The following is a 72,089-nucleotide window of genomic DNA, read 5'->3' on the forward strand; positions in this document are numbered from 1 at the left end:
CTACCAATGGTTAATTTCGTAAAATTGTTTAACCAGGAGCTTGCAGAGAACTTCCGACACGCTTTTGGTGCACTATCAATACAACACTTCGAAGCAATTTCTTTGATGCTTTTGGATACACTTTTAGATGTATATTAGGGCAATACTTTTAGGTGCACTTTTGAAACGTTATTCTGGGGATACTTTTACCCATCTTCTTTATTCATGAAGAAAACCCCCTACCCAAACCATTCTCAAGACTACCGAACCCTCTCGAACTAGTACTAATCTTTCACTCACTCAGAATAGAAAATCTGTGACTATATCGTCCCAACTCCCAAAGACGGATGTGGTGGGACGAAGGGACAATTCGGTGTGGTATGATTCTCAGTAGGACAAGAATTACCTTGCTCCGATATGAGTTGAGAAGTATCCTGGATGTCCCCTATAATATAAAGCTAGTCTTGTTTCACTTTTCTCTCAGTGTCAGTTAGTCCGTCTTGGGGATCAGATACATCGAGGTCACTTTGCAGCTTGTAAGTCTGCGCATCATGAAAGCAAGGAGGAGAGAAGCTCTCCTACTTGGGCCGCTAGCATTTGTGATCTGTTGTGAACTTCCCAAGATGCCTCAGGTGCATTCTGACTTTTTCGCACTTTATGTAGAGCTTTTGGGGCACTGTCGCCTTTGGTGCACCAGCAAGACTTTTTGGTGTACTTATGGTGACGCTTTTGAGTCTGCTTTCTGGGCAACACTTCCGTAAAGCTAGCGTTTGGGGAGCAATTTCTAGTTAACCTCTAGGTGATTCTTCCCGGAAACTGCAGCGATATACTTAGGTAGTTTGGGTGATGTTTCTTGAAGGACTTCATATTACAATAAGATATCTGTCTACTTTTATGGTTATTGATTGGCTTGAGAGGGAAGAAGAGAGGAAGGTTTGAAAGGCTTCAAATCGATGTTAAAGTGTGCAGGTAATCTTTGGGCATGTTTTCTATCTCTCTGAGTTTTCTTCCTAGTTCCATAATATCATTAATATAATATTTGTTGCTCGTTTCTCTCAGTACTAGTTAAATCATATGCTTGGTGGTTCTTATCCATGATAATACATCACTTCTCACAAAATAGATTGGCAGTGGATTTTCTATTTTAAGAAATTTACGGGATCCGTCAGACATTTAATAACAAGGGGTTGCAAAACCTCCTTTCGTCACAAAATAGTATGTGCATTGATTTTCTATTTGGTGTAAATCATTTCTTCAACTAGTAAGTCCGATTCATAGAATGAAGAGTGAAGTAACTTTATATTGCATTGTTGTATCTGCTTCTTTACACTGGGGTCTTCGTAATTAAGTTCACTGTGAACAACAAATTTCAATCATCTGTAATTGATCCTTCCAAACAAGCACAAGCTCATCGGTTAAGGTCTCTTCTGTTATATTTTGGTATTGTGTCTGTCTTTCAATGTCGAAGAAATTTTATGGCTTGCTTGATTTTCTTTAGGATTTAATGTACAAACCTTCACTTTTGATTGGAAATCAACAACTTTTTTTAAAATTTTAAGAATAAATTTTTTTTTTTGATGAAATTCAAGGGGTTTGCTTTACAAATTAATTAGAGAATTTTAGTCCTCTTTTATCTAATATTGAGTAGACCTTCGGTTGATAACATTTGTTTCTTCTATAGAAAAAAAAAAAAAAAAAAAAAGCCGAATACAGTTACCAAACGATTCGAAGATACAGAGGAGAATCAGAGAACCACTGATCGATGGAATCTTACTATCTCGCTCCAAAAGCCGGTCTATACTTCATGTAAATGGATTCGGCCGATGGCAGGGAGATATATGATTAACACGGATGGAGCGCTGAATGAGGTGGAGGCGGGGTATGGAGCCATTATTCGAGACTCGGATGGGCATGTTGTAAGAGCAGCCACAGGTCAGGTTGATGGGCAGACTATCTTCATACACGAGCTACAGGGTGTCGAGTTGGGTTTAGAGTTAGCACTTAGTGCCGGATTGCAGGAAGTTGAGCTTGGTCTTGACTCGATGAATATCAAGTTACTTCTTGCAAAACCAGATCAGAAATTACCATGGAGGGCGAGGCGGTTGTGGCATAGAGTTCAGAGGCTGCGTAGCCAATTTCGGAGTTTTCGGGTTTTCCATGTCTATAGAGAAGCCAATCAGGCTGCTGATTTCTTGTCAAAGATGAAGCTTGGACCGGGTGTCACTCATTTGAATATTAGTCAACTCCCGGTGGAATTAGTCAACATTGTCAATGCGGATTCTAGAGGAACAGTGAGAATGAGGAAGGGTTGGGGCTAATGAAATGATGTAAATTTGAATTCTTTGCTGTTTTTTGACTCCTTTTTTCCTTGTTTTTTTTTTGTTTCGGGCTTCTCCCGCTTATCATTATAAAAAAAAAACATTTGTTTCTTCTTCTTTCTAAATATACTTTTAATATCAGTTTTTGACTAACTACATTTTCGTTATTTGCTTTCTTTTGTTAATAGGAACATGTTAAATCTGCTTTAATCCATTTTTTCGGGTCTATAGTGAGTTGTAGTCCCCATAAGCTCGGCTGCCTACTAAAGCTTACCTAAGTTGTAGTATTGATTAGAACTTGTTGAGCTCGGCTGCTTTAAGTCGTCTTTTCAGGAACATGTTCAGTACTATTAATTAGAACTTGTGACTAGAGACCTGATAGTCTAATAGAAATTATTCATTGGACTACCACTTAAACAGGACTATGCAATTCACTTTGCACTCAGAAAGAGTTAGGCGACTTGACTGGGAATTTGTGTACAATTTCTTTCTTTTACAAAAGCATCTTGGCTTGCCGAAGAACCTATAGTTGCTTGACTCTTAACCCAACAGATTGAGATGCATCTTAGCTAGATTATGTTACCTCATGTTGTTAGTGGCATATCCATTTGCAAAATGGCAGTAGAAATGACAAAAGAGTAACATCTTGGAGGATGAAGAATGGTCATCGCCATATATTTTTTATTTGGGGGTCCATATAAGAGGAAAACAATAGTTGTAGTTTGGAACAAATTTTCGGGCGATATTGATCTAGGACCTCTTGGCCTCTGGAGGCTTGATGTCCTCAATATATCTCTTCAGGTGAAGCTATGTTGACAAATTCATTAGAAAAGAAGTATATCGAAGGATGCTTAATTAGTAGGGAAGAATCTCGATAAGAGCAAAGAAGTCTTCATTCAGGTCCTTTGTTTTCTATTCATGAGATGTTTTATGTCCATTTATTTTATAGAAATAGAAATATATATGCTTGAGGATGTTGGTACTTGGTCATTCGTCATCCGAAATTAGTACCAATCCTTCTGTATAAGGCTTGCATCATAAGTTCGGAAACTAAAACTGGAGATTATTTTGCCTCAAAGCCAGTTCGAAAATTAGAATTGTAAAGAACGTCCGTATGAGAGTGCAGTAGCTGAATATTTTGGTTCTTGAATGTTTTCTGCATGATATCTCTTTTATTATATAGAATCCAGCTAGCTTCTCCAGTTCAATGAGTGGGGAAGACACACTCACTAAACTGTTCGTATATCTAATTCAAAAGGTGATCCGCCTCCTCGGGCTATAAGATAAGATACTGCTATTATATTGTTTGTAATTAGGAATTGTAATTATAAGTCTGATAGTCATTGGCAGTTATTAATAAGTTAATGGCTAAATGGTAACAAGTCATTCAGTTTGCACTTTGTACTGGTAAGGTTTAGGAGATTTGCCAAGGCTGCAGGTGTGCAACTACAAGAATCAATTTGTTTTATGATTTGTGTAGCTGGAAATTCATATGACATAATAGATAAGTTATAAAACTCAAAGAGTTCATCTAAGGAAAGCGCTAATGGTTGGGAAGTGGGCGATATAATGGAGTTGATAAACACTTCGGGAGCCGAAAATCTGAATATAGTTGGCTATGATAAAATCAGAAAACATGAAAAATGGTCCCAACATAAGTGGCTCCGACAAGAATGGGCTTCACAATTGGAGCAGCCTTTTCAGGGTAACTCCCAACCTCAAATATGCTTTCCAGGAGGGGAAGCCCAGAATGGAGATGTTTCATATGTAAATGCGAGGAGGAAAGGTGAATGACTTGATAAATTACTCCTAGCGACAAGTCTGGTGTTCCTTTGCTAGAATCTTCGTAACACATTAGTGTATAGTTGATACAGTAGAAATTGCTTCCAACAATGACAGGGCGTCAAACTTTCGAAGCGAAGTTGAGTGAAATGGAATGTTACCCCACTTACAATTGTGTGGGGAATATGGGAGATCAAAGGGAAAAATACTATTTCCTATTACAAAATCTTATCTGTCGATGGGATAATAGGATTCATTCAGTCGTTCACGCGATCCTATATTGCTGCAGTAGGAACTCTTTGGGCAGGTAATCTTTGGAGATCTTTTCCATCTCTTGAGATATCTTCCTTACTAAATATTATCAATAGCCAGTGCATGTTGCATGGAGGAAGGATGTGCTCGAGCTTTTTAGTTGCTTGAAGTTAAGAATATGCATGCCTAAGATGCTGGTCGTTCATCATTTTTCATAGTCGGGCGTCTGAGTTTTCTATTTTGTGGGATTTTCTGAGTCTGCTTGAATTTTAATAGAAAGAGATTGCAAGCCTCCTCTTCTTACCAAGGTTAAGCCGAGGATTTTTTAAAATGCTAGTGGATGTTGGTTTATTAGTCACACTCAAGTAATGTACTACCTCCAAGGCTCCAACCCACTGGCAAGTCAGTCTCATTCATAAAAAGAGTTATAAACTGGGTTAGTTATCTAATGGAATTAGGAATAGTTTTGTAGCTTTAACTGTTCAAGAATATCCATATGTTGCATTGCTATACAGCCTCCTTATACAAGGATGGCCGTAAATATGTAAACTGTGAACGATATCCTGTTGATCTAGGTAAACGCTTTCACATTAGTACAGAATGTCAGGCTACGTACAGAAGGCTTCATGGGTAAGTACTTTATGATTGATTTTATTGTTGGCATGAGTTCTCTAGATCAAATTTGAATCTTCAAATAAAAATTCGTCTAGATGGCAAGAGATAATCGTACCTCTTAGGTTTGGCCTTGTAATTGCCTTTTTGTTGATGTCAAAGAAAGAGGTCAGTTTTTTCTAAATTTTCTTGATTTTCTTAACAATCTGATTTCGTACAAACCTGCACTTCGGAATCAATGATAGTACGATTGCTTTCCTTAGGAGCACATGAACTAGAGTTGTGAAATTCATATTACTGAAATTGAAGGTTTACGGTACAAATCAATGGAGAGGGTCTTACAGAGGAATTAAGTACTCTTCTATCTATGAATGAGTACGTTGGTTGAGAAAGTTGGCTTCCTTCTTCCTTAAGTACTGTTATCTTAATTTTGGCAAAATCCATTTTTCTTATTTATTTTTAAGAACATGTTTAAGTCTGCCTTAATGGTTTCCAACCAACTTGTAGTTAGATGTGTAGCCCCTAATATATCCAATTGAGCGGATCCATTGCTAAGCAGTCACTCGAGGCTAATATTAACATATCACAATTGAAACCCAGATGCTTGTGATATTTGCATGGTAGAATTGGTTATTGAGATTTAAGAGGGAAGAAGAGATGAAGGCTAGAAAGGGGAAGGCTTAATATTGATGGTCAAACAAGCAGGTGAGTTTTCGGCATATTTGGTATTGCTCGAAAGACTTGTTAAATAATATTAGTAGTGTTTGTTGTCTCTACGAGAGCAGGTCCTTGAAGTTAAGGTCCTTAAGGGTATGTACGCCTGGGATGTTGGTTATCCATCACTCATAAACTGTCGGAGTACTTTGTGAACCATGAGTGGTTCTTTAGTTTTCCTTTAATCCTTATAAAGGCGATATATATGCTAGGGGTAGCTGCTCAACCTCATGTAGTAAAAACGTAGGGGTAGTTGCTCAACCTCATGTAGTAAAGAGGTTTGTGTCAAAAGTTCAGAAACTAGAACAGAAAATTATTTAGCTCAAGTAAACGATTCATAAAAGAAGAATAAACAAACCACATGATTTATAAGATTGAATTGTAGATATATAAATCACATGATTTTTACAATTTTACTTTGCATGACCATTGAAAGTCAAAGTTTTAGTCAACAATTATTCATTAGAAATGTAGGCATGAGACTTGATCGGCAAATAGCAGTTCATGAGCTAACCGCTTAATAAGAGACAGGCAATTGGGTTTGCACTTGAAAGATTTAGCAGACTGAACTAGCAATTTTGTGGTTCTCTTCTTGATTTTTTGCCGTGGAGATGTAGTTACTGAAATCGAATTGTTTTTCAATTTGGTATATAGAATCTTCCTGAAATAATAGAGCTATGTAGTAAGTTTAAAGAGTAAATCGCACATTTTCAATCAAAACATAGATGCTTGTCTTGGCATGGCAGGGTATTGAAGATGATTGTTGAGGACCTTAAGTTGAAACCCCCACATGGTAGTCAGAGACGAAAAAACCATGGCAGGGCTAGGTGGGTCACCTGCCTTATATTACATCTCACATTATATAGTATGCTACTTCACATATATATGTAATTGGATGTTTGAATGAAGGACCATATACGAAAAATGCTAAGTAGGGTTTTAATAACGCGAATCAAATAGGTGCTAAATCAAAGAAATGACAAAAATAGATCCTCTTAAGAGGCGGAAACCATAGACGCCTAGTTGTTTAGTTTATTGATGAACTCTCGTTATCAACCTGTTCTGTTATTTAGGCTATGGTTAGCAAACTTAGTATATTTTAAAACCAACAAAACAGAGAAGAAGAGAGTAAGACTAGAAAAGAGGCTTCATCTTGAATTCTTGATGATGTTCAAGTGTGCAGGTAACGTTTTGGCATGTTTGCTACAACAATAGTATAATATTTGCAGTTTTTTCTCATCACCTCCAGTTTTTTCTTTTTTCGTGTCTTTATGAGTTCACACATATCTCTATGAAATGAACATCGTCACATTAACACACAGGTTGCATGTCTACAGTGTAATGTCACAGGTATCACGAAAATCTTGGTCGAAACCCATTATGTTCATTTCGACCGAGAAATTTCAGCTGAAATCACTGTCTATGTAGAACTGAACAGTCACTGACACTGTATGTTGAATTTCTTTTCTGTTGCTAAGCGAAAAATTTGGGATCATAAGTTGGAGTCTTGTGACATGATAGATTAGCGAATAGTTAGTAAATAGTTCTCAATGACTATAAAAGGGTGAAACCCATGCAGTTATTAAAAACCTATTGATTAGCTTATGAATCTACCTGCTGTTTTATTAGTATTTTATCTAGTAAATTCCTTTCCTCTTGCCTGTTTGGAAGAACATCAATTGTTGTCAATTGGTCATATTGGTTAAGCAGTTGTTTGTGGAGAACTCACAATATGCTTTTCGTGCACTACTGACATGGTGCTTTTGTAGGAAGGCTTTAGATACACTATAGCGATGTTGTTAAATGTGCTTGTGTTGGTAACCTTTTATGCATTTTACAAATCACTTTAGGTGCAGTCTTGCATTTGTGGCACTTTTATACAGTGCTTTTAGGTGTACTCTTGTGACCTCTTGACTTGGGTTTTGTACCACGGTTGAGTTGGGCCTTTGCCAAGTGCCAACAGTTCTATAATGTCTTTCCAGTGACTTTTAGGTAGTTTTAAGTGATTTTTTGTTGAAGGACTTTATATTTGGAAATGTTTTTTTGAAAAATTAAATTATATCCCCAAAATGACGTCAGTTTGGACATTAAGGGTCTGTTTGATATGTGGAAAGACATGGATGAGAAAGTCGTTTTCATCGAAAAATCAATTTTCCGCTGTTTGGTTAGTCTAAAATGATGCGAAAACCGATTTCTCGTGGGAAAAACCCGTAGGAAAAAGAGTTGAGATATTTTTCCATGCCGTATCAACACAAAAATTGAATTTCTGTAAGAAAACGTGGGGTTTCTTTCCCATCGGAAAAATATGGTTTTCACATCAAATATTTCCACACGTAGCAAACGGACCCTAAGTTCATTAGAGTTCGCTCCTGGTACTGCATCTTAAACTGTAATCCGAGAAGACCTCAAACATAAAACCAACAAACAAACAAACAAACCAAGATATGATCACCCATCTTCTTCATATGTTCACTGCCTCTTAATCAAGTAAATAGAATAATCAGATCCACCACCTTTAGCTAATTCGTTACTAATTACTGTTTCTTTCTTCTTTCATATCAACTTTGTTATAATTAATCCTAGTCCAACAATAAGACTTATCTCCTTCTTCACAAAATCCACTAACAATGCCCATATGATCCTTATTAATGGACAACAACCCTCTTAGTCGTTTATGACAATATTCATTTTCTCAAACAAAAATTTCTCTCTTTCTTGGGTTGCTATTTGAGATTTGTAATTTGTTTGACGTATCATGATTGTGATTCCATACAAACCTCTCTAGTGGAGCTAATGGTGGACTAATAGAAAGTAGCACTCTGGACATGAGTAGAAACAGAAAGAAAGAGTGTTCTGTGGAGTTTGGAAAAAAGAAATAAATGAAAAGTAAATGACCACATCTAGCATTAAATGCTCCCCTAAGCACCCCCAATTTCAAAAAAATGGGTAAAACCATGATGCATTATTGACATTTCACGGAGGAATGAACGGAAAAATAAAAAGGGGCCAAATTAGAAGCTGGTTATCTTTAGGGGGTCAAATTGGAATTAACCCTAAAGATTTTATGTGTGTCATTAAATATATGGATAAATACGGGCAGGGGCAAATCGGACAGGAAATTGATAGCTCACTAACGTCTAACGGAGTAAAAGATGGAAAAACAGAAAAAGGGGGCCAAATTAGAAGCTGGTCACTTTTAGGGGGCATTTTGGTCAGTTGGTCATCTTTAGGGGGCCAAAATGGAATTAACTCATATTCTAATTATAATTTTTGGGCTTATGGCCTAAAAATCTACCCTTAACCCACATTTAATCCACTCCAAACTTAAAATGGTTTTATAAACCAAAATGTTATAAACAATAGATATCTAGTCTATTTGTATCCATCTCGAGAGAAAACACAAATCTCTAGGATGCTTATAATTTTATAATACCTAATCTGACCTTATATATAATCAAACACTCCTTTTCTATCAATTTCCGGTTTCCATTTTTATCTCCCACTTTCTCTCTCCAATCACGATCTTAATAACCGAAACCATTATCTTCAATCTTCTTCAAAAACGAAAACCAGTTTTTTTTCTCTTCCTAAAACCGCGACCTATATCCAAATCTCGTATCGATCAAGCTTTAGATCTCATTCCAATCAGATACACCAACTGCAATCTCCATTTCCATTTCTATTTCTTCAGTTCGTACTCTTATTTACGATCAAAAGTTGCATTTTAGTTGAAGGTAACAACCTAAATCTTTCTATTTTCTGTTTTTCATCAACATCTTTAAAGATTTTTAGTTCTAACAGAAAGCTTTTCCGAAATTATTTTGTCACAAAGTGCTTCTTCAGTTCTAACGGCATAACACAATACTTCAATACAATAAAAAGTCACGTGAATTATGTTGGAAAAACCCACAGTGGTATAATACTTCCGTTCTAAAGGAAGAGTAGTGTAATACTTCAATACATATGGATAATTAGTTCTTAAAGAAACATGAATATTTACATTTCTAATGTTCCCAAGATATACAAATTATATTAGAGTTCTAAGAATAAGGCATCCATACCATGATCATTCTGAAGCTCTAAGTTACAAATGAAAGGCATCCATACCACCTCTAAACTGGGAGGAATGAGTTCTTGCTAGTCATATTTTAGCAAACCCCATAACCACAATCGAAGTTTTTTTTTTTCATTTAACCTACTAAAGTCTAAACTTATATCAGCTAATGACATGCATATCAACACAAGGTTGATAGAAACAGATGAACCAAAATGATGGAAATATAAGTACCAATGTCATTAAAAGGATCCTTATCATACGTCAGTCATATTTTCAATCAACCTGTTCTTTTTGTTTCCCCAAACCTTGAAATGTAAAAATTTTAGTTGCTAGTTGATTTGGAAACAAGTATAACGACAATGCAATGGTCTATAAAGATATTATACCCTTTACTATTTCTCAAACTGGATGGTATGCCCTTTACTTGGCAAAGCCACACCAAGAAGTCGTTGCAATCGATCAACTTCCACTTGTGATATCCATATAAATGATCAAATTTAAAGTTATCAAGATGCTCAAACACAACTTACAATTGAAAGTATAAAATGACATTGAAATAAATTATACATATCGAGTTTATAAAACTCTTTTAACATGAAATCCCTTCGAAATATTTGTTAAGTTCATCAATGAGGGTATGTGAGTTCACAATCTCCAAAAGGGATAAGAACCACTAATGGTTCAAAAAGACGGGTTGATTGGTGTTTTACAATCTTTTAGGAGGCATACATTTGAACAACCAATTTAATCCACACTGAGCAACAAGACCCACACATTTAAATTACTAACTTCTATATGCCAACGACATAAATCATACCTATCCTTTTGCTACCCTTTGTTCAAGTCTATGACAAAGCACTCGATTTCTAGCACATCAGTTTTAGTAACCTACAAAATTGCATTATCATGTATGTGTTTTTTATCATGAACAAAAGTTTTCTAGTAAAGTTTGTAGTTCTAATGAATGAAAACAGCGTACTGAAAAATAAATAAATCGGGACCATACAAACTCACTTCGTACAAGTCCTAAATGCAACAGAATCAAGCATCAGAGCAATAAGAGCTTCAACTTCGAACTCACTCGATAAGGGCAGCTGACTTTTATGCATTTCTCTTCCAAAAAAATCTTTGCTGGAGGTAAAGTGGACGAAGTCATTAATGATAACACTAAAGTATATCGATCGAGAAGACAAAAATAGAACTTGTCAATCTCTCATTCAAAAGAGTAGTATAATACTTCAGCACGTAGCCTACAACGACTAAGTGTGCCTAGTACCAAATATTGCAAAAGTTCATACAGTGTTTTCCACTGTACGACTTGACAAAGTGACACGTTGCGATTTTCATGATTTCAGACCTCAACAGTACAACTATAGAAGAAAAATATATGTTCATCAATACATGAAATGCATTTAACAACTAACACTGAAAAGTTGTACAAAGTACCAAAATTGGACGGTTTCCAAATGCCGAAACAATATTTACAAGTGGAAACATAGAAAAACAATATATATTAGTTTAAATATACCAGGAATAGTTTAGTTCAACATCCAAATGTTGTCGAGTATATGTCGGGATCCAACCGCAACCAAGAGAACGAACCTTGATTACTAATCTGACATATATCATAGCAGAATCTGCAATCTTATCACGTAAAGAAATGAAATAAATAACTCATGCTAGCCAAACGGATTGCTAAAACATATAAGAAAAATCAAGCACAAGAACATGGTTTGAATGAATGTGTCTTTGGAGCTTGCACGTTCAAAGTCCCATTTACTTGTATTGAAGAATCTTTCTAGATGCTTTACAAAGAAACGTATTATTTCTGTAAAAGACATCAAATAGTATGGGCAGTGCAACCAAACCAACAAATTTTCATGAAACGGAAGCATGCTTTCTCAGCAAGAGCTGCAAGGTCAGTCAGATGTGTAAAAATGCGGATGTCAAAGCAATGTTGTCAATCGTTAGAGGTAATTCTCAAAGATATAGGGTCAACCATAAGAAGTGGATCTCAAAGCTATTTAGTCCAATCTATATCCTTTCACGATTTTCCCATCAAGAACTGAAACAGACTTTACAATGCGTTTGCATGAACGAGTATGTGAATGAATGTCGTCATAAGAACAGCAAGTGCAGGAGACATCCAAATACTTCAAGAGGTCGTGTTTGCGAGAAAATACACAAACAAGGAGTACAAGAACAAATACAAGAAAACACGTTGCAAAAATCGAACTCAAACACAAACACTTATAAAAACCAAAATGCCAAACATAAAACGAACACTTAAACGGGTAAATGGTTCCAAAATACAGGAGCCGGACGGTGGCTTTTACTCTAACAGGTTGCATACACTTGGAAAGTCAATTTAAATCTAATTGAGCAACAAGACCCACACATTTAAATGGTAGTCTTCTTCCTGAAACTAAGTGAAACCTTATAAGCTAATGGTATAAGTGATGCACCCGAAAAGGTTGCACACCCAAGCGGAGGTATCAAGTAGTAACCGGTAAAACCGGAGTCGATCCAAGGATAGGAAGGTGATTCAGATAACGAAGAAGTCTCGTTCGTCGACCTAGGTATCACTAGCTAACTTAGACTAAAAAGGAAAGAAACAAGATAAAAGTGGGAGGTTTTTGATGCATAAGCAATAAAGAAGAAAACAAGCAATACTACACTAAACAATCAAAGTAAAATGGGCGAGAGAGATTCGAGAGAAGTGTCGGAGGAACAAGAGTCGGGAGGCAACAAGAGTCGGGAGACAAATAAGTGAGCGAGGTGTCGAAGTCCGAGAATCCATAATGATAAACCTACGACTATATGTAGTCCGATCTAATGTTTCAAAGTATAATCGATGTTCGACTCCTAAAGTAGATGTCTCTAAGTACTACGTATATCCGGAGATCATACTTAGTCAAACAAACGTCTAAATCGATTTATCCCGAGTCAACGAAAGTGTTGTTTAGTCGCCTAACTATGTGAAGTGCATGACAACACACATGAAATTATGACTTAGACTACGATCGATATCGAATACTTCGTTTCGTTTATTAACTATGCGAAGTGTTTGAACATATGAAAATACGATCAAAACGATAATCGCAATAAATGAACATCAATTTATAGTCAAAACATCAAATCATATTAAACATAATCACGAATTCATCACATTTCATCTCATATAATCGACAAACTAAAGTTAGCTGAACATGGTGATTGAATAAGAAATGGAAAAAAAATGATGAGAGAATCCCCCTTATTCGATGTGGTTCGAGGTTAAGATCGTCGGAAAATATGAGTTTTAGTTGTAGCCGATCTCCCCTTAGCAATTTTTAGGGTTCCCCATAGCGACCACCATCATCTTCTCCATTTAGAACACAACCTCCATTAAAGCTAACCCTAGCTTTCTCTCTCTAGAAATTTCTTGTCCAAAATCAAATCAAACTACATGGGAAGCTAGCCAAGGATGAGGGGAGTAAAAGCCCTAAGGTTTTGGAACAAGAAGGTTGCCGGAACACCTAGCAAAATCCGGCCAAAGAAGTGAGGATTCCGGCCAACTCAAAATCCGACCAAATGTAGAGCTCTCGGGCCAAGATAATGCACGCCCGAGTACTCCTGAGCTGCTGCGCGCCTTTCCTATGTTGTCCCGTGCAACTGAGCCGCGTCCCGTGCAAAGAAGCTGCTGGTCGCGTTTGCAGCAGCTGCTGGTCGCGTTTGCAACATGTTGCTGCTACTTCCCGTGCTCGCTGCTGTTGTGGCCGTGCTATATGCTTCGCTGGAGCAACTGCTGGCTGCGTCTAGAGTGTGCCGGGCTGCTGTCCATGGCTGCTATGAAGCTTCCCGCGACCTCTTGTATGGTGCTGGCCAACTTGGCCGGCACCCTCCTCTCTTTTTCTCTCTCTCTCTTAAGCTTTCAAACTCAAGAACAAGAACCCTAAATTCTTAGTCTCCTCTTTCTCTCACTTCCTTTTTGCCTCCTTTTCAAGGTTGAAGATGATGAATGAAGAAGAAGATGAATAGTAACCTCACTTGATTCAAACCCTAGACTTAGTCAACTTGACTAAGTCTTTAGACTACTTTGACTTGGGCCCAAAAGTGGGTGCTCATAAAATCTCTACACCTTCCTTCTTCTTGGGTATTCTTGAACTTGAGCTTAGAATTAAGGACCAAAGGGGGGTGCCTTCAAGAAAATACCTTAGCTTCTATCTTTCACATCTTCCCCTTCCGAACTCCGGATTCAATTCCGTTTTCACCGTCGGACTCGTCAGTAACTCCTCTTGTCATTTGATTGCTTGAAGTCTTTTTCTCTCGTTTTCGGCACATGAAATAATAGTGACAATTCGTTCTCTTTATTCCGATTTACATGTTTAACTCCAAAATATGTACCTAACATGAAAAACACATAAAATATTATTTATAATACTCGAAAAGAACTAATTAGTCTAAGTTAGACCCTCCAAATGTGACATTTTCGTGTCACATGAAGTTCCCCAAACTTAAACTTTGATCGTCCTCGAGCATACAAAATAAAATAAAAGCCTAACTCACTTTCGGAGGCATCCCGGTTGCATTTAGCATGTCAACATATAATGAATCAAGTAAATAAGTTAACACATAATGAATCAAGTAAATAAGTTCTTGTAAAAGTTAAAGGCCCCTTCACTAATGATCTTACCCTAAAATGCAAGTATCATACCATAATGAGCAACATCTGTGTTCCGAAGCCACAACGCCTTGATTCCTAGTTTAGTACGTTTCGCGTCGACTTCGGCCTCACGGGCATACACTCCAAATATGAAATCACTCAATAATGGTTCGCTCATATGTGTGAGTGTGATCAACCAAAACAAAATACAACACACACAACTCTATTCTTGCAATCAATTTTTTCCATTTGATACTTGCTTTGACATTTTTCATTCTTTTCTTCTCATGTCTTCTTTCTCAGGATATAAGATGGTGGATGATGATGGAGTATCCGCCTTCCTCTAGTTGACACTCTTATTGGGTTTCATGGACTACAAGGGCAAGGTTAATTCGCTATCCTAATGTCACTCCTAGTGGCTAAGAAAGTTGAGCACACGAGATCAAATGAGCTCTTTTAATAGATTACGAGGTTGAGTAGCTTTTCGTTCTACTCGGAGTTAGCGCGGAAGAGTACACTCGAAAGGCAATTTAGGCTTTGAGCTCTCACATGGGTTAAGTCTCCACTAATGACTATTTTAGGTCTCTAATAGATGTTTCTTCTTCACTAAGATGTTACTCCCATAGTATAACACAAACACTCAAAGACTCGACTTTCATGCAAAGACCATTAGAAATCACAAAACTCATCAACTCGACACATATGCATCAACATTCTTAAAACTATCACTACAATCACATGCAAATCTACTCAAAATGTTCAAAAATTTTCAAATTTTAGCTAATTTGAACCATTTTGTCTTTGAAACCCATGGTCATGCATTGGTTATGGTCATATCCCGCATCCCCAAACTTAAAACTAACATTGTCCTCAATGTTCTAAGCATACACTCACCAAAAGATAAAGAGGCACATCAATTTAAAGAGAAGAGTGGAGAGATATTACCATAACCGAAGGAGATAAAGATGATACTACCAAGGCTCATGTATAAAGAGGTTCCAAGTTGATGTTAAGCTCGCGCCATCCCCAAACTTGGAACAAACCACGCCTTAGAAGTAAAACATATAAAAGATGCTCCTAAAATATCACCAAATATCATGAGAGTGAAGCACATAAAAACATGACCATATAAAGTCTACCACTAACGCGGGTATACACGATTGCATTGAGCTATGCAATTAGCCTTTGATTCTCTTATTGTCACACAAGAGCACGAGTTATGTCTCGCGGAGAGTTTCCAAAGATGTTACCCACAAACATCAAGGACCATCTTAGTCGGCTAACGATCATATAGCAAAAGACGGAAGATTTGGGGGTCAACCCAAAGAAAGCTATATACAAATGGTAAAAGTCTCACAAGGATATTTAACCAACGAAGTGCAAGTGAGACAGAAACCGAAAAGAGGCCATCCCCAAACTTAGTGGATGCACGGTCCACTAAGTTAGCATGAATGCTAGGGGTGACGACTAAGAAGTCGTCAAAAGGATCAACATATAAGTGAAGGTCTAAGAGGTCAGTCGAAGGCAAAAAGTCAAACTCAAGCTTAGTGGATAAAACATCTACTAAGTCCCTAGACATGCTAGGGAGGACGTCCGAAGTGCCCCAAAAGGGGTCAACAACCGAGTCTGAGATCACGTGGAAGGTCGAACTAGACTCTAAGGGTAAGGCAATAGGCTCGGGGACCAAGTTAAGGTCCATAAGTTCCTTAGGTAAATAATCCAACAAGCTATCCACTATCTCTTCAACTTCTATGTTATCGACATCCTTAAAGGCATCGGGAGCCTCAAAGTTAGGCATAACACCTTCCATTCTACATAACTCATCCAAGTAATCACAAGTGCTAAAAATTGGAAAGTTCAATAACGTGTGATCCCCAAAACTTGCTCATAGAGCTATCATCTTGAACATTAAAATCTAATGTAGTCTGATCATGGTGAGATGACAATGGTCGAGGGAGTGAGCAACAAGGGTCATCAGTCAATTCCTTCTCAAAAGGTCTATCAGGAGCTTCTTCGAAATTTAACTTAAGACTAGAGTCAGGTGTATTATTACCCTCACCATCATTTATAGTCTCCTCTTGAGTTTGGGGTGCGCAAACCCCTTCCTTGTCGATGATAGGCTCCGACTCAATTATATCAACAATATTGAGAATCCATTCCGTGATCTCTTTTATATCTCGATTGAATCTAGTTTGGTACTCTAAAATTGCTTGGAGAGTGTCTTCAGACATCTCCTCGTAATAAGGCACATGAGTATAACTAGACGAAGACTCTCGCGGAACACGGATCATGGGACAATAGTCGGTCAAATGGTCTAAGCTCACACAAATAGCACAAACCGGGCTAATGGTCTCCATGGTTCTTTCTTCACTACCTTCATGTAGATACATAGACTCGACTCTTTGAGTGGAATCATCGAGTCGGGAATTGTCATCACTAAGTAAACCGTTCAAATATGCTTGTCGATAGTCACGAAGACTTCGACGTGGTCGATCAATACTAATAGAACTACGGTCCTCATCAAATGACAAATTCATACATGAAGGTGTGGTCATCCCAAATTCTTGTCGATAGTCTCGAAGACTCTTACGGGGTTGATTACCCTCATGCTCATAATTCCTAAAACCATGTTCATGATGAGTCTGACCGACTCCATACATTCGTCGATATTCACCCATGGTCATCCTAGGTCGGTCAGACTGAACTCGCCTATTCCTATCAGTAGTCGTAACATTCCAATATAAATTTGAATAGTCCTGATGACTTGTAGATGGTCGACTAGTGTTGGAAAGGGTTCGCGTAAGGCCATTCTCATCAAATGACCAACTTGCCATGATCTCACAATGTTCAAGGATACTAACACACAATCACACAATGGGAGCTAACACTTAAAGAACTAAACAATCACACACAAGTAAAAAGGATGAGATAGAATGCGATACTATCGAGCGCTTTTGTTTCGTTCGCCTTTCTTCTTAACTTCTCGAATCCTTCCTTTTCCTTCGCTTTTATGTCTCTTTTGGCTCTTTTCTTAAAATTGGTACCTAAAAAGATAAGAAACTACAAAAAAAAATAAAGAAAAAAAGCGTCTAAGTAAGCAAACAACACTAAACTAATGAACGAAACAACAAACGATATCCTAACTACTAAACCTATCCCCGGCAGCGGCGCCAAAAACTTGATTCACCCGAAAAGGTTGCACACCCAAGCGGAGGTATCAAGTAGTAACCGGTAAAACCGGAGTCGATCCAAGGATAGGAAGGTGATTCGGATAACGAAGAAGTCTCGTTCGCCGGCCTAGGTATCACTAGCTAACTTAGACTAAATAGCAAAGAAACAAGATAAAAGTGGGAGGTTTTTGATGAATAAGCAATAAAGAAGAAAACAAGGAAAACTACACTAAACAATCAAAGTAAAATGGGCGAGAGAGATTCGAGAGAAGTGTCGGAGGAACAAGAGTCGGGAGGCAACAAGAGTCGGGAGACAAATAAGTGAGCGAGGTGTCGAAGTCCGAGAATCCATAATGATAAACCTACGACTATATGTAGTCCGATCTAATGTTTCAAAGTATAATCGATGTTCGACTCCTAAAGTAGATGTCTCTAAGTACTACGTATATCCGGAGATCATACTTAGTCAAACAAACGTCTAAATCGATTTATCCCGAGTCGACGAAAGTGTTGTCTAGTCGCCTAACTATGTGAAGTGCATGACAAGACACATGAAATTATGACTTAGACTACGATCGATATCGAATACTTCGTTTCGTCTATTAACTATGCGAAGTGTTTGACAAGACACATGAAAATACGATCAAAACGATAATCGAAATAAATGAACATCAATTTATAATCAAAACATCAAATCATATTAAACATAATCACGAATTCATCACATTTCATCTCATATAATCGACACACTAAAGTTAGCTAACACATGGTGATTTAATAAGAAATGGAAAGAAAATGATGAGAGAATCCCCCTTTTTCGATGTGGTTCGAGTCTATGATCGTTGGAATATATGAGTTTTTAGTTGCAGCCGATCTCCCCTTAGCAATTTTCTGGGTTCCCCATAGCGACCACCATCATCTTCTCCATTTAGAACACAACCTCCATTAAAGCTAACCCTAGCTTTCTCTCTCTAGAAATTTCTTGTCCAAAATCAAATCAAACTACATGGGAAGCTAGCCAAGAATGAGGGGAGTAAAAGCCCTAAGGTTTTGGACCAAGAAGGTTGCCGGAACACCTAGCAAAATCCGGCCAAAGAAGTGAGGATTCCGGCCAACTCAAAATCCGGCCAAATGTAGAGCTCTCGGGCCAAGATGATGCACGCCCGAGTAGTCCTGAGCTGCTACGCGCCTTTCCTATGTTGTCTCGTGCAACCGAGCCACGTCCCGTGCAAAGAAGCTGTTGGTCGCGTTTGCAGCAGCTGCTGGTCGCGTTTGCAACACGTTGCTGCTGCTTCCCGTGCTCGATGTTGTTGTGGCCGTGCTATATGCTTCGCTGGAGCAACTGCTGGCTGCGTATAGAGTGTGTCGAGCTGCTATCCATGGCTGCTATGAAGCTTCCCGCGATCTCTTGTATGGTGCCGGCCAACTTGGCCGGCACCCCTCCTCTCTTTTTCTCTCTCTCTCTCTCTCAAGCTTTTAAACTCAAGAACAAGAACCCTAAACTCTTAGTCTCCTCTTTCTCTCTCTTCCTCTTTGCCTCCTTTCCAAGGTTGAAGATGATGAATGAAGAAGAAGATGAATAGTAACCTCACTTGATTCAAACCCTAGACTTAGTCAACTTGACTAAGTCTTTAGACTACTTTGACTTGGGCCCAAAAGTGGGTGCTCATAAAATCTCTACACCTTCCTTCAAGAAAAGACCTTAGCTTATATCTTTCACATCTTCCCCGTCCGAACTCCGGATTCAATTCCGTTTTCACCGTCGGACTCGTCAGTAACTCCTCTTGTCATTTGATTGCTTGAAGTCTTTTTCTCTCGTTTTCGGCACATGAAATAATAGTGACAATTCGTTCTCTTTATTCCGATTTACATGTTTAACTCCAAAATATGTACCTAACATGAAAAACACATAAAATATTATTTATAATACTCGAAAAGAACTAATTAGTCTAAGTTAGACCCTCCAAATGTGACATTTTCGTGTCAGATCAATAAGTCATACCTATTCTCTTGCTCTCCTTTGTCTAGATCTTTAGCAAAAGCACTCGATTTCCAGCACATCACCAGATCGAATCCTAAAAACCGACATTATCCTGTCATATACAGAAAAATGGATGTGTTTTTTACTGCATGGTTAGTGCTTAAAGTAACTAATGAATGAAATACAACTCTAACAAAAAGCATATCCATAAAACAATCAATTCTAGCATAAAGTGTTTGGCCATTTTTAAAACGTGAGAACCAGTGATGCAATTGCATTGTCTCAAACTTAATGAACTTCAAGCAACCGCATGGGGGGCTTTTCAAGTGTTAGTGATTAAGCATGGCGGAGAAGCCGATCGGCATGCTTAAATCAAATCTCAGTAAGCTGCAACGAACTAATGTCATCTATTGTTAAAAACGGGAATATCCGAAAACTCTGGCAGAGCTCTCATAACTCGTAAGCGGATCCTGGAATTAATCTGTCAATAGATAGAATGAAACATCTGAAAACCAAATTAGTGCTTAGTTCATCATCAACTCATAATAAATAAAAAATATAAAAATCAATACTATACTGCTATCGTTGTAATGATAACATCAAGAACTAAGTAAATACTATGAAAGAAGGTCCAATCACACATCATAGAGAAAAATGAAGTTTTTTTTGTCATGAACAAAACCTTAACTGCATGGTTAAAACTCGAAAGTTCTAAAGAATGAAACATGACGTATCTAACAATAAATTTACAAACTCCTTTGATACAAATCCTAAAGGTTATGCCAAAGTATGAGGCCATTGAGAGCTGCAACTTCGAAATCAACTGATAAGCAAAAAAATGTTGATTCGGAGGTAAGTGGATGAAGTCATTAATAATAATACTACAACATATGAATCGATAAACTACACAAGTTGTTATTCTTCCTTTCCCATTCAGGAAACTAGTATAACACGTAATCTATCAATGAGTTTCCATGCCTATTACCTAGAACTGAATTTTATATCTAACCTTATCAAGTTAGTTTTCTCAATTTTCAAAATAAATGCAGATATCATGTTTATAAGATTGAGAAAACTTTCATTTGTGAGATTGCAAAGATATGCAAACTATATTAATTACAAAAATAAGTCAGATCCATACAAAAATCCTCCTACAACTCGAAACATACCCCTTTTGCACTGGTAGCACTGGACACTTTCTAGTCATAATTATGCAAACCCCAAAACCATAGCTGAGGTTTCCTTCTTTTTCCATTTTACCTTCTAAAGTCTAAACTTGTATCAGCTCATGACATGCATAAGGTTGATAGAAAGAGATTAACTATGACGAGAAAACCTAACCAAAATATATATCTGTTAACCATAAAAGAGACCTTATGGTATGAATGAAAAATGTGAACATTATAAGCAGCTAGTGAATTCAGAATGAAGTATAACAACACCACTGTGAGAAAAAAAAGTGGCATGCCCTTTACGGTTATTGGAAGTTTGTGGTATGCCCTTTCTGCCTGCAAGACCTTACTATCAATGCACTTGTACAAAATATATAAATGATTACTAACAGAGAAAAGAAAAGATGTCATCTTCTTAGTTTCGTCAACAAGAAAGACACTGAGAAAAGTTAACACAACTCAGAGCATTCAATTACAACAAATATACACTTCCATTAATATGATTACTTGTGTTATTGAGTTTCTAAAATACAAATCAATTATCATTGTTTTACTATAATATTAAAATAAACGAAATGAAAGTTGGGGAATCATCCTTGTTAGCAAGCAAGAAGGGTGGCCACTGCATTAAGTTTGGTATTCATCCTAATTGCACAACAAGAACCACACATTTAAAAGGCCCTTATAGTTGAGATATATAATTGCAATATATGTCATACCTTTTCGCTTGCTCCTCTTTGTCCACTGTCCAGGACTCAGGGATTCCCATTTTCCACTCTCTTTAAGCCTACAGACCTGCATTATCCTGCCATACATAAAATATGGATGTCATTGATCATGGATTTTTACTGCATGACTAAAATTACAGTTTGAACACAAAGCATGTCTTATGTTTTTGAAAAAAGAAACGATTCACTCATCAACAGTACTTACAAACTGAGAGTCGTACTTTCAAGAAGTTCATTGATGAAGGCGGAAGGGCCAACAACCCTTGGTTGGAGTGGTAAAAGGTATAATCTTCCACCTTAGAGGTCAAGGGTTCGAGTCACACGCTAAACAATTCAAAAAAAAAGGCTGAAGGGCATAAATTAGCAATACTTCAACAGGAAGGCAACATGGTTCTTGCTAGCTCTTGTTTCATCAATTGGGCAGTCTCGATCAAAAGCTACCAGTTCAATAGTGTGTTTGTCCTCTTAAGGAGATCCAATGTCGAAGAACCAAAAAATCCTCTTTTAGTTCCCCAAACCTCACCTTCTGCTTTACGATTTAGTTTGTCTTTGATGTTTTTCCAGCAGTCAACATAGGTCTAGAGAATTTACAGACAAAGCGATCTTCCTACGTGCTTCTAAAGAATTTGTGAACAAAGTGATCGCCATACAAGAATCTAGTTTTGGTGAAAAATGAACTAAGCTCAACCGTTGTTCATGAATCCTATATAGAAAGACCAATATACTATTACACTTAATGTCCAGGTACACTTGCCATATATGTCGGGTTTTAATCGTGAACAGAAACATACACTACTTTATTGGAGAGACTGAAACTTAATAGGGATAAGAAAACCAAACAGACTCGAAACTCACCATAAATCATGAGTCTAGACTCTAGAAGATAGGAATTTGATCATAAAGCGCAGAAAACAAGCAATGATACTCGATCCTCCAAATTTTCTGCCATCATTTTCTTTGAAGCTCCACCTTTTTATGTCTAAAAATCATTCATGTTGTTTTTCATCCGACAAAAAATGTAAATGTACAAAAATTGTATTATGGACTGCTCCTAAAATTTCACGAGGAACATGGTAAGTAAATGCATATCTTCGACTATGTTGATTATTATATTACAATGCAATTTTTTTTTTTTTTATCTATAATCATCTTTCTTCCAACTTTTGTCCACTAGAAATTCTCTGATGAACTTTAATTAATCTAGAAAACAAAGATTTAACCTCCCGTTCTTTTGTTGTCTAAGGTGAAATAATGCATATCAATCAGAATGGAAAATAGAGAGAAAGAATTAGTGACACCTTGCTAGTGTGGCGGCTAGGGCTTCAGTCCTCTGTAATCTTCTCCTCCCTCCGGTCGCCTCAATCGAATGGCGCTGCCACAGAAGATGGATGCATTTCTTCATGGTTTCAGAACTGCCTTCAAGATGGGGATAAGGTATTCCTGGATGCCTATACCGGAGGCGTCCCTCTGGAGGGGAAATCCTTGATCTTGTCAATTAAAAGTCGGGATGCACCTTCCTCTGTCCAAAATCTCTGCAAGTTTCTTGAAGTTGCAAGCCAGGTTATCTGAACGGAAACTCTAGGAAAATCCTCCACTATTGTGACATCACTTTGTTTCAGTGACATATCTAATCAGACTGAATATGACTTGAAGAGCTGTCACGATCATTCGATTCACATCTATTTCAGCAGGCAGGAAGGGCGCGGAAGCTACCATTTCTAGAATGCAAGCAAGGTGCTTGCTTACTCTCCGAGTAGCTTGCATTGGCGGCAAGGAAGGAGGCATTGGAAAGGTGTACTGCTATAATGCACTAGGTGTCCTGGTATCTTACGTAAAATGGCCTCTATTCTACCCAACTTGCCCAAACATCAACGTTCAAACCAAAATGATGTCTGTGAAAGTTACCTAAAATGTCTATCATCAAATTACAAGTAATCCTCAAAAGCCAACCCATTAATTAAATGATGTGGCAATAGTTTCTCCTCTATCCTTCGTCGGATCATCCCAAATTACTGCAAAGGGCAGAGCTTCTTGCTCCAATCCTGAAGCTACGTATTTGATTACTTCTTAGTCAGTGCAAGAATCCCTGCAATAAGATATCACTTAATTTTTTTAATGGACTCAAAAAACACGGAATCAGTTGGCCTAATATGATAATTGGAGCATTTACACCTTAAATTAGTTTATTAACTGATTAAAATTAGAAAGACCGATAGAGGATGAAGTTAAGTTTCATATTATATTTTACATAGAGAAGTTCCTTTATTGCCGCATTGTACCCTTCGCTCTGTACAAGTAACTAGAGGTCTGCAGTTGGAAGAAAAAACGTCTATAAACATTTTAAATACAATAATATTGGAAATTGTGACTGAAATTGGGGTGGGCTTAACTTTATTCTCTACTTTTCTTTTCTGTTTTTCTTACTTTTTCTTCCATCAATTTAGCTTGAAGTATCATTTGGACAAGTTGTAAAGAGATACTAGTAAAATATGCAAATGAACAATGAACAAATTATAGCTTGACCTCAACCATTAGCCATGAACCCTTTTCCCAAGAAACCAGGTATATCTTTCCACTTAATGTCAGATACACCTATAATATATGTTGACCTTCATCTTACAAAACTACGTGCACTAAGCCATGAGAGTGAAACTTATTAAGGAAAAGGAACCAAAACTAACTCAAAACTCACCATAGTTAACGAACCAAGAAGATAAGGTTTTGGTAATAAGCGTAAAACAAACAAACAGTTGCATCTCTGAGTTATCCTATAATCTCGTTTGCAGTTGATTTACGTTGTGAGCAAATTGCAATTCCTCTAATGTGTTCACTGACGAAAACAACCACATTTTAACAGTAAAACTGCAGGGTTTAAAAACCTCACCGTGTTTCAACTGCATATGCAAGGACAAAAGAAAGGAAACATTGATTACTTGAGATGTTAATTTTTGGAATATTCGTCCTACTTACTATGAGCATAACAATGATAAATCCTCCAAATGCGTTGTACTTATACTTTCTGACTTCAGTGAAAATCCACCTTTTTTGTCTCCAAATTTTCCTTGTTGGGTTTCATCTAACAAGACATTAATTTGATCATGCTATAGCTCAGATCGAAATTTTAAGGTGAATATGCTAAATAAAGGTAACTGCATACCTTTAAAATCTGTTGATTATTATATTCCAATGCAAAAAAAAAATGATTTTGAATCTATAATCATCTCTCGTCCAAGTTTTTTCTACTAGAAAATTCTCTAGTGAACTTTAATGAACCTACAAAACACTTCTCTATATGTGTCGCCAAGGGCAACGAGCGTACTGCTATAATTCATGAAGGGATCTAATATGAATATATGATACGTACAACAACCCCTGTTCAACTTGCTTCCATAAGTAAGAATATGTGCTTCTGACATGATTTGTCACCTACTTGTTACAACCTGGCTTCCAATTGTTCAACAATCCATGAAAAGAGATGTTTTTGAAAGTTAACTAAGATTACAGGGTGTGGTGCCGAAATGTCTATCATCAAACTGTTATTAGTTTTCAGAAGCAGACTCATCAAATGAATGACTTGGCAATAGTTTCTCCTACATCTTGGTCAAATCATCACAAATTACTACAACGAGCAGAGCTTCTCAGTCTGGTCCTGAAACTAGTATTTGATTACTTCGGGATCGGTGAGAGACCCCTGCAGTAAGGTCTCACTTTTATTATGGACTGAGAGACAAATTGTTAGTTTGCGAAATAGTATGATAGGATTATTTCACCTTCAAATAGTAGTTCAATAGAGGAAGAAGTGCGTGTGCCCTTAACTTTGTACAAGCATCTGGAAGTCTGCAGGAGGAACATCTGGAAGTGAATTCAGTAATGTGAATATTGAAAATTAAACCTTGAAAAATGTAAAATATAAGGATTAAAATTCAAAGTATTCCATCACAAGTGAGTCTGAAACAGTGAGTCAATAATAGTGAAAGTGCAAAGAAGCTGAAAACCCAAACTTGTATGGATTTATCATGGTTTGATGCTTGGCCTTAACTTAAGACTTTAAAAGCCAAAACAGGAGCTTGTTTTTTACCTCTGTTTGAAGGTCCCTAGAGGATACAGGAATGGTCCCTATGTCTATGTGTCTATGTCCTAAAAAAAGTCTTCTTTTATTGATGCCATCGCAGTGGTTGTAACTTCCGAAAGTGCTTTAAGGTCAGTAAGGTAAGAGAAAGTCTTCGTGCTCCACTCCTTTAGTTTCTTTTTCAATAACAAATATCCCTAGGAAACAGATTACCTATCTACAATACAAGACATCGCCTGGAAGGAAAAAAACTGGAAGAGGTAAATTGATTTGCACAAAAGGGAAACACCAGTTTTTAAATAAATCAGCATTAGAACCCAATATGTTCTATGAAACTGCAGTTCCAGTCAAACCACAATCCCTAATGAAAATTTGAGAATCTTACTATTGTGTATTCCATTGTTAGCAAAGACGAATAAAAACTTAGAAGGATATGAGAAAGCTCCATTAACTAAATAATTGCCTTGAGATGAAATCCTGCCTAAACAGAGTACTCTACAAATTTTAGAAGACAAAAGGAAAATCTACAATGCGATGAATATAAACTCTATTCACTTATAGATTTACTTTTTTGGTCAAAAGTAACAAGGATACCTTAGCTTATGAGGAAGACCCCAAGGATGGAATAGATTCCATTAACAACCCCACCACTATCATAAATAAACTCAAATACGTGATGTGGTTGGACCCAATGAAATAAGAGTACACGAGCAACAAGCCAACAACTTAAAGCGTTAGAGCTTATGTTACACACAAAAAACACTAGATTACTCAGGCAAGGTGCAACATACAGACACAGCTAAAATGAGATTAGATAGAATTGCCAAAGGTAATACTCTCAAGTCTGTAATACAAATCAAAGTTAAAAAGAAAAATCTACCGAGCAGTTTTCAAAAATCAAAAGGTAGAGAACTTAGGCACCATGGATTTATAACTAATGAATCTGCAATAAGACTCCAAATACTTGCGTAAACATAATGAAGGAAATCAGTTCAGTTCGAAACTTTCTGGCTCATTAAGCCAGCACCAAAAAGCTGTTCTTTATTCGTTGGACTTGGAATTCCACATATCCTACATCAAGATAAGACCATCAACAATTTACCGATTTAGATCACCTGGACACGACACTTTAAAACTAAAAACATATAAAATTATATCCTGATGTCACTAGGCAATATACTAACAGCATCTGGCAATTTCCAGTAACTTGAACAAGAAAGATTTTCCATTTTGTAAAACCGATCCAACAACTTTTAGAACCAAAGTAACAGTAACCAACTTTATCATAAACATTTGGCTTCAAATGGAGTTGTCTGTCTGAAAATAAATGTTATCAACTTCAGAACCTTATCTGCACATAAGTTATAATCACGTAAAAAGGAAGATAGCTAACAGAAAACATTTTTTTGGTTAAATAAACTAACAGCGCATTCCCAAAATCCATTGCTAGTAATGCCTAAAAACGGAGAAGAGCAAAATCGTCATGTACATTAAAACAAATTGCCTTTTCAGAGAAAATAAGCGAACAGGAACCTTGATAAAAGCGCAAACCTATGATTAGCGTAAAACTCAAAAAAGACAAAATCGTCGTGTATACTGTAACAAGTTGGGTAATATCGGCATTGTCGAATCAAGTCCTTTAGGGTTCAAACTCAAGAATTTTCTGTTAAAGCTTACCATAGGAGATCGACAATAATCGAGCCAGTGCAATAGTAAAGAAACAATTCCGATATAAACGGATCAAATTTTTTACTTAATATGTTGACTCAAACAAGATGAGAAACCGGTACGGCGGTACCTGTTCACACGTACCAAAGTTCTTCCATTTCACTCCTGCTTCTTATCCGAGGAGGATGTAAGACTAACCAATGACCATCGATGAAAAGAAATTGAGAAACATAGGAAAGATGAGATCTCTGCCTAATCAAATATACGATCTGTGGCAGATGTAACTCAAAGTCCAACAAGAGAAGAAAAATTGCACGAGCTGTAGAAGTGATTGTAGTTTAGTAACTGGACTACGTGTTCTTTGGCCTCGTTTAAGGAATTGTATCTAAAATTAGGCTACTGATTTATCAATAATTGTGTATTGGTGTGCCTTATTTACTAGCTGTTTTTTTTTTTTTGAAAAGTTTGAAGTAATATTTACTAGCTGTTTTCGATCTACTCACTTTCCACAAACAATTTCTTTCCAATTAATCATATAAATTTATTTTTGTAGTATTTACCGTAGATAAGGAAACAACAGTGATCCCTTGCAGTGTCCGTATTAAAGGTAGTGAATTATTTCTAGGTTATATTCGGGTTAAAATGTTTCAAATGCAGTCCATTCAATATGCTTTTGATCTAATATGCATGAATAATATGGCAAAGATTTCGGTCTACAAGCCTGTTTATGACGAAGAGGATATCAAGAATTGGTTGGTAGATGACAAGGACAGTCTCTTGGTCAGTCAATGTTATAAGAGACTGAATTCAAAAGAGCCAGAGAGACAATTCAGATCTATAGCCGAACTCACATTGGGCAAAGAGCCGAACTTATTTGGATTTCATTTTGCAATGGGAGAACCTTATAAAGTAACTATTTGTTAAGATTCTCCTTTGCCATGTATTCTTTTCCCCCTCCATTGTTCATTCAAATTTTCAAAAAAAAAAATGCCATGAGGGAGAGAAGAAAAAGACTAATTGCAGATGCAGGAGTTCATACACCAAAGACTAATACTAATACGGTGTCGGTGTGTAGTTAACTAAACATTATCATTGTCCTGATGGAACTTTAATGTATTAAAACAATTTTCTAAATTCTTTTATTTTATTAAAATTAAAAATTGAAGAATAAATTAAAGTACAAAAATAGAAGAGAAATACTAGAAAAGTTTGGAAGGTGGGAAGAGGTAGAAAGAGAAAAGGAGCCAGCCACGTATACATAATATAATCCTAAAATAAACCACCCATTGCCTATTCAAAAACTCATCAATTTTCAGCCAAGAAAATCAATACAGGATCCCCTCAAACTGCAAAATCAACAAATATCAGGGATAAGTGGGATGGGAAGAAAGGACTAGGTTTAGTTATACCACCATAAACAAATTAGTGATACCACATAATTAACTACAGCAACCACAGAGCAAGAACTGAACAAACAAAATAAAGTCCAACAAGATGGATCCCATAGCTGGCTAACAATGAGACTACAAGAGCAACAAGCCAGCAAACAACTCTAAGCATTAAAACTTAACGATACATCCAAATACCATCAGTACCAGAATAGTAGTATATATCTCAAGAAAGGAACAACCCACAGACACAGCAAAATTAAGATACTAGAATTTCCAAGCCAAAAGAAAAGCAACCTATTAATAATCGAATGGAAAATCTTTAGTGGCAAGCTCGAAGAGAGAACTCGAGACAGATCTCTTCTATAAGATACGGCACGCTAGAAACCAAATAAGAAATTTAATGGTAATGCCTTATGGGGATACGAAAAACACGGGTAGTTGATCTCCAGGTGTATCAATAACAGTAAAATGTATTCCAAAAGCACAAAGCTTCCCTGGGAGCAAGGCTAGGGTACTCTCTCTTGTTTATAGTGAACAGAAATTAACTAAAAGGGAAAAAATTGATGACCTCCAGTCAGCAGTTTCCTTCACCAAATCGAATGTAATCCTAGAAACTGCATTGAGTCTGACTCACTTAACTAAATCTATAAAAACACATTAACTTTGTCGCTAAATGTGTCACCTAAGAGGCTAGGAGCAATTTCATCTCGCCTTATCCATCTTTCACAAATCTTTGTTGCTCCGCAAATGGATAACAAGTAAATTAGAGAAATGGCAAAAAGAACCAACACATTAGGCTTCTTATGAAAATGTTAAAAATATCCAATTTATATAAAAATTAGAGAAATGGCAAAAAGAACATGTAAATTTAATTAACCAGATCCTAAGTTCCTAATAAAATTAATTGAAAAAGCAGGCATTAAATGTTTGAGGCAGTTATTTGAGATGTAAAGACATGACAGTGAAGATCAAATCTCACCTGATGCAATCGAAGTAACTCCATGAACCTTTAATTGAAGAACTGCATCTGATGGTGAAGCTTGTTAAACAGATATGACTTGCGTGCGTTCCGGAGAACTTCAAACACCACTGTAATTTAAGGTAATAAAACACAGAAATTCGAGAAGTAGAATAAACATACCCCGCTTATGCTCTCATTTTCTCCGTAAACTCTTCCAACTGCTTACTTCATCTGTTGGTGTTAATCTTATCCAGCTTCTGGAAGTAATTATGTACGACGTGACAGTTATACTTTTCAGGGATTCATGAATCATCAACATATCAGTTCCCTGTAGAGAAAGTGCATATTGTAGAATTACAGGTTTCTAATATTTTATCAGTTGTGCAAGAATATGATTACATCAACAATGTTTAAAGAGATGAAGAAAGGACACCTTTGACCTAAAAGATGTGTGAACATTTGATTGTTAAAGCAACATCGGATAATAAGTTTGGTCTTATCCATGATAACAGAAGTTCTTCACAAGCCCGAAATATTGTTTTAGAATGTCATGGTTGCACAAGGATTTTCATGGATTCTTGAATCATCATTCATCAACATACCACTTCACAATGTCAAGAGGAATCTCCTAGGCAGTTGGCAAGCATTAAAACTAAACCCTCTATTTGATTCCTAATAGTGTCTTTTTGTGATAACTAATGTGGATCAGAACCATTAGTGATTAATAAAGAACGGGGTCCAAAGGTGGTCTTTAATCTTACAGGACGTGTACCATTCAAAACGCCAATTTCATCTTGATTGAACAACATGACCCACACATTTAAAATGCCATTTATTATTTTCATGCCCTAAAGGCTGAAGCTACTTATGACTTTGTTTCGTATGGTCATACCTATCCCATTGCTCCCTCTGTCAAGGAATCTGACATAGTTCTCATAAATTGCTGATAAAAGCAATCTACTTCAAGCGAATTACTCTTTTAAACCCTAGAAACCTGCATTATCCTGTCATATACAATTTTCAATCATGAACAAAATAAATACTGCAACATTTGAACATAAAGTAAGTAAAACAGAGAAAAGATCAAATTTATGGTTTTTAAGATGTTCAAACAAGGACAAAATATATATAGGTTTAAACATACCTGTGTTCCTTTGGTTGAACATCCAAATATACTGAAAACTAAGTTCAAAACACCCAAAACAAGTTTATCTTTTACGTTTTACCATTAGAAAATTATGTTTTTTCTCTTTAAACAAAACAAAAAAAGTAAGACGGTCAAAATCATTAAAAGGGCCGAAAAAACAAGAATTTTTGAGTGTATAGACCAAAAAAAAACCCCTAATAACAGTTTTAGTCCTCCCTAATCTCATTAAGAGTTTAAAAACCAAAATATTAATATTAATGGAAATCTAGTCCATTTGTATACATCTAGAGAGAAAACACAAATCCCTAGAATACATAATAAATCTTAATACCTAAACTAACCTTCCTTAAATATAAAAACTCATTTATCTTCAAATTCACCAAATATCTTTTCCATTTTTATCTCCACCTTTCTCTCTCCAATCACGTTCCCAAACTAAGTAACCGTGATCTTCATTATCTTTAGTAACCGAAACCTTTTAATTTTCTCTCTCTCTAAATCAGAATCTTTTGGTAATCATCCATTAATCTCAGAAATCTAGTTTCTTCTTGATTAGAGCAACTGAAATCATCTTTTTCATCGTTTATCAGGTAAAACACATTACAGAAGTAATTTTTCGTTCCATTGATAAGATTTTATATTGTGTTTCTGGTTATTGTAACAGATTATCTCTCTCTAAAGTTAATCATATCTGTTTTAAGTAAAAGTATCAAAGATTTCTTTACTTTTCATTAATTTATAATGTTTGATGTTTATTTTCTCCCTCTCTTAAATTTTCATTATTGTTTTTGATCTTGATGTTTACAAGATCTGATTAGTTCAAACTACCCAAAACCTTCAAATATTGTCAAAATTTGGCAAACATTATACATAATTTACGAAACTGTACCTGTAGTTTATAATACAATATATGATTTTTTTCTGTTTAATGTATGTGTATTTATGTGTGTAGATTTGATATAACAGATGGAATTTCAAAGAGAATCATCAAATCAAATTAAGTCAATGAAACTAAAACTTGATGGCTGGGATAATATTTACTGAAGTTGGTTAGTTGTTCCTGCTCAAGACTACAAATGGAGATTACATGGATGGGCACCATTTTGAACCAGAAGATTTTGTATGTTTTTTGTAACAGAATGTAAACGTGTGTAATGTAAAAGAAATTGTGTGTAATTTATTGAACTAGACCCACATACATTTGATAAATTACGTTGTATACTTGACAAATTATGGTTTCTTCGTCATAAATAACACATAATTTACGTATTTGTTTTATAATTTGTATTCGATGTGTATTTATATATGAGTAAAAACGAAAACAAATGCTGCTTTAATGTTCCCAGAAAAATATACTATTTCCAAATCTGAAAGTTAAGTGAGAGGAAGTGATATATATGTTTTGTATATTAACCCCCAAATCACGCTAAATTGGTCCCAGAAAATATACTCTTTCCAAATCTGAAAGTTAAGTGAGAGAAAATTGATTTGAATCGAAAAAAAAATTACATAATAAGATAAGAAAATTGATTTGGTTTCTAAATCTGTAAAGAAGAGAGAAAAAATTGATTTCGAAATATCCGTGGTGATGGCGTTTCGCTAGGATTTTGGTTTCTGATTGATTCGGATAATAGGAAAAAGAAAATTTGATTTCAAAATCTGTTTAGAGGAGAGAGAAATTATGATTTGTTTCTATCCATTTTTTGCTAATAAATCTCCATATTCTTTGCTAATAAATCTTCCATATTTTTTACTAATAAATCTTCATGCAAAATTTGAGCGTGGGACATTCGCGGTAATGTGTTTAGAAAGTGAGGGTTTTTATGTCCATATTGTAAAAGGACTAAATATCCATATTTTGGGAAGATTTGATCATAAACCTTTTTTGAACATTATTTTGGTCTATATACCCACTGACCCAAAAAACAATTTGCTCTAATGGTTTCCCGTGTATGACTTGAAAATGTCATCCCATTTTTTTACGTTTTTAAACTTCAAAAGACCACAAGAATGCATGAAAAGTGGGATCTTCGTGTATACGAAAAAGAATTTTAACAACTAGCACTGAGAAAGAGTAAAAAAAATCAAATTTGAGATTTTTAAGATGCTAAAACAACACTTGCAATTGGAAATATGGAGAGGCTATTAAAATTGGTTTGTATTTAAACAAACAAGGGTTCCTCCAATCCAACATCCAAATGTGTTGAGCATATATTAGTAACCAACAAAAAGAAAGGGCATCAAACCTTAGTTACTAATTTGATAAAACGCCATTGAAGAATTTAACAAATATCAGCTTACATCAGAACTCATTCGTCTGCAATTTTAACCTGCAAAGATATGATAAATAACTCACGATGGTCCAGATGATTGTTTAAGCATATAACAGAATAAACCACAAGAACATGGTCTGAATTCGTCTCTTTGGAGCTTGCACTGTCAAACCCTTATTTCTGATTTCAAAAATACGAATAAAAAATACTATCCAAGTAAAGAGCATCTAATAATTTGAGCAGTTAAACTTTACAAACCATAAACTTCCACGAAATTAAAACGTACCTTCTCAACAAGAGCTGCAACGATTTAGATTTGCTAACATGCTTAAATAATACTAATAGCAATCAAGTGGATGTCAGATCTACATAGACAATGAAGGAAAGTGGATTTTGCGAAATAGTCAACCAACAAAAGTGGATTTCAAACCTATGCAGTCCAATTTGTATGTTTGTGTGCATGAATATGTGAATGAATGCACATGTGCCGCAAGAAAATGATGGTGAGCGAATCTCAACAAGAACCAAAAACCAAATGCTGGAGATAGTTAAACACAAAGCTTTCAAACCTATGCAGTCCAATTTGTAAGTCTTGTTTGCGTTTAATTTTCTCGTCCACGATACAAAAATACAAACAAACACAAACCTGACCCAACATTACAATACACAAGCAAACACGAACACGCTCAAACAACACACAAAACATAAACACATACAAACAAAGGCCGACAAAAATAACACTTCACACAACATGATATATGGTAGTGCCGTAGTGCAAGATGCCAGACTTTCTGAGGTGATGATTCTCAGAACTCTATTATGTCATTAATCTATAAAATACATTTGTATCTTAAGCTTTAATTAGTTGACCATGAGTCAAGAATCCAAATTATCATCAATCTGTAACTCTGTAAGCTTTGTCCTTTTAGCATATGTTTTTTGCAGCATCCTTAATTTTAACATGAAATCAATAAAATGGCCTTAGCTGCTCTGGTACCAGGCCTGCCTTGATTCCTCTCCCTAACAATATGCAGACATAACACAAGATACTTCTGACTGAAAATTCAAAAACAACCGTTGACAACAACATATATTAAGCACCAAAATATTGAAAACACGCAAAACTAAAACAACCATTTATCTGTTTCCCTCGCAACCAAGACACCAGTCACAAGTCTAAACAACTCGTAGCATTCCACAGTAGTACATATACTCTTCCAAAGATTAAATCGGGCTTCCATATCCGGTGCTTTTAGGATCGTAAAACAGATTAGTTATGTATATTATACCATCTCAATTGAAATGAAATGGAAGATGAGGAATCAGCCTTACGAGCAAGTAAGAAGAGTGGCCACTGTATTAACTTCAGTTTCGTATCAGATGCTTAAGGGACTCGTAATTCTACTCACTTCACCCTTCAAGATCAATCCAGTTTGAGTTATCACTTCAATTGTTTGTTCCACAACTGCACAACTTACATTAATTTTCAAGGGGATACACCACTGGTTACAACAACATTTACACAAAGAAATGTTTTAAGTTAACTCAAAATAATATAAAAATTAGAGAAATCGCAAAAGAATAAGTTAATATAATTAACCAAATCCTAAATTCTTAATAATGACAGTGACATATCAAATCTCACCCGATGCAATTTGAATATTTTCCTAGATTGTAGGTTCACTGCCTCCCCTGCTCTCATATCAAAGACTTCAGTGCTCTTAAGGCCAATGTTAGCCGTATACGTGCAGTGTCACAAAATTGGTCAGAAGTAGTAGACCAAAAATAAATAGAAGCAAGGATTACAGGTTATGAAATAACTAACCAAAGTGAAAGATGACAGATAGAAGCAATCAAACGAACTTATCAGTACTTGCATGTCCAGCGACTTCAATACATCTTCTACCATAGACATATTGGAACATGCACATGTAGATGTATGCTCGACACGGGAAGTCAGACTACGTGATCTTTTAGTTTTTTCCATCTCGTTATTTTCGTTCTTTTTAGTTTTTTCCAAGTAAATTGAGAATGCAACCCTTAAACTTTTGCCTTCGAGTGGCTTCAGATATTTCTGTTCATGCCAAATAATAATGACATAAAATTTGCTGAAAACAAGAAAAGCTGCAAATTACTGATTACTTCCTTCTAAATAAAATATGAACGTGATCAAGGTTCCTTTGTGTGGGTCAAGCAACACAGGCTGCATATATTCATCGAGGATTAATTAGACCGATAGTGATTAAACATATGAAGTAATTACTAGCCACCTAGGAAATAAGTCGCAACATGCAGGAAATAAAAGTTATACGGTAAGGAAGTCTTGAGAGTGTTCGATTATTAAACAGAATGCGGCAATTTATTTATTTTACGTGAAGGAAAAGAATAAGCTGAAATAACGAGATGGCATACCTGTAATACTATTGACGGCAACCACATCTAATACATATTCCAAAATTGAAAGCCATGTGAGTCTCCACTTGCCAAGATCGACAAATTACCACAATTAAGAGTATCCATACTCCAGCTAGACCAGTAAAACCAAAATTCTTGTAAATATCATGAAGTCCCGAGACAGCATACCTAAAGCCTGTATTGTACAAAATATATTCAAATGCAGAAGATTGAATAAGAGGGACTAATTTAAGGGAGCAAGGGATGATCACGGCAGATGTACCATTAATTTATCATTATCTTTTCTAACCAAATTTGCAGCGGACTAAGAAAATCTCGGAAAAGGAGAACTTTCAACGAATATAAATATACTCAAACCCAAAAGATTGAATTAGAGGAAACTTCTCCAGGCATATGTACCCTTAATTTATTACAACAGAGAGGATTTATTGTAACACGGAAGATTGAATTATAGGGATTATTTAAGGAGCGAAGGATGATCCAGCTTCTCTAAGGGGATGTACCCTTAATTGATCACAATCCAGAAGAGGATTTACAATAATTATTCAAATGCGGATGATTGAATTAGAGGGTCTGGAAGCGATTGATCATCCAACTTACCCAAGCATATGTACTCGTAGTTCCCTTTCGATTGAATTTTCGATGGACAAGAAGAGTTCCCCAAATTGTAGACAATATGTTCAGATGCAGAAGATTGAATAAGAGGGAAACTATTTTGGGCACCGACATAAAGTTTGTGTATAAATAACTTACATTTAGATGCACCGCATAGATTCCATGTACAGAAATGCTCACATTTAGATGCACCGCCATCGATTTTATGTATATAATTGCCCATGTTTATATGCACCAACATAAATTTTGTGTATAGAATAACCCACATTTAGATGCAACGACATAGACTTTACGTATAGAATTACCACATTTATATGCACCAACATAGATTTTGTGCATAGAATATCCCTCATTTAGATACGCCGACACAGATTCTATGTATATAGTTAGTTGCCCACATATATATGCACCGACATCGATTCTATGTATAGAATTGCCCACATTTATATGCACCAGCATATTTTGTGTACGTAAAGGCCCGCATTTAGAAGCATTGCCACAATTTATGTATACAGTTGCCCACATTTATATGTACTAGCATATTTTGTGTACATAATATCCCGCATTTAGATGTACCGCCATCAATTCTATGTATAGAATAGCTCACATTTAGATGCACCGACATCGATTTTATATATAGAATTGCCCACATTTATATGCACCAGTGTAATTCGTGTATAACAGCCCACATTTAGATCCACCGACATCGATTCAATGTATAGATGCTCACATTTATATGCACCCGCATATTTTGTGTATGGAATTACCCACATTTAGATGCACCAGCATACTTGGTCTATAGAATTGCCACATTTATAAGCACCAGCATATTTTTTGTATAAAATAACCCACACTCAGATCTACCAACGTAAATTTTATGTATAGAATAGCCCACGTTTAGATGCACCGACAACAATTCTATGTATAGAATTGCCCACATTTATATGCACCGGCATATTTTGTGTATAAAATAACCCACATCTAGATAGACCAGCATATTTGGTGTAAAGAATAGCCCACATTTAGATGCCCGGACATCGATTTTATGTATAAAACTGCCTACTTTTATATTCACCAACATATTTTGTGTACAGAATAGCCCACATATACACGAACCAACATAGATTTTATGTATGATCAGTGTAGTTTGTATATCGAAATATCGAATAGCCCACATTTATATCTGATACCGTTTTTTCAATCAAAACCTGATATCATCACCCTCAAAATCAACAAAGAAGGAAGACAAATATGAAACCCTTGGAAACCATAAAGTTGCGGTGAGTCGATCAAGTAATAGGAAACCAAAAAGTTGTCGTGAATCGACTAGGTAATCGAAAAACAAAAAGTTGTAGTGAATTGGTCGAATAATAGTAGAACAAAAATAAAACCTAGAAGATCAAAACCAATTACTTGGATTCTCGAAGAGTTTTTTATGTGGTTAGTCTTATTACATCCACACCAAAAGAACACGATTAGGTCATCCTAACAAAATCAAAGCAAAAACAAAAAATTCCTTCGGAAAACAAGAAATTTCTGAATCGAATCGAGAAAAGTGACAAACCTAAGAAATTATAATCAATTACTTGAATTGTCGAAGAGTTTTTTATGAGGTTAGTCTTATTGCACCCACACAAAAAAAAACACGATTAAGTCATCCTACCAAAACCAAAAGAAGAAACAATGAAATCCTTTAGAAAACAAGAAATGTCTTAATCAAATTGAGAAAAAGGCGACAAACCTAAATGATTGAAATCGACGGTAATAAACTGTTTGATCGCTAATATTGAGTTATAGATGTTTTTTTAAGTGGTAAAGCATATTTATACCACGTAAAAATAACAGTCAAATCATCTTATGAAAATCAACTGTCTCGTGAAAAAACAAGAAATCTGATCAAATTGAATAGGGAAAAACGACAAACCCTAAAAGATCAAATCGAGCACAACTGTTGTTATAAGAGAAGATCCGAACCAAATTAAAGTAATTATTGTATATACCTGACATCACTAGGGTTCACGGCTTGTAGCATGTCAGCAGAGCTCCAACACACTTTGCATGGAATCCAAATTTGAGATGCTAAAGAGAAGCAGAGAATATAAAGCAGAAGACTTACAGAGACAGATCTCGTGGCCCAAACCTCAACTAAAACACATAAGAGAGGGTAATTACATTTACAATAAAAAGATGACAATAACCCAACAAAAGCAACTACAATCATCACCTCAAGTTTTCTGTTCCTGGCACCATGGCTTCGTCCAGCCTTCGTGAACAATCGCTTGGCAATTTATATCCAGCCCGAAATTATCTCATCATGGTATGAGCAACAGGTGGAATAACTATTGGAACTGCATCTCGTGAGTGCTGAGGGAATTGTACTCCAGATCGATGCCCACTATAACCAATCCCATGTCTTAATTGTTTTTTATATGGGTTTATATTTTTGTGAATTGCATTTCTATGCATGAAAAGTGTTCATGGAGCATACAGGTTTTAGAGAACTACAGATACTATTGAAAGAATAAGAATCAGCCTCAAGACCTGAAAAGTTTATATTCACATTAAACCTACAGTATGCAAAACTTCATACTTCACTTGGTGGTTCTCAAGCAGGTAAAATAGGTTGTATATTCAATGTATGTACTCTAAACTTCCCCGGGTTTGTCAAGAGGAACTCAACATGCAGATCATTATCCAATAGGGACCAAATCTAACACGAAGAAAGTTGAATGAACTAGCCATTTTAGATGTCAATAGGCAAAATGAGAACTTAAGGAATTCTTTTTGAACGAAAACATCAGGTACCTCCAGGACATGATTATAACAAGCAAGGTACTAATGCATGAGCAGAGTAGAAACTAGAGTAGAGATGTTTACCCTTAGTTCTTCATATACCCAGCACTACTGGGGATATTTCCCTCCAACTCCACCTAAAGCTTCTTTCCAAGAGTCTACCAACACCAAAGTTTTATCTCGGGCAGGCATATCTGCATGTTGGATACAAAATGTAAATATAAACAGCCTATAGAGGAATTGGATTAAACATGATGAACAACTAATAGAATCTGTACAAAAATGAGTGATGCTTCGAGTCATGAACCAACATAAATTTTGCGTATAGTATAACCCACATTTATAAGCACCACCTCCGATTTTGTTTAATTAGTTGTCGACATTTCAATTCACCAACATAGTTCTGTATGTATAATTGTCCGTCTTTGAATGCACCAGTTTAGATCTTACACTGTACAGAATTGCCTCCATTTATATGCATCAATTTAGATTGAATTAAGGGACTAATTAAGGGGGAAGGATGATCTAGCTTCTTGATGGATAGATGGAGACACCCTTAATCGATCACAATACGAAAATCTTTGTATTGTGATCTTACAACATATGAGTAAATGCAGAAGATTGAATTAGAGGGCCTAATTAAGGAGCAAATTATGATCCAACATTCCAACCCTCTAGGGAGTTACCAGGTTTATTCATATATGTATTGATTAAATTAGCGGAATTAAGTAAGAAGCGACTAATCATCCAACTTCTCAAGGAATATGTACTCTTCTTAGTTGAGCACAACCCCTTATCTATTGAATATTCAAATGCAGAAGATTGAATAAGATGGACTAATTAAGGGACCGAATGGTTATCAGTCTTTTTCTATCAAAATTTCTATGTGAAGAGCTTCCATAAAGAGTTTTCTCCTATAAAATTTTGAATGAACTAATGAAAGAGTTCCAGAAGGTCAAGGCTCAAGACAGAATGCAAAACGGCAAGCAAAAACAACACAAAAAATTTAGCAGATTGATTAGTATCTGTGCAAAGATTCGCATGTCAGTGATCCTGACATGGAATTGGTGATAAAAGCTGGTTTTGTACCGGTTTTACCTGATATCATAATTCAGTCCTTTGAGAAAGGGAATACTGAATACTGAACTAAGGAATCTGGTCCCTAGTTCAAATGTCTTAGAAAATATCAGTAGAGAAGATGAAATATAATAAGGAAACGAAATTGCGTGATACTCTGGTTTGGTATGAACTTTGCTCAGGACTGAAAGTCAACTTGAAGAAGTCTTTTATTTACGAGGTGATTGAGAATGAGGGAGGCATTACAAATTTGGGGGTTCTGGAAGGATTCGGCTGTCCTATAGGTTCTCTCCCCACATCATATTTAGGACTACTCCTTGGTCATAGATACAAGGCAAAGTCTCTGTGGGATCCGGTTATGGAAAGAATTAATAGCAAGCTGGCTTCTTGGAAAGGACATGTCCTTTCGAAAGGTGGGAAAGTGACACTTCTAAAATCAGTAATGCAGGCTCTACCAACGTATTTCTTATCTTTGTTTTCCATCCCTATGGGTGTCCTGAAGGAGATAGATACTAAGATGTGCAACTTTCTTTGGAATGCAGGCTCTACCAACGTATTTCTTATCTTTGTATTATGTGTAAGGAGAGCGAGGAGACTAGTGCTCACTTGTTCATTCATTGTAAGGTTGCGCAAGGTTTGTGGTCATACTTCCTCAACTCGGCAGGTATCAAGTGGTGCTGCCCATCATCGGTTGCAAACCTTTTCGATCAATGGGAGCACACCCCCAAACCGAGAGGAAAGAAAGAGATTTGGAACCTAATTCCGGCAGCTATAGTGTGAAGTATATGGAAAGATCGAAATAACAAGACGTTCAAGGAAGGAAATGCAAATTCGAACCTAGATGTGGAGGACATTAAGTCTGTTATTTTTGGGTGGGCTAAAAATTTAAATTGTATTGCCTCTGCACATTTTAATGATGTCGTTTTCAATTGGGAGGCGTGGATTGGTCAACATATCCACTAACCTCCCCCGATTTGTATAGTTTTCCCTTTTAATATTAATTCAAAGTTTCAAAAAAAAAAAAAAAATCCGTTTCACTAGAGAAAACGAAGAACTAGAAACCCTAAGTGCTCTTCTTTATCTTCTTGAGATCGAGAAAACAAGATAAGAAACGGAAACCTAAATGACAATCATCAGATGAGATAAATAAAACCTAAAAAGAAAAAGTGAAGATACCTTTACAAGATCTCGACGAGTACTCCTGCAAGATAAAGATTCCTCAAAACCAAGCCTGCGACTACAAACAATCGAACAGGGTCATTAGGGTTTTCTTTTATCGGCGATAGATAAAGATTCCTCGAAACCAAGCCTGCGACTACAAACAACCGAAAAAGAAAAAGTGAAGATACCTTTACAAGATCTTGGCTACAAGGGAAAGTGAAGAAGAATCTTTGCAGGGGGTCTTTTTCTTCTTATACCTAGACTCGCCACACCTAGGACATTCTTTCAGCTCCGAATTTTCTTTGTAATACAATATGCAATCATTTGGACATGCATGAACTTTGACGTAGTCTAATCCCAAATCTGATATAATCTTCTTACACTGAGTAAAAATTTTCGGAAGATTACAACCATCAAGAAGAGCTTCGTGAAGTAACTTGAGCAGTGATTTAAAAGATTCGTTACTCCAACCTCCCATTATTTTAACTTGAGCAGTGATTTAAAAGATTCGTTACTCCAACCTCCCATTATTTTAATATTCCATAATTGTATAACAAAAGACAGCACACTCATCTTCTCACAACCAGAGTATAAAGTTTCTTCATCTGTTCTAACAACTTTTGAAGGTCTTTATTTTTGTTCTCTTCGATCCCACCATCTGCATCTAATCCAAAGTCGTCATGAACTCCATAAGCATCTCGCACCAACTTTTCAAGGTCTTCGTCTTCGTTTGCAACAAAGACTTGTTCAGTTGTAACCTCTACTTCTGCGGGCATATGATTCCTTATTATGGGTGTAGGTTCTCCATGCATGAACCATGTTGTGTAATGTTGTGCCGTCCCCTTGAAATACAAATGTTCTTTACCCACTTGTCTAACTTCAAACCTAGAGTTATTACATTTTGCACACGGACACCTAATTTGATCACCTCCCAAAACAGGTCCGTGAGAAAAAGCAAATTCCAAAAACTCCTTAACACCATCTGCAAACTGTTTTGATCTCCTATCATCATCGATCATCAATGATCAATTATATAATAAAGACATATTAGTCATTTAAAGTATACAGAATTTTTGATGAATCAAGGACCAACAAAGTGCTAAAACAACGTATCTCAAACTTGAACAACGAAAAGGGTGTGTATGCTTAAACTCAAGAAACAGAATAAAATCTACATCAACCCTTATCTCTAAAAATAAATATACTCGGAAAAGAAATAGTAATTCAAACAAGGTTTTCGAGAACATAAGGAAAAAAAAATACCTTAGCAAAATGCTTAATCAACACTCTTCAGCCGAGAATTCTGAGCAAGTTAACTAAAAGGGGCACATTGAAATTCAAAAGAATTAGATCTTGTACGTGGTTCCCACCGTTACATATATATATACACGACTTACATAAAAATTCAAACAAGGTTTTCATGTACAAGAGTCCTGGATCCACATGCAGTAGTTCCAATAATCACCCATATCTATACCACTCCAAACAATGACATCGGCTAATCTATAATAACGAGTATGCAGAATATGTGGACAATATACTAAAAGATACCTAGAATTGATGCAACTTATTTTCTATTAGTTTTAAGCTATATGTCCGTAAATTCAACAAGGAACATAATCTATGATTCATATTTCATACATCACGGAACATAACCTGTAGTACATCCAAGTCAAGGGCATGGACACGAGTTAATTACGAGATCATCATGCCTATTGGTTTAAATCATCTTTCTATCTGATTCAAAATGTTTTATTTCCAAGTTGAATTCCTTCATCTCTTAAAACTAAAAATTGCATTACATACATCAAAAGATAAGAAAAAGTAAAATGGTGATCTAAGGTCAACTTGGTATTCGTTGCATCACTATATAACCAGATAACAAAACAAGATAGACTACTTTTACGTTCCAACCGATATTATACCACATACTCCCAGCTGGTTGCAAAGTTACAAATAATTATACAGTCATATCCCAACGGCATAAGTTTATGTCCAAAATTTCCAAGAGCTTAAACATAGTATTCTTGAGCCGCCACAATAGTAATCTTATCAGTAGTACATTCACCAAAAGACATAATTGTGCCTTATAACCATAACAGCTTTGTGGTTTGTGCAAAAGATGAACCCTATGATGTGGTGTTAGACAAAGCAAGAAAAAGACGGCCAACAAAGTGCTAAAACAGCGTTGTATGGTGAACCTGAAATTAGGGTTTCAATAAACAAAAAAATTTCCAAGAGCTTACCGGAAGTAATAGAAGTGAATAGAAATAAAAATAACTTACCGGAAGACATGATTGTGCCGCCACAACAGTAATCTTATCAGTAGTACATTCACCAAAAGACATGATTGTGCCTTATAACCATAACAGCTTATGTCCAAAGTTACCGGAAGACATGATTTCGCGTGCAAAGTTACAAATAATTATAATTCACAGTCCTATCCCAACGGCATAAGTTTATGTCCAAAATTTCCAAGAGCTTAAACATAGTATTCTTGAGCCGCCACAACAGTAATCTTATCAGTAGTACATTCACCAAAAGACATGATTGTGCCTTATAACCATAACAGCTTTGTGGTTTGTGCAAAAGATGAACGCTATGATGTGGTGTTAGACAAAGCAAGAAAAATACGACAACATATCACTACAAAATAAACACCGATGTTGGATCTCTAAAGATAAATTAGAAAAAACAATAGGTCTCCATGGCAAGAAACAACAAATTTACTACACAACCAATATCCAAATATGAAAACATTAAACTTTCCCAAAGTAAAACCCTAACAGAATAATATGGTAGCCTCTTTTCTTGAAGATAAATACTTGTATTATGTATAAGTTAGAACCAATTTGTTTAGACAAGATTTGGAAGAGAACATCACAGGGGTAAATAATAGGTTCAAAAGAAACCCTCGATGAAGACGAAACCATAGTTTTTAATTTTTAGGACTTAAAATAGAATCTGCTACCCTAACATAAGAAACCCTACTTTTAATTAAAGAACAAAAAACCTTTTGAGAGGTTATTGATTCTAAAAACGAAGGATTGAATCCAATTGAAGAGAAAACGAAAGGGAAAAAAGTAATAGAAGTGAATAGAAATAAAAATAACTTACCGGAAGGAAAGGACGACAGATATCTATAACTAAACGATAACCTCGTTGAATTGAAGATGAATTGTATGTATGGTGAACCTGAAATTAGGGTTTCAATAAACAAAAAATCAAGATCAAGAAAAAGAAAACAAATTTTGAAGTTAGGGTTTTCAAAGAAGTTCGAATTGATTAAATTAAAATACCAAGTTCTTGGACGGAAGGAATATCGAATGAAAGAGCGAGAGTGAGAATGAAATCCCTCTCTTTTGAAATTGAAATCCCTCTTCTAAACTCCAAAACTAACCTAGTTGCTCGATTTCACACTCTCTCCCTCTTCTAAACTCCAAAAGTAACGAAAGAGAGATTTCAAAAAAAAAAAAAAAAAAAAAAAAAAAAAAAAAAACGAAATAGAGGAGTTTAGTTGGGCTTAGGTAGGGGTGGGAATTGGTCCGGGTCGGGCCGGTCGGGTTCATGTCATTCATTTAGTCGGGCAGGTCGGGTTTTTGAACCCTCTGTCTATTAGGGCTTTCGGGTTTAATCGGACGGGTTATTAAAAAAATTCTAGTGTCCAAAACCCGTCCAAGTTCGTCAAACATTTCGGGTTTCTCGGATATCGGACGGTCGAGTATCGGGTTTTCACCAAAGTTTCAAAATATTTCAGTCGAAATGACCAAAATATTTCTATTTCGATGGTACCGAAATTTCTATCGAAACTGAAATTTAATTAAGTTTCTCTTAACAATGTTGTGTCAAGAGCACTCTGCACTTGGACAACAATATATGTCTATATATATATATATATATATATATATATATATATATATATATATATATATATATATATTATACACTTCAAATACTTTTAAAATATATCTATACATACGAGCAAACATACATATAATGTGCATATGTCTTATAGTATAAATGGATGACGTTATTAAGCGGGTTATGTCGGGTAATGATTATCGGGCGAGCTCGGGCTAGATGCAGGGTAGCACTTCAAAACCCCTCGTTGATTTCATCGGGTCGGTCGAACTAAACCCGCCTTCAAGTTTCGGGTACCCGCGGGTTCTAACGGACTCGGGCAACCATGACGGGTTTCGGGTTTGCGGACATTTTTCCCAGCCCTAGGCTTAGGGTTGTACTTGTTATGACGGAGAGTAAAGGAACGGGCTGTCATAAATGGGCCTACTTCTGGCGCGTCCAATTCCGGCGCCATTTTTTTGGACTTTGTAACGGCTATTATTTTAGGAAGCCGTGATGTCACGTCAACCCAAATGTACGCGCCAACTAATGAAAAACCCGGAAGCTCCGTGTTTCTTAGTTGTGACGGATTTCCTATGTAAAAGCCGTTATAATACATTTTTGTGACGGCTACAACAAAACCGTTATAATTATGTCGCCACAAATACTCCGTATTTTTGTAGTGAAGTCTGTTACTACAATGAATCGAACACGGTCGTTATGGTTTCCTTTTACCGGCTTTATATAAAGATTCCTTTAAACCAAATCCTGTGATTACAATCAGCCGAACACGGTCATTACGGTTTCCTTTTACCGGTGATCTGAGATGTTTCTTGTTTGTTGATCGTGAATAAATACCAGATCATTTCTTTCTTCTTGAACATGGTAGGTAGAGTTTCCGTCGCGTCTGGTTGAGTTTCACTCTGTTTTAGTCTCGCGAATACATATTTCCCGGGACAATACTTGGTTGAAGAAGTGGGTTAAAGGGTTAGACATAAACTTCAAAAATTTGGAGGTGTCCTACGTTCGATTCCTACAAAACTGAACTTTATAGTTTTTTTTTTTTGTTGAACAAAGTGAAATTTAAAGTTACTGAACTTGACTTATTGAAGATAAAAATGTCGGACTTCAAGTCAATTTTTTTGGAAAAATAACAATTAAATTAATGTTTTTGACATTTTTAAGGATGCAATATACTTCTATCTTGTGCATTTTACATTGTACACAATACAACTATTTATAGTTACATTTATAGATTAACTTTTCTTTACTTGTCGAATGACATTTATACATTTATATTTGTTTCCTAAAGATATTAGGAAAGGATTTTTTTGCAACATCAGTATGCAACTTTCCGGTAACATTAGTATGTAGCACTGTATTAGATATCTCTTTATCAGTTCAAACAAATTCACAATCCATGTCTTTTCTCCAAACAGAACATCACCAATATAATTGGACCCACCCCCTTTTAGTCATATTAAAACCAGTGCTCGTGACACAAGAAAGGAAAAACAGAACCACATATCTAGGCAAAGTATTCAGAAGAATACGAAACTTCTCGACAGCAGTGCCTCTAACTGAATCGATATGGGATATCTTAGCCACTTTAATAAATCAGAGGAAACCAACTACAAATAGAAATTGTGTATTTTCGTTGAGCAAACTCATGAAGTATCTATTAAGGATATAAAAAAACAACTCCAATAATAGACAGCTAGCAGCGCAATGTTGGCTCATTATTAAATGTTGAGATAAACAGAAAGACCACAATTAGCGTAGGTGTCAATATTATTCATTACATCTAGGATTACAAATAATGGCCGATATGATTTATATATCAAATAAGCTTCTACAAGCCTGATGTAGGTAACGGTTAATACTTGAAGCGCTTCACGAAGACCATTAATCCAAGGATGTATTCATCGAGAAAGAGTTCTCATATGGAGATTTATAATAATTAAATGCATTTAAAAAATTTCATAATGACATTAATAATTCTGTAATATAAGACTCTAAGCGAAGATGAAAGCACTTTATATATGATAAAGGCTAAAATTCTTGTCATTCTCGAATTCCAACTTCATTGGGATTTTCACTTTTCTGATTTTAACCATCCTATATTAAAACAACTCAGTCGGTTATATGAAATATAACTCTTCCCGTCCGTTTTGTTGGGAGTTTGATAAAGATTGTATCCAACGGGTGATTAAAATCTCCCTAAAATATCTCCCAACACTCCACGATTTCTCTCTTACCCACTCTCATTTTTCTCTCCCTTCCATAACTTCTTAATAACTTCTCACTCTCCCTTATCTTTATCTTCTTTCTTCTTCATCTTTTTCAGAAACTTTTTTTAACCATCATTACTTTTATCTTTGTCTTCTTTCAGATAAAATGTGGTTTACTGGCGTAGCCAAGAGGAATTTGTCGCGTCCGTAAGGCGCGGCAGAAAACTAGTGTATAGTAAAGACAAGGCATAGCATATAAATACTAAATGTCACTAATTGATCAGGATTGAGTTCAAGACCAAGTGAATATACATAGAGGATCAGTGAAGATCAAACACCGCTAATGTGGACTACGCCACATTATCAGACTCAGACACTTCCTGTAATCTATAATATCTTCCTTCTCCTTTTTCGTCGAATACAAGGCAGAGAGTCATAACAGCAGCACCAGACCCATATAAGCTATCGTTTTGTCGCTTATGTAACTAGTTTTCTCATTGCGCTTCCGTTGTATAGTCTGTGGAGACTGGGATCTCGTGACTGTTTTCAAGTTTGATGGGTCTTTCCCATCCTTCAAAACCCAGAGTACGGCTCTCGTCCTATGTATGATGATTTGATTAAGTAAAGAAGATAGCTAAGACTTAGTCGGTCTTACTCTTAATAAATATTTGTCTTAAAGAAAACCTAAAACTAACATCCACCAATCAGAAGTTCGATGAATGTCCTGCGTATTGGTAGATCGAAGAGAATTGTATTGCATTGACTTGATATTCCTAGCATTTACATAAGATCTTTATAAAGTGTTTTACAAGAGAGAAGTTTTAACAATTGTACTATGTGGGGATGTATAACTATTCTAATATTCCTCCTTAAACGAATGACTTTTGCTATTACAAAATTCATGAGTTTGCTAAAAAAATTATGGGTTATTTCCCTAATGGCCCCCAACTTTGTGACCAGTTTCCCGCCTGGCCCCTACTTTACGAAAAATACCAATATGGCCCCCTTCCGTTATAACACCGTCACTCTCTCTCCTCCATCATGTTTTCTCTCTCTCTGCCAAGTCACGCCACATCATCTGTTACGCCACCTCATCATCTTCTCCGGCATGGGTCGCCGGCCGGCCAAACTTCCGGCCGGCGACCTTCAAATTTTTTTTTCCTCTCTCTCTCTAAAAATTTTTTTTTTTTTTTAATTCTCACCTCTCTCTCTCTCTAAACTCCGGTGAAGGGAAACCCCTTCGTCGGAGTTTAGAGAGAGAGAGGAAAAAAAAATTTGAAGGTCGCCGGTCGGAAATTTTACCGGCCGGCGTCCCGCCGGAGAAGATAATGAGGTGGCATAACAGATGATGTGGCGTGACTTGGCAGAGAGAGAAAACATGATGGAGGAGAGAGAGTGACGGTGTTATAACAGAAGGGGTATATATTTTGATTTGTTATTGCCATCATTGTGAGGTTTCTCATGTATTTATATTACATTGTGAATTTTATTAAATTGATGTATTTGTATGTTGTTGTTATTGTTTATTTTCTTTATTTGAAGAGTTGTTTGACAATTATCAACCATTGCCCAGTTTTGACAATTACTAACCATTGCCCTGTTTTGTTTGGAGTTCTTCCTCCCTCGGTTTTTAATAGCCATGACACATGATTATTACTCCAACATCATCAATGTAACAAAATTCGATGCCTTGATATTATCATATTATTGATTTTATCCTTCTTCAAACACTAGCAATCATCATTCTTGAATTTTTCTCATTATTCTTTATACTTTTTCTCTTATCTCCTTTTTCTCTTATCTCCTCTTTGTTTGATCTTATTGAAAACTAACAGAACAAAGTAACAAACTAAAAGAACAAAATATTGAGAGTTTTCAACTTGGATATAATAAGTATGAGCAAATAGAGTAAGAGAATGGACTTGCTCGACATGTTTATAAAACATCAAACGCAAACCCTCTTTGAGAATAAGCAACATTTCTCTCACGTATTCTATCGAGCAATAGGTGTGTATCATTTAGTAAACCAATTTTTTTAACCTACAACTCTTGTGTTAAGATAACAATGAGGTAAGTAACTAGTTTAACAAAAAACCCATGAATTCTTTCTCCCTCTCTAATAGCTTTCCAATTTCTCTTTGTTTGGACATCTCAAATAGAGCTTCATTTAAATGACCATTGATGCAGATAAGTTTCATGTCATGGAGAATTTGAGGCATTTCAAATGCTTGAGATCATTAAAGAGTTCATCTATTGATTTCTGATGAGACATGAAAATGTCCCATCTGAGTCTCTTAATTTGGACAAGTTAGTCTATCTAGGGCAGTTACTCTCATGAATTACTTCTTTTTCTACTCAGGTACCTTTTTCAGAGTTATGTGTGCAAAACGGATAAAAGTCGGAGAAAATGGAGACTAGGGGTATTTTGGTCATTTGTTGATTCTGATTTCATGGTCAAGATTAGTGCTCGGATGGAAAGTAGAGTTCAAGACAAACCCGTAGGCAAAAACAAAAGTCAAATCGGAGTCCGGATGAGTAAAATAGAGCGGGTCAAAATTGGTGGACCAAGAGTCAAGCGGGCCACATTCTGTCACGGTCGGGAGTACACCCAGCTTTACCCGACTGTCTTTTTCTTCAATTTTCTGGTTTCTAAAACAAAAGACCGACTTCCATTAAAAACCGAGACCGGCTGAAACAACCGACTCGAAGATGAAGAAAAAAAGGAAAGAGAAAGGAAGAAACCGACTCAATCAAACCTATATAAGGAGAAGAAGCCGAGAGGAGAAGTCATCCTCACCATTAAAGCTTAGAACCGAGGTAGAGAGAGAAAAAGAATTTGAGAGTTTCTTTTCTTCTTCTGTTTCTTCTTCTTTATTCTTCTCTTTGTGAGAGATAGAGGTTTAGATTGAAAGAATTAAGAGAGAAAGGAGCTCCTGTTCTGTAGAGAGAGGAAGAGATTGAATTTGAATTTATAAACTCCATTAAAAGCTCATCTTTTCTTCTTCATCCTCTACTGTTTTGGTTAGAGAGAGAAAGCAAGAGTTATATTACTGTTTTAGAGAGAGAAAGAGAAAGTTTAGAGAGAAAGAAAGAGAAAACAGTAGAGAGAGAGAAACACCAGTAGAGGAAAATAATTTTCCCAGAGAGAAGTATTTTTCGAGAAGACGAGAAAACTATTTTCCCTAAGGGTCTGTTTGGCTGCACATAGTGAAATTTCGCGAAAAAAAAGTGTTTTCTTCTCCGATCCTTTTTCTTTCTTTAATGTTATTATTTTTCTTTGCTTTAATCATTATTATGCTCTCATCCATCACGAGTAACTATCTTTCCCGATCTAGGGTTAAGGTTAAGCTTTAGTTTTATGTGATTTTCTGACTTAATCTCTTTTAAGTACTTAAATACTTTGATTTCGTCGCGTATCTTTCACGATAACCCCTTTCATTAGTTATACTTATCTTTGATGTTTCATATTTAGGCTTTAGGTCTTTAATGTTTCATGCTTACGTTTGATATCTAATAGTTAGAGTATCCGTGATTTTATGTATCGAAATTGAAAGTTTTAAAGTAAGTGTTCTGAAAAGTAAAAATCATCCGAGGTTGGTTATTCTTCCTTGAGTTATATAAGAAGAAGTTCTGAATTGCATAAGTTAGATGTCATACTTGCTAAAGTGGATCCTGAAACCCTAGATTCTCCCTTCTCATAAGTTTCCCGATTATCAATTTTTTATTGTTTCTGTTTTAGTTATCTTACTTCAAGACTATCTTTAAAAGAGGAAATTTCCATAGATACAAGTTTTAGAATAGATTATACTTAGTCCCTGAGGATTCGATCCTGGTCTTATCAGGTTTTACTACTTGACATCCGTATACTTGTGGGTGTACCCTTTTTGGACACATCAATTTCTTTAACAAACTTCTCTTGTTTTGATCTTTCTTCTTCTTGTTAATTTTCATCATTATCAAATACTATGGAGAAAAGTATTGAATAATGAATAGATTTGAATAATAGAAGAGAACTAATCTTAATTAAATAAAAAATAAAACTTTGAACATCAGCTAAAATCCGGCAGACAGTAGCCATTAACTACCGCCGTCGGCTAAGCGGAAGACTATGATTGGCTAACTATCCCAAAAACAAAACCTAAGCTCTTATACCATGAAAGAAAAGATCATTGTGATTAATTAACTTGATATTCTTAAAGATGAACCAAAAAGATTACCTTAAAAGGTCTCCACCCGCAAGTATACGGGCGTCAAGTAATATAATTCGGTAAGACCGGGTCGATCCTTAGAGACTGAGTCAAACTTATTCTTAACCTAGAATTGTGAAGATTGTTCAAAGTTGATTTGGTTTTTATGAAATATAAATCATAGAGATTTGTGTTAATCATGGAAATGGAATATTTGAACTAGATTTCTATTATAATTTTTATTTTGGTTTACAAACCTATATTAATATTATGGTGGATTGATTTCGCTCTATCTCTTTCTCCTTTCTCTCTAACCTTTTTCTAGAGAAAAGTGTCCAGAGATCATCGTTTTTTATCTCCAGCGAAGGGTTCTGGATTCCTTTTTCCATTCTAATAAAGTTTGTTTTCCCTCTGTAAAAAGTTTATAGGTTTCAACGATCCAGTTTACGCTGTGTTGGTAGTCGCGGTTCTTGCAGATATGGTAGTCGTTGTGTTCTTGTTGTGGTGGTGGTCGCGGAGTATGGTGGTTTGATTTTTGATATATGGTGGTGTTGGTGGTTTGAACGATAGTGATGGTGGTCTGGTTTGTGGTGTATGGGGGTGGCGGTGGTTTGAACGAAATTGATGGTGGTGGTTTGTTTTGCTGTGTATGGTGGTGGTGGTGGTTTGAACGAAAGTGATGGTGGTGGTCTGTTTCCTTGGTTTGGTGGTTTTTCTAGTGGTTTTTCTAGTGGTTTGTCTATGGTGATGGTGGGGGTATGTTTTGTGGTGTGAGATGGTGGTGGTTTTGTGGTTAGGTCATGATGGTTTCCTGGTAGTGACGGTCATGGTGGTTTCTTGGAACATAAGCTCATGGGCTCTCTCCCTACCCTCCAGGACTTTCCTCCAACACCAGGAACAGTCTTTTGGGGTTGTCATAAGCCAAAAGTTCTGATCTTTGATGAGGTTGTTCTTAACCCAGTCAACCCATAAGGTGTCTTTCCCTGTAGCCACTTCCCAGACATGTCTTAAGTTGAAAGCGATAATAAGAGTTTCAAAACTCCTAATCCCAAGACCACCCTCCTGCTTAGGCAGACACATCATCTTCCAGCCAATAGGAGACCTTTTAGGGCTAAGATCAATACCAGTCCATATAAATCTATACAGAATGTTGTTAACCTCTTTGAACACTCTCTTGGGGAAGACAAAGACATACATCCAATAAATCAGCATACTAGAGAGAACCAGATTCACTAGAAGCAGTCTCCCAGCAAAGGTAAGGAATCTAGCTTTCCAAGATTGAATTTTATTGATAATCTTTTGAATAAGGGGAATGCAATCTGTATGAGAGAGCCTAGTAGAAAGCAGAGGCAGCCCAAGATACCTGACTGGGAGTAACCCTCTTGAAAACCTAGAGCAAGTCTGACCTCCATCCTACTCTCCTCATCCATACAAGCAAAAAATATAGAATTCTTACCGCAATTCACAGCAAGGCCAGTACAAATGAACAGCTCATCAAGGACTTCCTTCAAGGCAAGAGCAGAACTCTTATCACCTTTCATGAAGACCATAAGATCATCTGCAAAACAAAGATGGGTGACAATAGGCTTCTTACATCTGGGATGTAGATGGAAATCTCCAACAACATGTTTTTTCTGAAGGAGAACTGCAAAAACTTCCATAACCATCACAAATAAATAAGGAGAGATAGGACAGCCTTGCCTAAGACCCCTTCTGCCCTCAAAATATCCATTGATAGCACCATTCACCACCACTGAGAACTTAGGGCTAGTCACACATGCTTCAATCCAGAGGATAAATCTTTCAGGCAGCTTATATTTCCTAAGGATTTTCAATAAAGAACTCCATCTGACTGTGTCATAGGCCTTCTGTAAATCAATCTTAACAGTACATCTAGGTTGGCCTGCTTGTCTGCCATAAGTCCTAACAAGTTCATGAGCAAGCATGATGTTATCTTGAATTGACCTTCCTGAGATGAAAGCAGACTGATTCTCACTCACTAAAGTGCTAACCACCTTCTTAAGTCTGATGGTTAGGATTTTAGTGATAGTCTTATATATGACATTACAGCAAACAATGGGTCTGAAATCACTCATAGTGCTTACATTAGGAACTTTGGGAACTAGAGAGAGTAAGGTGGCATTAACTTCACCTAACATCTTTTCGGACTTGAAAAAACTAAGGATAGCCCTGGTAAAATCAACACCAACAATGGACCAGCATCTCCTGAAGAAGTAAGAAGAAAAACCATCTGGTCCATGAGCTTTATCAAAGTCAATAGTAGACAAAGCATAAACCACTTCCTCCCTAGTGACTGGCTCCAGCAAAACCTGCTCACTGTCAAGAGAAAGAGTATTATCAAAGGTAAAAGTATTAAGAATATTGTTCTCTGAGCTCTCACCAGACCCATGGCCAAAGAAAGAACTATAAAAAGTAACACATTCATCCACAATGAGTTGTGGCTCTGCAAGCACCACCCCCTCACTATTGGTAATCTTAGTAAATATTGTTCCTGACCCTTCTTTCTCTAATAGAATTGTGGAAGAATTTGGTATTGCTATCATCCTCATTAAGCCATTGAACCCTGGACTTCTGTTTTAGCATAGAGGCTTCAGCTCTATCTAAATGAGAATAGTCCTTCACCACCTGCCTTTCCTGTCTCCTGAGCTCCACATCCTGAGGCTGAGCATGTTACTGGACCTCCTCAACCACCTTCTTAGCCAGAGCTACCTGGTTGGAGATATCCAAAAAATTTGCAACCTTCCATTGCACCAGCCTGGCTTTCAACCTTTTAAGTTTAGTAACTAGCCTAAACATAGGAGACCCCCTCACACTGTCCTTCAATTCCTCCTTAACCAACTCCCTAAAGCCTGGCTCCTCACACCAACAATTAAAAAATTTCTCCCGCTTATCATTATCAAAAAAATAATTAAAAATTTTGAAAGGTCTCCTACCAATACAGACCACATCCTCTAAAGAGAAGATAGCTGGAGAGTGATTAGTAGCACCAGGAGGCAAGAAATGAACTTTTGAAGAAGGAAATAAACCAAACCAATCAACATTTATCAAAACTCTATCCAACTTGGAAAAAATGCAGTGAATACCCTCCTGTTTATTGTTCCAAGTGAACTGACAGCCATTATAGAGGCAGTCAAAGAGTTCAGAGTCATAGACACAATGAGCAAAATCAATGTAGTTACTGACTCCTACAGGCTCCCCCCCCCCCATTTTCTCATCAACCTTTAGTAAGGAGTTAAAATCCCCCATGAAAGCCCATGGTCAAGGGAACCTCCTGACAAGGGTTCTCATATCATTCCACAAATCAAGCCTTTGAGTGCTGGAATTATGCCCATAAACAATAGCCAGCATAAAGACCTTAGAATCAGTAGTAAAAATTCTTACAACTAAAAGCTGTTCAGAAGTAAACACAAGACTTACAGTGAGAACTTTAGAATCCCAAGCAAGCCAAACTCTTCCTCCACTACTAGCTGAATAGTTGTCAATGTACTCCCAAAAGGGGTTAATGGACCTCTGAACAACAACTTTATTAGAAGCAGCAACTCTGGTTTCAACAAAACCACATAAGCTCAATTTATTAACTCTAATAAGGTCTTTTACCTCCTTTATTCTTTGGAGGCCATTAAGGCCTCTCACATTCCAACAACCTAGGATAATCATTAAGAATTCGAGATGGTTTCCTAAGGGTACCTGCATTGGTAGTAGCACACTTCTCAGGACCAACCCCACCAGTATCCTCCATTGGTAGTAGCACACTTCACCCCAATACTCGGGGCCAAACTCCTCCCCTTGTTATAAAAAATGGCCATTACATCAGCAACACTGTCACTATGACTTGGCTCCTCAACCAGGTTCATACAGTGGCAGCACCTGCATTGGTAGTAGCACACTTCTCAGGACCAACCCCACCAGTATCCTCCATGGAACTGTCTTGAGTCCCTTCTCTATGATCCCCATCAACAATACACACCCTCTTATGGCCTGTCTCATTACTACTCTGACTCCCTCCAGTCTTGCTCTTCCTTTTTTAACAACAGGAGTCCATCCCTCATCGTCCACCTCATGAGGAAGCTTCCTGGCCATTGGAACCATAGGAGCAGAAGAAGAAGCTCCACCAGATTTGGAGGTAGCATCCAACTGCATATGATCAGTGAGAGGGGAAAACTGTGAACCCTGCAGCCTATCAGAACTAGACTTTGGTACAGAAGCAATGCTCTTAATAGGAATACCTGGTTGGAAATGACTCTTCATCTTTTGACACGTTGCACATCTTTCTATGATTGAATGAACATCTCTGACCATCTTGGGCCAAAAGAAATGCTCCTGAAGCATGTCTAATGTTTTATTAATCCCAAAATGACCAGAAAGACTTCCGCCATGTGCGTTACGAATCAGCAACTCTCGAACAGAACTCCTTGGCACGCAGAGCTGGTTTCCTTTAAAAAGAAATCCATCTTGCAAATGGTACTGATTTGTAGCTCCCTTTTTGCACTCATTATAGACTTCAGCAAAGTCTAGGTCTTCATTATATAGAGTCTTCAACAAATCAAATCCCATAATTCGAGAATCTAGAATAGAGATTAAAACTGAAGGAGTTGAAGGAGATGTCCTTCGACCAAGATGGCAATGCGAACAATTTGTCGGATAGGACAATTGATGTGGAAGATCATCAAGTCCGATTGATTTAGGGATCGTAGAGTTGTAGCTAGAGACCAACTACGATCGTCGAATTACGAAGTAATTCGCGGCTAACTTCGATCGGATCCTACAACGGGTTACACATAAGAGTGTCAAATTGATCTAGGATATGACTAGTGGGAGTGAGATATAATCATGGGAGTGTCCCATAAATATATCTCATAGGCCTAAAAGGAATTAGGCAAAGATAGTACAAAAAGGCCAAAAACAGGGTTTTTGGGCCTTAGCCGATTCGGGCACTTTTAGGGCTCGGATTGGGCTGAATTTTGGAGGAACGCTTCCTTATGTTATGAACATTAAATCTGCCAATTTTGGCTGGGTTTGGACGTCATCTCCTTAGGGAATTGAGAAAATACCAATAGTTGCTATTTTCGACTATTTCCTTAAATCTTATTCTAAAGGGTGTTTTGGGAAAGCTAAAAGGAGGTGGATTCTTATTAGGGTTCTATATAAACACTCTTAGGGCAGAGAATAAGGTGTGGAATTTCTCTCTAAGCTTTCTTACTCTACCACATCAAGTAGAGAGGAGAAAGTGAGCTAATTCCCATTAACTATCTATCTAGTCAAAGAAGAAGGTGTTCTTCTTTCCAACCACCATTGGTGTGCTAGCTATACAACAAGGTGGGAGATCAAATTGATTGCTCGTGTCCCAAGTAGAGGAGCTACACTTGAAGCTCTTGGTCTTCTTCAATCAATTCAACTAGTTCGAGGAAAAGCGATTAAGGTAATCTACTATCTCCATTAGTTTAATTACTAGTTTTGCATGTGATCCTGGGAATACTAGTGTAGACATTAGATGTCTTATTTCCGCTATAAACACTAGTATAAGGGTTTAAATCCCAACAGTGGCGTCAGAGCCTCTTGCAATGAACTAATTTTTGCTAAGAATCGAACTAGTTCATATTGGATATGATTGATAGTTTAATAAATTGAGTTTATAAAAGTATTTTATAAGTGTTTTAAAATTATTTAAACTCACAATTTGATATTATTGAATGGGATTCAATGAATTTCAAATTGAGAATCAAATTGATGATTGAAAGTGTTTTAAAAACTCAATTTGATTGAATTTCGGACTAATCCATGCTTGATTAAGTTGATAGTTATGTTTAAAAGAGTTTTAAACATAAAAATTTGATTAATTTTGAATTGGATTCAAAGATTTTTCAAATTGATTTCAAAATTGTTATTTGAAAAAGTTTCAAAAACCTAGATTTTGATCCAAAATTGGTTTGATTAAGAGTTGTTTTTAAGTTTTGGAAACTTTTGAAAACAAAAATTTGGAATTTTAGAAGTGTTCTAAAAGAAGTGTTTTGAGTTTTAGGAAACTCTCAAAACAAAATTTGGAAAATTTTAAAAGTTTCTACAAGTTTTGTAAAATTTTAGAAGTGTTCTAAAAGATTTCAAAATATAGAAAGAGTTTTAAAATTGGAAGTTAGCAAATAAGATTTGCACAAAAAAAAAAAAAAATTTTGGAAACTAGGGTTTTGGAAACCCTAGTGTCCGGCCAGGAAGCTTCCTGGCCGGACAGAAGCTGCTGGTCGCGTTCACTGGACGCGTCCAGAGCAGCTGCTGAGACACGTCCAGGAGACGCGTCCAGCAGCTGCAACCAGATTGCCACTGGTCGCGTCTAGGACGCGTCCAGAGCAGCTGGGACGCGTCTTGGAGACGCGTCCAGGTCGAGTCTAGGACTCGACCACCAGCTGTAATGAAAGCATCTGGACGCGTCTTGGAGACGCGTCCAGAGCAGCTCGGAAGCGTCTAGGACGCGACCAGAAGCTGCATTGGTAGCTTCCTGGACGCGTCTGAGACGCGTCCAGAGCTCTCGACCAGACGCGTCTTAGAGACGCGTCTGGGAGGTTCTGGGTGTCTCGGACTAGTCCGAGACACCTAGTGTTGGTCCGGTCCAGCACCAGACACGTCTAGGACGCGTCCGGTGCATGGACTAGCGTCCTGGCTCTCGGTCAGGACGAGACCAGGCCTTGGTAGGCCTCGGCCAGGACATGCCGGCCCTATGGGCCGTGCTATGTCCGGACCTTGTCCGAGCCCTTTTTGTGGGCTTGGGCCGGGACTTGTCTAGGACTTGTCCCGGGCTTTTTCGAGGCTTTTCGGACCACAAAAAGGGACCATCATTCGAGTGGGAGTTTTTGCCAAAATTTCTTCCGATTCCAACCAAATAATTCTAAAATCAATCCGGGCCATCCAGAAGGCCAAAACGGATTTCTCTTTAAATTGATTTATGAAATCATTAAGAATTGAACCAATATTTTTTCCGAAATTGACCCGGGCCTTCTCGAGCCCAAAACGGAGTTTTTCTTAAAGTTTATTTTAGAAATCATAAGAGATAAAACGAGAACGCACCATTAGTCGAATTCTTCGAATTTAGACTTAAGGTTCGTCATGTGACATGTGATGTCAACAAAAGTATCTCCCAAGATAATCATGCATATATAATTCTTAGCCTTGATATATTATATGATTGCATGTGATGTGAATGCGGGAAACTAGTATGGCCATAGATTTATTTCTTTATTCTTGTTTTAAGCACGGATGGGTGCATGCTTTGTAATTAATTTTAATTTCAAGTTTATACGATCTGCGAATCGTTAGAGTCTTGTAATTAGAGTTTAGGGTCTATGAGTCCATTGAAGAAACTCGAGGATGAAATCCAAAGGCGAGTGGGAGAAATCAATGGAGGTTCAAAGATGGCGATCTAAGACGAACCAAAAGGCGAAACAAGAAGAAAACCAAAGGAGATTAGATCTTCTAGGTTAGGGGCCATACTAGGATCCATGTCTGCTTGATTTACTTTCTCGCGCGCATTTACTTACTTTTTACGCTTTATGTCATGGATGTTAGTTAGGCTAAATAGTTCACTATAACAAACGCCAGACTAGCGTAAAAGTCCCCAAAACGTAATCTTGAGTAATCGCCTATCCAGATTAAGACACTCGTTGCGCCCTTGTTCGAAGAAGGTGGGTCGGCCTTCGCAGAGTACCTCCTCTACCTTGGGACAATGCGGGTAGGTCTATAGAAGAGGCCTACACGTCTAAATGGTTCCACTCAACGAGATCAGCAAGAGAGTCTTGGATACTCGAGGCAAAAGGATAGATTAGTCATTCATTAATGAAATCTATCAACCAAGAGTCATAAGGTATGATCAGTGAAGTAGTTCACTCACCCGGAACGACGGAGTCAAAGGGTAGGGCCTTCGTCCGCTTTACTCCGAAGAACTGGGGTCTTGGAATCACTTATTCAATCGGGGACGATTTTATTGAATAATGTGGGAAAACTAAGTTTTTTCAAAAACGATAACGAGTTTTAAAACTTTGCCATTTCTTTATGTAGTTTTAAGATGACACAAACGATTTCAACATTGAATCACACCTAAGGGAGGTGCTGATCCACTTCCTAGAATGGAAGAATGAATCCGAGAATAGTTCTCAGATTCAAAAGGAAGGTCACTAGAATACCCAATCCCAATGTTGACTCATACAAGAAAAGGTCAAAAGCCATTTGCAAGCAATCGTATAACATTCTCTTTGGAAGAGTAATGAATGCTAGCATAACCATTAAGACAAACTAAGGAAGAAATTCCTACAGAAGTCATAAATGGAGAGGTACGAGACCTCCAAGGCAATCTGAAAGTCATCCTAAGGGAAGACAACAGAATACATCTATCACCCAATTCAATATCGATTGAACAAAGATTGATAAAGACCTTAGATGAGTCACTCGGGTTGTTACAAACAAACTGAGCAGAACATACGGGAATATCCAGTCTAAGAAAGGTTCTTGAGATTTGGTACAAAGAATCTAAGAAAGAGATCTTGAGATTCAAAAGGGCAAAAGGATCAGTCAAGTGAGACAAACATTTGATCAAAGAAAAGCAGTTGCCGAGTACATGATCAAGAGTATTCCTCATTACTGTGAATGTTTCTAAAACAATGGCTAGACCATTTAAAAGGAAACTACCTTTAGCACCTGGAGGACAAAAGGAATGGAATTATGAATTCCGGTTCCGTATCCTTGCTAACAAAGTTAAAAACAAGTATCGTAAAATTCCTTCATCAGGTATTTAAGACCAGATGAACGGCTCAGTGGGAGCTTAAGGGAATTACATACTTGACTAAAAGAAGTAAAGATCCAAGAGGGAGCAGAAGCAGTAATGCTAGGGATGCTGAAAGGGATCAAAGTCTTCTTTTAGACACTGATCTAGCTTAGAACTTAATAGTGATTATTTTGTTCTTCTAGAAACATATGATGTTTTAAATCAGTGGTAAAATTAACTGAAGGTTAACATTGATAATGGCTAAAATCAAGAGTTTCAAACTCATTAAACTTCAGCATTGTCAATTAGGTCTTAAGGACTGAATTGACAAAGTCACCCTTTTCAAAAGGCATAGAGACTGGTAATCTATTAGGACTCATACAGTGTTATGCAGACCTATAAGTTTACTTGCAGAAGCTAACGAGAGAAACTTCAAATACGTACTCTGACAACTTCATGAAGTATGAAAACGTACAAATCATAAAGTATAAGTCGGAATGTTTGAAAGGCTCAAACAAAGTACAAACCAAAGTAAAAGAATCATTTTGACAAGAGAGTTTAAGTCATCCGATTAGATTGGAGTGATAAAAACTTGAGTCAAATACTAAATAACCATCAAAGGAGTTGAGAAAACGTTTCCCAACTCGCTCCATGGAACACATCTGAGGGATGGTGGATTCAGTGGGAGTAATCGAACATTGCTATGCATAATTCGATCAAAGATGGGTTTAAGCCAGTCTTCCGAATATTTTGGGACATATTCTATAAACGATTGTTTTCACACTTACCAAAGTCCGTCTAACAGCTAAGCTTGTAAAAGCATTACAAAATTAGCTAAAGTCTGACGCAATTTCTTTAGAAGAAATTTGGGCTTTTCCCACAAGCAATCAAGAGAACAAAGTGTTTGTTGCTCATGATAGTATTCTTCTAATAATTAGCACACCTAGTAGTCTGGGAGAAAAGCACTAATTATTACAAGAATAAGTGGGAGAAAAGTACAAGTCGATTTAATTCGATCATGAGAAAAATCATGAAGAGTCATAAAGAACAATCATGAAAACTTGTACAAGACGATTAAATCGACCAAGAGCAACAAACTGCGGCTCCTCGGAAAAGGAAAGGTTAAAGATATGATCTTGTAAACCCACCGCACAAAAGCGACTGTCATTCGCAGGAGAACTCTCAAAGCGAGTGAAAGTGTCTCTAAAGGAATATCTCAAAGTAGTTGAGAAAATTCCAAATTGTTGTTCAAAAGCCTAGAAAGGTCAAAATAAAATCTTAAAGACTCAGAAAATAAAGGTTATTTCTGAAGAGATAAAAGACCTGCGCAGAAACGGAAACTGACTCTAGATTTTGGCTAGAAGCCAAAATCATCGTGGAATCCATATCTCGTCAAGACATGAAGCTTGATAATTTAAGTCAACAGAAGACCTAAATTGGTTTTCCAAAGTAGAAAACTGAGAAGGATGGAAACATTCATGTTTCCCGAAACTAGACAAGAAGAATAAGATTCTTCCAATCAAGTTATGTCCATAGGCATGCTTCAGAAATCTATCGACGGATTAAAAGCACGCAAGAGTTAGAATCTTCGATTCAAAAAGGAAATCAAAGAAGTTTGATTCCTGAGGAATGAAGAAAATCTTGAATCACGATTTTCAAGAAGGTAAGTGGGAGAAACAAACCTTCCGGGTCCGTATGCTGAGTATATACAAAAGATTGAGTACGACATAAGATGTTGTGTAACAGTGAACACACTGACTCAATAAAAGGACCACACACAAGGATGAAATGCCATTTTGGGCATCTGAAGATCTATAAGCATAGATCAAAAGGATGATAGGATTGGAGAGACTCAGTACGCTGAGATGCTTGAGATCCGAAACAGAAAATCTAAGACTCGGAAAGTCTAAAAGAATTTCGACCCAAAACTCATGACTAAGAGCGTTGCTAAATCGGAGTTTGAAAAGACACCGATGTAGCAAACAAGCATGAGAGAGAGATTTATGTTCGAATACATAAAGTCAATCATATTGGATATGATTAGCATTTGAATATCCAAATTCGGATTTGAAAACCGAAACACTACTTAGAAACATCCTAGAAGGCTAAAGGATGAAGTAGTACAAAACTTGAACATGTCATCGTAGCAAACTTTCAGACATGGAAGGAAAGTAGGCTAAAAGTGTTTTAAGCCGGGAACTGTTGCAAATACTACATAAAGAATTAAAAGCCTTAACTCTAGTAAAAGTTACTAGAAATTATCAAGGTTGAAGTAAGCAATCTTCAAATTAATTGATAATTAGCAAAGTTTAAAACGGACTACATACGTAGTCAAACTAAACTGTCACCTAAGACATAATATGAGATTCATACACAGTCTAAGGCATGAGGTATAATTTTAAACCTCGACAAGTAAAACTGAGTGGGTAAAAAGAGTTTTTACGGAAGAGGCTCAGATTTACAACTCTCGTTATCAGAAATAATAGAGTTATTTCACAAGTCGTCTAAATTTGGTTTAGTGTTTAAACGACAGTCCATTGATGATAAAACATTCTGAATAGGTTTGTCAGATACGTGATCTGATGAATGAAACCCTATTAAGTGAACTTGGAATATTTATTATCAAAAACCCTGGTCCAGGTCATTGCATGGACAACAATGACTCACGAAGACTAGCACGGGAGTCGATGGGATAGCGCAGTTTCTTGGGCTATAGGAATAGTATATTCTATTCGACTACGTGGGTGTGTAAAAGGTTTACACACTGGATAACCCTCAAATGAGAAGTATATCACTCGTGATGAACGTCAATACTTCTCATAAAAACAATTGGAGAGATTCCTCAAAACATGAGTGCTCCACTCATCTTATGAAAGGAATGTCCGACTTTGGTTCCGTCAAACGCCGCGCCGTAAAAGGAGGTTATAAAGACGGATACTGGGAAGGACAGGATAGACATGAAGTTAAGTGGGAGCGCAAGAATGGATTGTGTCACCCTAATCACATTAGGTACAAAGTGTCTCAAGGCCACTTGATGAGTAGCAACTGAAAATGCGGGCCGCGCTCAAACGGATTAAAAGTTAATCGTTTGTCTTTTACAGTTGTACTCAGATATCAAGAAAGTCTGAATGACGTGACGTATCAGATGGGATACTAAATTGACACGGGAATCGAGGCATTGCACTTGGTCTAAGTCCAAGTAGGAGTCTGAAGGAGTTGAAGGAGATGTCCTTCGACCAAGATGGCAATGCGAACAATTTGTCGGATAGGACAATTGATGTGGAAGATCATCAAGTCCGATTGATTTAGGGATCGTAGAGTTGTAGCTAGAGACCAACTACGATCGTCGAATTACGAAGTAATTCGCGGCTAACTTCGATCGGATCCTACAACGGGTTACACATAAGAGTGTCAAATTGATCTAGGATATGACTAGTGGGAGTGAGATATAATCATGGGAGTGTCCCATAAATATATCTCATAGGCCTAAAAAGGAATTAGGCAAAGATAGTACAAAAAGGCCAAAAACAGGGTTTTTGGGCCTTAGCCGATTCGGGCACTTTTAGGGCTCGGATTGGGCTGAATTTTGGAGGGACGCTTCCTTATGTTATGAAAATTAAATCTGCCAATTTTGGCTGGGTTTGGACGCCATCTCCTTAGGGAATTGAGAAAATACCAATAGTTGCTATTTTCGACTATTTCCCTAAATCTTATTCTAAAGGGTGTTTTGGGAAACCTAAAAGGAGGTGGATTCTTATTAGGGTTCTATATAAACACTCTTAGGGCAGAGAATAAGGTGTGGAATTTCTCTCTAAGCTTTCTTACTCTACCACATCAAGTAGAGAGGAGAAAGTGAGCTAATTCCCATTAACTATCTATCTAGTCAAAGAAGGTGTTCTTCTTTCCAACCACCATTGGTGTGCTAGCTATACAACAAGGTGGGAGATCAAATTGATTGCTCGTGTCCCAAGTAGAGGAGCTACACTTGAAGCTCTTGGTCTTCTTCAATCAATTCAACTAGTTCGAGGGAAAAGCGATTAAGGTAATCTACTATCTCCATTAGTTTAATTACTAGTTTTGCATGTGATCCTGGGAATACTAGTGTAGACATTAGATGTCTTATTTCCGCTATAAACACTAGTATAAGGGTTTAAATCCCAACAAAAACATACCTCCTTGAGAGTGCATCAACAACAATATTCGCTTTTCCAGCCTTGTACTTTGACACAAATGAGAAGGATTGTAGAAATTCTACCCATTTAGCATGTCGGTTGTTTAGCCTGTGCTCGTTGTTTGTAAACTTCAGTGCCTCATGATCAGAATGTAAAACGAACTGACCTGGCCTAAAATAATGCTCCCAATGAGTTAGAGCTCTTACAATGGGATAAAACTCCTTATCATAGGTCGAGTAATTTTTTTGTGCCCCTGTAAGTTTCTCACTGAAATAAGCAATGGGACGTTGTCCTTGGATAAGAACAGCTCCTATACCAACTCCACTAGCATCACACTCAACTTCAAACACTTGATTAAAATCTGGAAGTGCTAAAATAGGTGCTTCACATAGCTTCTGTTTCACCACTTCAAATGCCTTTTGTGCAACACTGCTCCATTCGAACTTGTCCTTCTTCAAGCATTCAGCTATTGGTGCCAAGACAGTGCTGAAATTTTTCACAAAGCGTCTATAGAATGATGCAAGTCCATGAAAGCTTCTTACATCAGATTGGGTTGCCGGAACTGACCAACTCCTTATAGCTTTAACTTTGCTCTCATCAACTGAAATGCCCTTATCTGAAACAATATAACAAAGAAACACAATGCTAGAAGTAAAGAACTCACACTTCTCTGGCTTAGCATATAGATGGTTTGCCCTCAATACGTTGAAAACTTCCATGGGGTGTATAACATGCTCTTCTTCAGTTTTGTTGTAGACAAGAATATCATCAAAATAAACCGCCACAAACTTTCCAATTAAATCACGCAGAACCTGATTCATAAGTCTCATGAAAGTGCTAGGTGCATTGGATAATCCAAATGGCATGACTAGCCATTCAAACAGTACACTCTTTGTTTTGAAGGCAGTCTTCCATTCATCACCTTCCTTCATTCTGATCTGGTGATATCCACTCCTTAGATCAATCTTCGAAAATACCTTTGATCCATTCAGCTGCTCATCTAGCATGTCATCCAACCTGGGCATAGGATAACGATACTAGATGGTTATCTTGTTAATAGCTCGACTGTCTACACACATCCTCATCGAACCATCTTTCTTTGGTACAAGCAGAGCTGGTACAGAACATGGACTCATGCTCTCTCTGACATACCCTCGATCAATCAGCTCTTGCACTTGTTTCTGCAACTCCTTAACCTCTTCTGGATTGCATCTATAAGCTGGTCTGTTTGGCAAAGGTGCACCAGGTAGTAAATAAATTTGATGCTCACTACCTCTACTTGGAGGTAGCGCAGGTGGTAACTCTTTAGGAAAAACATCGCTGAACTCATTCATCAATTTCAGCATCAATGGATGAGAAATTACTTCAACTCCCTCATTCTTTTCAACCACCAGCAAAGCAAATACCTCTTTGCCCTTACCCATCTTCTTCATGATTTTGGTTTCACCCAAAAACATTATCTCCTTGGGTTTCTCTGCTGCAGACTTAACATACATAGTAGGTGCTGATGTCCAAAATTGGCTCCCGATTAAATCTGCATGAAAAAGGGAGTTGATGCATGACAACCTCCGTTATGATGGAATATTCTGTTTTGAGATGTGAGATTCCTCTGTTCAGCTCTGCTTCTCTGCTCTGCTCCGCTCCTTTGCTCCGCTTCTCTGCTCCCTGCTCCTTGTTCCAGCTCCTGACTCCTAACTCCTGATTCCTTGCTCTTGTTCGTCTGTTCCCGAGGGGGGAAACCTGCAAAGGGTTCGAAAACCGCTCCGACACTCAAGATAGTCACGGTGCTCTTTGCAGTGAAAGAATGAATATTGATTGATTCTTTTGGGGGGCGAGTTATGAGATCCTTGTTTTTGGAGGGCGATCCTTCTGGTATGAAGAAATCTTAGGTTTAGGAGAGATGGTGTGTTCCTTCTCCAGAGATCGTGTCTTAGAGAAAGAGTCTGTTTTTCCCTCTAGAGCTCGTCCTCTTTGAAGGACATGTGGGGGGCCTTTTATAGGCGAAGGTAGGTCGACTGTTCTTAGTGGCGGTGGTGAAGCGGTGGCCGTCAAACCGTAATAGAAGTTACCTCTTTTGCGTATCTAGGGTTTCTCTTCGAGTCTATCCCAGATATTTGATAAGTGAAAGTTCCTAAGTTCAAGGATACTTCGTTGATATCTTGCCGGAGTGGTCGACTCTAAAGGTGAAGTTTCCTCCTTTAGATACGTGGAGTCCAATCGGGCTTAAACACTTCAAGATGTGTAACCGACTGGGATCTTTCTGGAAAGTCCAGGATTAAGTCATTAGGTTGCGCAACACGAATATCTTCCCAGTTCTGGGTGTAAGATATGGGGCGAACCTGTGGAGACCCCCTTATTCCTTTAGAAATCCCAGGGCTGATCTATCCATGCCAAGGGCGTTTTGTGCAGAGCTGGTTTTTTCTAGCTGACCTCCCGGTTGTGGGAATGTGTGGTGGACCATCAGGGGTTTTAGCTATCCTGCTGCCTCAAGCCGAGTTGTGTTGAGAGACTTCTGATCTGATCTTTGACTCTTCAGACGTTAGTGAACGTCTGAACATTTTATGCATCATCATGAGTCCCGCCACTACTTAGTTGAAAGTAGAGAGACTAAGGAGTAGAAGTAACTCGTGTGATTTACTTTGAAGGCCAGAAGTCAAAAATATTACCTGTCCCAGAGCTGTATCGTAAAGCTCTTTGGGCCTTACCTAATCCGTGGTCGTTTGGTGGAGTTCTGTCTTATTGTCGGTACTCCAGAGCTGATTGATGTTCATGAATTGGAGATTCTCTTTGACTAGGTATTAGCTCTGCTAGAGCCGATCTGGCTGTGTTCCGACACCGGCTTATCATTCCAAGGCACGTTTCGTCTTCTGCACAAGTAATTAATTCCTCTCCATGCGTGATTTTATGACGTCATAGATTTGATTTTTTGACTGCCTATTTTCAGCGTTGATCTTTTGGATCTTTTCACACGGCACCCTGCTCTGCCATTGGTGGACGCGTGGAATGTCGTGGCTGGTGAATGAGGCACGTCTCCTTGAAATCCGCGGAAGCCTCTTTGGTAACCGCAATTCTCGAGATGTTTGCACTTCTTAATTATTATTCCGTTGAGTGTTTTCGAGGGGTGTCTGGTCTATCGCCTTTAATGCTTCTTATCTATTTCCGAGAGGTCCCCCGGTTATCCTCTTACTATAAATAGCCTGCTTTGCCTCCCAACTCTTTACTACTGAAGAGTTTGAGGAACATCTCAACTGTTGTTTCCCTCTGTTGCTGCTTCATTATTTTTTCTTGTTTATTTCCCAAGGGTTTGGGATGAGGCCTCTGTTTGAGTTCATTCCAAGCGTTTGCCTTGATGAATGTTTTTTCATAATGACCGTGATAAAGGATGGGTTTCTTCATAATGGTCGTGATAATTTCACGCGATGTTATGTCTGAGCTCGAAGGAGGGTGAGGATCATCAGTAGTTCCTCCCTCTTAGGTGTTTAGGATAAGGTGATGATGTCAAGAGGGTTCTTTTGTCCTTGGTTGTCTTCTAGTCTTGACTACACTTCTGGGAAGGGATACCTGGTAGACCTCTGTTTCCTCTCCAGTCGGGATGCGTGACTACTTTTGTGGCTCACGTTTCTTGGTTTTTTCTTTGCCTTTCAACTAGGTGGCCAATACGCGGACAACCGTTTTTCTAAGGGAACAACTTTCTATTATTTTCACTCAAGTCCTCTTAGAATCAGATGTATTAGTTGATGACCTCCCTCTTTCTCCAGAAACCCTAGGTTAGTTTAGTCTTCATCTCTTCTATTACTTGTTCTTCATCATCACCCAAATTTCTAGAGAGAGAAATTCCTTGGAGAAGCATTGGTGGTTATAGCATCAAACAAAGGCAAGCGAGTTGTGGTAGAATCTCCCCAAAGATAAAGGTTAGAATCCTAAAACTCTAAAACCAACCATGAAGAAGAAGATGGTACTGATGGCAGAGAAAATCAGAAAAGATGTGGAAGACGAAGATGGATCTGTTGGTTCCGACTCTGAAAACGATGGTGAAGAGGAAGATGAATCTGGTAATTCGGGTTGTGCAAAAATATGGCATAACAAAACATCACTTGCGACGAAAATCTGGCATAATCAGAAAACTTTCCAGATTTTCGTCGCAACTTAGCTTCTGTTATGCAATATTTTCGTCGGTTTTCTGCGAAAATATGGCATAACAGAAGCTAAGTTGCTACGAAAATCTGGAATATTGTCCGATTTTGCCAGATTTTCGTCGCAAGTTATGTTATGTTTTACCTCATCGATGTCATTAATGCTTATTATAGAAATGTCCGGAAAAACTTCTTCAGGTGCAGATTGAGGGATTTTGTTTTCTTCATCCATCTAGGGTTTGATAAAAAAAAATGGTAGAAACTACTGTTTACTTTTAGTAGAAGTGAAGAAAGAAAAATAAGACTAAGAAGAGATTTTGTCTTCTTCATCCATCTAGGGTTTGATAAAAAAAATGGTAGAAACTACAGTTTACTTTTAGTAGAAGTGAAGAAAGAAGAATAAGACTAAGAAGAAGGAAGAAGATGAAGAAGAAGACAGTTTAGGTTTTCAATCTTTAACTATTATTTTTGTTAGTAGTCCACAAGTTACTAATTATTAGTATTTAAAACTTTATGGAGTTGTCCCCTTATTAAATCAAAGTCAACTAAGTCAAGCATAGTTGACTCGCAACGGGCCCGAAAATAGTTGTCCATATAAGAAAAACAGTTGTCCGCGTATTGGCCACCTTCAACTATTGGGCTTTTTGTAATTTCTTCTGTAATAGACCCAAATGCCAGTGGTGGTTTTGGCGTCCTTTTCTGTAATTTCTTCTGTAATAGTTTCTTCTTATGAATTAATAAAGAATTACCTTTTTCCTCTTTACTTTTGTGCTTCTCTTTATTTCCCACGTTTAGGTCTGTTAGTTCCCCATGACTGCTCGACGTGACTCTTCGTTGATCACGCCCCATCATCATGGCCTTTTTTCCCTATAAATAGATGTTTAAGACAGGAATAACTTTTCTAAATCTCACCACGTCTCTATTAATGGCTAGCGGAACTCTCCCTGGTAGTGATGTTAGGGTTGCCTTCTACATGGTCCTGAAACGTGACGATTTTTCCATTGAGCACTTTTGCATGGAAGTGGCTGGTGAGGGTTTTGTTAACGTCCTTCGTCCGCGCGATCTTACGGATGACAATCATCTTTCTACCCTCAGTTCCTTCAGGCCACTTTATCCTCTAGTTTATTCTCTGACTGGTACTACCAGCACTTCTGAACCTGCTCTTTTTTCTACTGTGGGTTTTCTGGTTCGTCGCCGTGGGGGTGGTCGCCTTCTGGCCGTCATGATCAGGGCTTCGGTAGATATTGGCGGTCCGTCTTCATCTTCCTCTGGTGAGTAAGAGTTTGCCGCCAAACTGTATTTTCATGTTTTCTTAAATATGTAATCAAAAAATTAATGTAATTATCCCTATACCTACTAATGCAATTTTTCTTAGGCTTGCTACGCATGCTCCGAATGATCGCTCCTGGTCTGATTTATGGCATCCTCGTGGTCTTCTATTTGATACATTTGAGGAGACATACAAATATAATCCTAACCTTCACTTAAATGCACGGGTTTCTCAGTTTATTGGGCAGTCAAGATGGGTCTTTTCTACTCATATAGCATCTATGTTGGGGACTATCTAGGTTGAGGCTAGAGAGGTGGTGGTAGATAGTACTCTCAGAGACGAGGTGATCTGCACGCCCAGCCAGAATGGAGAGTTTACTCTCAAATAGGCGTACGAAGCAATACGAGCCAGATGAACTTGGTTGAGTTGGACTACCTTAGTATGGTCATCGGGTCCATAGATCGCTGGAATCTTACTATCTCTCTTCAAAAGCCGATCTATACTTCATGTAAATGGACTCGGCCGATGGCAGGGAGACATATGATTAATAGACGGTGCTCTAAACGAGGTGGATGCGGGGTATGGATCCATTATTCAAGATTCGGAGGGGATTGTTGTTAGAGCAACCACTGGACAGGTTGACGGACAAACTATCGTTATACATGAGCTGCAGGGTGTTGAGTTGGGGTTGGAGTTAGCACTTAGTGCTGGGCTGCAGGAAGTTGAACTTGGTCTTGATCCGATGAATATCAAGTTACTTCTTGCAAATCCACATCAGAAATTACCATGGAGGGCGAGGCGTTTATGGAAGAGAGTTCAGAGGCTTAAGAGCCAATTTCGGAGTTTTCTTATTTTTCATGTCTATAGGGAAGCAAACCAAGCTGCTGATTACTTGTCAAAGATGAAACTAGGACCGGGAGTAACTCATTTGAATGTTAGTTAATTGCCGGGGGAGTTAGTCAATACTGTTTATGCGGATTCTAGAGGGACAGTGAGAATGAGGAAAGGATGGGGCTAATAAAATGATGTAATTTTGATTTCTTTGTTGTTGTTTGATTTTCTATTTCTTTATACTCGGTTCGGGCTTCTCCCGCTTATCATTATCAAAAAAAAAAGTTTAGTCTAGTCTTTCTATATTCATGCATTTAAACTAAGTTGTTTCCAATGTATCTAGTTTCTATGCATTTAGACTAGCTTTTATTTCTCCATTTAATGTATTCTCCTCTATATAATGAGGCTTATAATGAATGAAAAAAATCAGAGAATATTGAATTGAAAATTATCGAGTCTTTGTGACTTTGGATCTGTTTAGATCAACTCCTTTATCCTCTAGTTTTTGGAAGAGCCATTGGTGGTGGATTTCGAGCGTCTTTATCATCTGGTGGTGGCAACTTTATCCAGGTTTGGTGTTAGCTCAACCGGTTTCTTTATCACTTTGTGGTGGCAACTTTATCAAAGTGTGGTGATCCGGATCTTCCTAGTTACTCTGTTATGATACTCCCCTTTCACTCTGTGCTCACGCTTTCGTGAAACCGCATCAGACTTCTCCTTACAAGGTTTCCGGTCATTGTCGTAGCTACCGGAGCTGCCTAATTTGTCGGCTTGAGCACGGTCAGTTTGACTAGGACTCCTCCTTGGGACCTTGGTGAATGGTCAGTTTTACTCGAGTAAAATTTTAGTTTGACTAGGACTGCTCCTTAAGGCTTCTGGTCGTCGCCTTAGCTACTAGAGCTACCTGTTTTGCCAAAGCAACATGAGTTTGACTAGGACTCGTCCTCTTATAATGTCGCCTTTTTGCTAAAATATTTTGTTTATTAGTAAAATATCTAGCTGGTAGCCCTACTTCTCCTGCTGATGCACCCGAAAGGTTGCACACCCAAGCGGAGGTATCAAGTAGTAACCCGGTAAAGCCGGGGTCGATCCAAGGATAGGTTGTAACTCAGATATCGAAGGATCTTATCCATCGATTTAGATATCAAAGGCTAACTTAGACAAAAAAAACAGAAACAAATAAAGTAAAAAGGGGGGTTTTAATTAGGCATTGACAAAAAAAGAAATAGAAGAGAAATAAGTAAACTTAAACTATTAACTAAAGATTCTTGGGAGGCTAGGGTTTTATTCTAAATATGAGAGAGGTTAAGGATTCGGGAATCCATCGAGATATATTTGCGTAGATGCTTGTTTGGGTCGATTCTCAAGTTTGAGGCTTCTCGACTCTAAATTAGATGCTCTAAGTGCTAGATATACCTAATGGTCATAACTAGTCAAAGGGTCATCATATTCCATTAAGATCGAGTCTAGATCGGAAAGATCGATTAACAAGTAACTATATGACATATGCTTGACATAAGACATGAAACAAGTTTAACCGATTAACCTAACATGATAGAGATATCAAACATACTAATCTAATCAAACAAACACATACATAAACATATCAAGATTTCAGCATAATCCTCAACAAGAGGTTTAGCTAGACATGGAGAGATTCTTGAATTCAAGCACAAAT

The 72,089-nt window shown here is 37.2% G+C and overlaps 1 long non-coding RNA gene across 21 annotated transcripts; it reads right to left on the reverse strand.

Moving 5' to 3' along the window:
- Positions 1-18,186: 18,186 nt before the first annotated feature.
- On the reverse strand, positions 18,187-44,476 carry LOC147544116 (uncharacterized). Of its 21 annotated transcripts, none has more exons than XR_015223440.1 (17): positions 44,280-44,476; positions 42,244-44,175; positions 41,169-41,982; positions 40,996-41,056; positions 38,827-38,936; positions 38,174-38,344; positions 37,950-38,094; positions 35,332-35,509; positions 32,893-34,384; positions 30,392-30,503; positions 29,680-29,827; positions 29,518-29,565; positions 25,181-25,262; positions 22,709-23,496; positions 21,402-21,487; positions 19,532-19,604; positions 18,187-19,422 (listed from the first exon to the last, which is right to left on the reverse strand). It is a non-coding gene; the product is annotated as an uncharacterized LOC147544116 (long non-coding RNA). The 21 variants fall into 21 exon arrangements; XR_015223452.1 differs by having other exon boundaries at positions 19,532-19,622; positions 32,893-32,976; positions 33,206-33,284; ... (1 more) ...; positions 34,565-35,509; positions 35,935-38,936; XR_015223450.1 differs by having other exon boundaries at positions 19,532-19,622; positions 32,893-34,421; positions 34,565-35,509; ... (1 more) ...; positions 41,169-41,451; positions 41,502-41,982.
- Between the last annotated feature and the right edge of the window lie 27,613 nt (positions 44,477-72,089).

This window comes from Eschscholzia californica, unplaced genomic scaffold (assembly GCF_041429995.1).
Source record: "Eschscholzia californica isolate CP2 unplaced genomic scaffold, dmEscCali1.0.p SCAF_4, whole genome shotgun sequence".
NCBI lineage: Eukaryota > Viridiplantae > Streptophyta > Magnoliopsida > Ranunculales > Papaveraceae > Eschscholzia > Eschscholzia californica.